Below are 67087 nucleotides of genomic sequence, written 5' to 3'. Positions count from 1 at the left end.
GATCGGCTGGAATTGCCGATGGAAATATGTCAACTGAAAGATTAACATGAATGATTAATAAAGTGGGAAAATAGGTTCATCGGCAGTAAATAGAAGTATATTACCTTGAGGAGGTGCAGTGCTTATCTGGATCGAGGAAACTACCGATGCTACGATCGAGCTTGTTGGATCGGCAGTCTGCTCGTGTACGTCATCCAATGTCTCTTCTGGTTGAGGTTCCTCTGGCTGAGGTTCTTCTGTTTGAGGTTCTTCCTATAGTTGAGGGGGAGATGGTGCTTGTTGTATCTGGACTTCTGGAGAAGAAGGAGAAGATTCTACCGGGATCGGTGACCTCGGAGGAGGGGGAGGTGTTGGTGTTCTCTGGCGATTCGCTTGGGTTCCGGTACTCTTGGAGCCTTTTCTCTTTGGCTGGCTGGACAGGGGGGCATCGACAGTCGTACTTCTAGTCTTTGCCGATGTGCCAGTGTGCTGATACAACAGTAAGAAGTTTTGTGAGTGCAAGTTCAACGGGGTATAAGAGTAGAATCAGTACAAGTGAAGAATTAAAAACTTTACCTTGAAGGCTTGCGCTAAGGCAGTAGCGGCTACTGATGGGGATGTCTTCGTTCGCCTGGTGGTGACCTTCTTGAGGCACACTCCTCGATGCATTATAGCAGCCAAGGTGGGAGCATTGTTGCCGATTAAGGAGATCGGGCCCGATGGAAGGAGCCCAATCGGCTTGCCACTCCTGCTGACCGATGGTGGTGTATCATCAACCTGTATGAGATGAAGAAAGGGGGTTACCGATTGAAAAGGACAGTGAAGAAATTGAAACATCAGTTTAAGAATACTTACAGTGTTGTCAGGGACCTTGTATTGAGGGTCAGTCATGCCGCGGTTCGTAAGAGCCGATCTGCAGAACAGATGCTCTTTCCATTCTTCCCACCATTGTTTGTATGCCTGAGTGATGAAGAGGGCCGAGATCCAATCTGATAAATCGGCATCTGTATTGGCATTTGGTGGCAGTTGAGCTATTCTGGTCCACTCGAGAAGACTAGTGATGGTTTCCTAGGTTTTATCACATCGGCATAACAAAGTGCAAACGGTAACTGACCGAAAGCTAGTTGACGGGCTAGTGCCGATGGGTTGTAGAATTCATAGGTCTGGTTGGAGGCCTTCCCACTGCCAAAAAAGTTTACTGGTATGGCTCTTGGGGTGATAAGTGCTATCATCACATCATGATCCTTATTGAGAGCATCGTTGAAGGGATGAAAGACCAAAGGAAATCTGGTGTCTGGGTCTTCATAAGGCATCCATGCTCGTTGTTCTCTGGTCAGGCCCTCGTACAGAGTCTGAAAGAATCGGCTAACCTGATCCGCGTTACCCCCTATGCCAGGCAAGACTATGGCAGCCTCACCAAAGGTCAGAGGAGGACGAGTTGCCGATTCTTCTTCACCCAGTTCATGATCCTCGGCTATATCCCTGGGGAAACGTTGTGCAAAGAGGTCGAACTCAAGACGTTTGTGCATATGGAGGCTGAGCCACATATTGATGAACCACCAGGGACCCCCTAAGTTGCCGATGGGTTGGCCGAGCAGAAGTTTCGTGGCTACTTGGTGGAGAAGATGATAGGCAGAACCAAGCAGGTATCGGCCGAGGGGAAATCAGCCACCATTAGCTAATCTCTCCGCTGCCGATAGGTAGACAGAGGTTGGTCCTGCCGATCGACCGCAGAATACAAATTTGTCCAGCCACATGTTCAGAAAGGTGGTTTGTTCCTTTATGTTGACCGGCCCGGTTCTACGGTACTTCTGAATGTACTCAGACCAGCCGCCGATAGAGCGAGTTTCCACTTTAGCGCTGGGTGTGGTGTCAAATATGTGACTACTATCGGCAGTGGACACATCTAAGCCGGTGAGCATAAGCACATCGGCAAGAGTGGGAGAAGCAGGGCCATGGCCGAAAACAAAAGCATTAAGTGTGTCTGACCAGAAATATGATGCAGCAATCAATAGTGATTCATTCCTATGCATATCGGCAAGGGATAACCTGATGCATTGATCCAGTTTTCGTTCACCCCATTGAACCTCATTTGAATGGCTGACTCTCAGGAACCAATCCTTCCATCCCTTGGTAGGACTGGGCCAGGAACGGAAGGCATCTTTCCACAGATCTAGAGAAAAATTCTCGGCCCTAAAGGGGATTCTGTTTGTCTCCGCGTTGATCAGATCGGTAGGATCTGGGTTCCCTAGTGAGCCGAGGCATTGGAGGTGTGGCTGATCGGTAGGGATGACATTTTTATTGGACAAATCCTAGAAGTTTTTAAGGATAAAAAGAAGAACAAAAGAAAGAGGAGAGGAATATTCAGTAAAATGAATTGCAGATGAACAAGGGTATGGTAAAAGTACGAAAGATGGGGTGATGAACTGACCTCAGAAACGGTAAAGTTGATGGCCATCTCCTCGCAAGGAAGATGATTGAAGACTTTAGGGTTGGTAGAGAAAGGCCTTTGTTGGAGTTCTTGGAGCTCTCGAACAGTGTCGCCACCAGAAAAGCAGAGTTAGGGCTGTAGAATGATGCGATGGAGGAGTATCCGAGAGGGAACTATTTATAGGACAAAACGGGCAAGGGCAAATCTGACTTATCTCATCGTCGTATCCGTGAAATCCGAGGATACTTAGGTAGATATGGTAACTGTTCGCACGGTAATCAAGGGATTGTGCAGGCGATTTGACAGGAAGCGGTCATGATCTGGAGATATTTCACTGTGCGGGATTTCCTGGTCGGTCCATCGGCAGCTTCCTCCAACGGTAATATTGCCGATGGGCGAATAAAGAGGAGATGTCCAGTTTGGGAGGTTGAGAAATTTGAGGGATCTGCAAAAGAATCGGGCCATGGTTGTTCAGCTTTAACGGTCGGTTGCTAAATTGGGAGAATTAACTGCGGAAAGGCGTCATTAATGGAGAGAATTTCGAAGCATTAAGGAATTCATACTCCGAAACTGGGGGGCATGTGTTGACACCGTTTTTGGAAACGTACCCAGGATCGGTAGAGTATGGATCGGCAAGATAGGGCAATAGTAACTGGTCTGTAGGGGAGTTGCCGATGAAGGTGGTTGCCGATGAAGAGACAGCTGGTGACTAAGTCCATGATTGGTGACGCGTTCATGCCGATGGTCAGCGATTAGCCTTTGCCGATGGCTGTGATGAGGAGTCTGCCGATGACTCAGAAAGAGGACGTGAAGATTGCCGATTGGTCCATGGTGGTTGTTGGATATTCTTAACATCATTACCAAAAGTAGACTTAGTTTTCTAAATCTAGTAACGGTGCCAAAAATGCCAAACCTATCCCTCACACCACTTAAGCCAAGTTGTCATCCCCAGCATGACATGAGAGACGCGGTATTGAAATATGCAATTGCTCTTCTAAATAAATAATGAATGGGATCTGCAAGCGCACAGATTAATACCGATGTAGCATTTTAACCGGGAAGTATTCCAGGTATCGTTATTTATATTTTTACCACTGGGAAGGGATTAACAATCATCAATATTGATTACAGAATAGAATATGAGATTGAGCCTCTATCATTGCATATATAATTGAGAACATTTATCTAACTCTTTCATACAGGGATAAGTGTCACATAAAAGATATATGAAGTAATGAATTGTGACAAAGATAATTAATCTGATCAGCCACATATAAATATGATAAGCACCTCAATTAGATACTCTAGAAAGTCATTAGCATGGAATTAGAACGAACTACAAGAATATTTCCTAAGTTATTCTCAACTATATAGTCTAGCATTATCATAATTAGTGCAAGCATACTTAGCAATCATTGTGAGACAAGACTACGCCCATGCATAGTGATATTAGTAAGGTAAATGAGAAACATAGCAATCACTCCCCTGTAATAATATTGCTCTGCCAGCCCAATACACGAGAGGGGGACTATATAAGAATCAATGAAGCTGTCACTATCACGAACTACCCCACGATCTGGCATACTGGATACAATCGCAGATAAATACGGTATAAGCACCACGCCTACACAATATCTATCATTTACCCATGGATCCGAAGGATAAACGCTATACGATCCTAAGCATGTATATAGATCCAATCTAACTAAGCCAAGTACATAACTATGATAAACTAAGAACAATATAATCTTGAATATAAACAAGTAGAGCAAAGTCATAAGCAATATATTGAAGTAGAACAAAGTCATATTCATAATATTGAAGAACAAAGATAATTAGAAGAACAATTAGAAGCACAATTAGAGAATTACCAAGAATCCTCTTGACAGATCCGGAAACCAATCGAAGATTGACTCCTTCTAGCTCTAATTCTATGTAGCCATGCTAATCTAGATATCTAATTGATGTGGTGGCTCTAATCTTGATCAGAGGCTTCTTCTCCCTTGAAGAATAATGAATTACGGTTGAGAGGCTCTCTCCTCCAAGGGCCAGGGGGTCTGGTTTTATAGTCCCTTCAATTGAATATGGGTCGTTGGATCAAACCGACATTGATTGAACGGTTATCCTTGATCCTTTAGGTCGGTGGAGATCTCCCACGAAACAGAGTCCTGATTGGACTCCAAGTCAGGGCGGGCGCCCAGGGAAGGAGGGCGGGCGCCCTGCCTCTGGCCCCGTTCGGCCTCCGCTTTCTTCCCGTGGCTTCTGTAGTCTTCTAGATGTAAGATAATTGCGCGGCACGTTAATATCTCTATGTAATCCCGACGTGTGGGCCTTTCTTCCGTAACTCCTGATAACCCCCTGCAGAAATAGACAAACACCAAAACTTGTGGAATTCTATCAGATAAAACCCTAAGTCTAGATGTTGATTTCATTTGGATCCTTTTCTTTGTTTATTTGATAATTAAAATTGATACTTAAGGACCGTCAACAGTGGTGTCCCGGTTTGTCGTAGGGAGATAGTTTTGTGTCTTCCTTAGTTATTTAAATCGTTTTGTATACGAATTCTGTTTAGTTTGGAATTTGAGTCCTAGTCGTGTCTGATTGTAGCTCTTTGAGCACGGTATAAATGTAGACCCTAGGGCCTTGTAATGAATCTATCAATCAATCAATCAAACACAAGTTTTTACTCATATTCCAGCATCTACTTTTTCGACGACTTCATCATACTTTTCCTTTTTACTACGAGTTCTTAGGAATTCGTCGACTTAAGCTCGGCGTATTCTCGAGTTCCGCGTGAATACCTCTTGGCCGTGACATCCGGGCGCATCGCTGTTGTCAGGACTATATTCGAGTTATCACCTTTGCCGATAGTAAGGTCAAATCGGCTGGCACGCCTTAACGTTTGAATTGGGTATTAGCCCTTTGTGTTTGCAGATCCAGCTTTTGCATCAACAATGTGGTGATGGTATGCCTCTAAGGGGGTCTGCCCTTGTTTATATAGTCTGGTGGGATGAATCGTAGCCCTTGGATCAAACCAACCTTAATGTAGGGTGGAATACATCCTTGGAGGCGGTGGAAGAGTCCTGAAGAAGCAAAGCGTGAGACGACTCGGGGGCAGGCCGACTAGCCTTACATGTGGGGCCGGCCGGCCTAGCTTGATGCTAGGTGGACTTCTATTTTGATGGGCCGATAGATGTATTTGTTAGCTTTCCAAAAAGTCCTGGATCACAGAAAATGGAGTTCGGATGAGGGAGATATGCCTAATTTACTTTGGACTACTCTCGAAGCCCATTTGCAATCTTCCGGAAGGCGTAACTTTGTTGTCTGGACTTCGATTTGGGTAAATAAAAACTCTATTTCATGTGTCTCAATGAGCTCTTCACAATGGTGTACTCCAATTTGTCATTTGAGATTCTTTTATTTGGTGATTCTGGTCCTTTTCTAGTTTAACCTCTATAAAACATAGATTCACCAAAACTCGTGGAACTCGTTAGTTTCAAACCCTACAACTATGCTTTGTGGTTCATATCATGTCATATAAAGTAATAGTTGTTGGATAAAAATGAGCATTAGTGACCATCAACAAGTTCCCCCATGCTTACCCTTTGTTGGTCCCTTAGCAAAGCTAATCTCAACAATGGATCAGGAGTTGCTACAATACTTTCACGCCTCAAAAGTACATATGTGTTCAAACAAGATTTCTCCTCTAGATTAGAGCAAACCATTCTAACTTCAAACCTACCCATTACCTTTAACTATGGAGATTTTGGCCTTCACTTGGGTCTTGAGTAATTGAAAGGCAAAACAATGAAGTCAAGCGCTGTGTTTCAAATTCTTCAATCAACCTTCATTCTGGAGTTTTTGTAGATTTTCAAAATAAAACTCGGAGATTCCTTTTATATGACCCTTTCTGGTCTCTCATATGTGGTATTTTTGGATCCTTTCTAATGCAATGATGGTGTTTTGCCTTCCCTCTTTCACTCAAAATATGTGGTATTTTTGGAATAAGGCAGAGCATCATCATGCCTCCTCTCACTTACCCTATAACTAATAGGCATATATGGAGCTAAGGGTAATTCGAGGATATAGCATACTTACCTTGCATGTGTTGCTTAGTCAAAACTGGGATCCTCGGAGGGGAGACCATACCCTTAGATCAAGATGTGCATGTGTGTGGAAATATTTGGTGGCTAACCTAATTCTACTTTGCTCCTGGAGAGACTACCTCCAATTGAAGAATTTATGAAGAACTTTGTTGTGGAGGTTTTGGGATATCTTCTTCCTCCTTTCTTTGGTGCCAATGATGAACTTCTAGGCATAGAGATCATAGACTTCTTTTTTTTATTTCTCCTTTTTGATAAAGGATCTCCTACCTCTTACTTAGGATACAATGAACTTGGAGAGAAGAAAACACAATCTTGGAGCATTTATTTGGAAACCTAACAATCTTTTTGGATCTTCTCCCAGTGTAGGAGAAAGATTTTGGGGTGGAAAGGCATGTTTTTACGTACTCCTAGGGTAGGAGCAGCAGGATATATGTGGGTGTAAGTGATCTTGATCTTAGGAGCATGACCATCCTCTCGGTCTCGACAAGGGTCTCATGGGTTAACCAAACTCAATACAAAGTAAGTAGCTTATGAGCTGGTTTTCCTAGTCTAGCAAGCATATATATGGCTATGGTAGGAATTATAGGAACTCATCATGTAGCAATTTTAAGTTTTTCAAAAGATAAATCTCCAGAATTCTAGTGTCACTAGAAACAAGATAAACAGTAGCTTAAACCTTCTCATATCATATCTATCAATCACCTAGACTTAGATCAAGCATTCACAACCCATAAGCTTCAAGTTTAGAGTAAATCCTAGGTCAAAATAATCATTTCTAAAACTCGGGAGAGTTTAAGGTTAAAAACTAGGTACTTGAAAAGAATTACAATAAAGCAACTATTAATCATTTCTATACCAGAGATTATCCTAAGTGCTCTTTAGTAATGTTGAAAGCGCTCCCATGCTTCTAGGACTGACTCATCATGTTGTTGTTGAAAACTTGGTATCTTCCCACGAAGAGCATTTGTCTTGCTTATGGGAAAAAACTTCGCCAAGAATTTGGTGGAGCAGAGTGCCCACGTAGTATTCTTCTCCTTAGTTGCATAGTGTCATTGCTTCGCTCTCTCCAAGAGTGAGAATGAGAAAAGACAAAGTATTTGAGTGGGGAATTAAACAGAACCTAAGTGTCAACTCTGCTTTTGCCTTTTGTTTTTCACACCAAATACATCCGGCCTGGTATTTGTACGACGTTTAGTGCCCAATTATTATTATGTCCAAATCGCACAGGGTTCTATCAAAATAATGAAACTGGTTCAACATACAAAGCCTTTGTACAGTACAGAAGATCACCGGGAGCAGTTGCCTAGAGCTGGACCCGAGTTCTAACTCTTCTAGTAGTCCAGAGCTAATACTGCTAACTTCTTGTAGTAGTAGATAAAAACACTTAACCTAGCAAAGATGCATGGATGGCTTAGACTAATTATACTTAGCTGAGAATTACTACTAGAACTAGCAGTAATTTAGTACTCTTAGCGATCATCATTACTAGAGAACTAGCTAGAAGGCAAGCTAGAGCATGGCTAGCTTCTTGACGTTGATGGGGTAGGCGTGGTCGGGCGAGCTGGAGCCGTAGCCCTTGCGCGCGATCCTGGCGTTGACGGCGTCCGTCGGGTGCAGCCCGTCGAAGAAGACGTACTCCGTCCGGTCCCTGCACACGGGCCCCTGCTTCTTGCACAGCACGCCCGACGACCTCCTCGACATCTTGCAGCAGGCTCTGCCCGTCTCCCGTACGCCTGAAATACGGTTTGTTTTATTTTTACTATTTACTAATTTATTGACATATAAGATCTTCATTTGCTACTGAGATGAGAATTCCAAGACATCAACGATGTCTACTAGTACTAGCTTGGTACCATGTTTGGCGGGGTGGTCCAGCATGTCCCTGATGATCTTGTACGAGTCGATGTAGGCGAACCTGGCGGCGGGCATGCGCGGCGGCCTGGCGCCGTCGACCAGCCGCCTGAGCTCGGAGTTGAAGAGCGCCACCGCGTCGTTCACCGGCTCGATGCAGGCGGCGCCGGTGATGTTGAGGAACGCCCGGACCACGGGGGTGCACCCGGTCGGCTGGATCGAGAAGATCACAAACTTCCGTGCGCCAAGACCGTACAGACTCTGTACTCGTAATAATTGTATATCAAACATTTATTAACTTATTATTGGAGTATTAATTATAAGCGCGTGAAGAGTGCTTGACATATTCGGAGCATCCAAGGTCATGCATGCTTGTAACAAGGGCTTTTTTTTTTGGTTCACTGCAATAGTACGTGCTTCAATAAATTTCCTGTGTTTGAACATGTGTACTTATCTCCTGATCCTCTTGATTAAGGGCACTCACAATGCAGACTCTATCATAGACTCTAAAGTTATTTATTACCTCGAACAATGTGGACTTGGAGTCTAAATAAGACTTGGAGTCTTATTTTTTCTACCTCTTTCTTCAATAAATATGCTGCCACATGAGCAAAATACCATAAATAATATGTAATTAAGTGTCTTGGACTCTGTGATAGAGTCTTGCATTGTGAGTGCCCTAAATAGCCATGTTTCCGAAAAATATGTGTACTTATACGCAAAAAAAAAGTTATTACCTCATTACTTGGATGTCTAAAAAACGTAGACATCCTAGTTAGTTTTGTTCTAACTCAAACCATTCTGAGTTTGAATTCTTTTTACAAATGATTATAAACATTGATGATACAGAATAGATCATAGACATGTTGGTAACTATTGATATTTTTATATGAATTCGATCGGTCTAAGATAGTTTGACTTAGACAAACTATAATATTGTTTGTTTTTTATGGGAGAGAGCGAAAAGAAAACCTACTTCAAGCCTGTTTGTTTAAATTTATCTATGGAATGTATTAATCATTCAGTAGTGGCTTTCTCTCGTAATAAAATCAGTATTTCAGACAAACAAACAGTTAGTAAATAGTGTCCTCTTTACCGTGCTTTGCCTATCATGTGCTAAGAACTGTAGTAGTAGTACATACAATTTAATGACTCTCGGCACTGACTGTACGTACACCCTTACTCATCGCTGTATGTACTAGTATGTAGTACTACTGGTACAATTTACTGACCATCCGCGTATGGTTATTGTTCACGGTCTTTACTTTCACATGAACTAGAAACCAATTCGGCTTCTTTTTTACACACATGTTTTTTTTATTAATCAGGTTTAAAAAATTTATCTCACAAATTAGTCTCAATCTATACATTTAGTTTCGTAATTAGTCTAAATTTAATACTCTATGCATGTGTCTAAATATCCGATGTCGGCTAACAGCAACTACAGTTTAAGAGAGAACCAAACACCCTGCTACTATTACTAATTAAATGACCATCCGTGGCTTTAATTTGTGGTATGAGCAGTAGGTAACAGGGGAGGAACTGGTGCAGTTCATGAAATGCACTTGAAAAATAAGCCATGCATGTTAATTAAGGCCTTGTAGTTCGCCCAAAATCAAAAAACTTTTTAAAATTTCCCGCCATACCGAATCTTACAGCACGTGCATGAAATATTGAATATAGATAAACAAAATAATTAATTGTATAATTTATCTGTAATTTGCGAGACAAATTTTTTAAACCTAGTTAGTCCATCGTTAAACAATAATTGTCAAATAAAAACAAAAATACTACATAATAATTGCCAAATAAACATGAGGCAGGGCATGAACACGAACAATTAAGAGTTAGCACCAGAGGATCTGCAGTTGTTACAAGAGGCAGGCAACAATGCAAGAGCTGGTCAGTCGGTCTACCTGAAGATGGTCCGAGAGCTTGGTGATGAGAGACGTGGTGAACTCTGACAATGGCGGCGGCCCACCCTCGGTGCCGTCGTTCTTCCTGGGGTTGAAGTAGTTGAGCAGGTAGTCGTTGCCGCCGGTGCCGATGACGAAGAGGCATTTGGAGAGGTAGCACTCGTGGAAGGAATCCTGGCCCTTGATCCGGCCGTGGTTGGCGGCCGCAGCTGGGCCCCGCAGCTGGGCCCGCAGGTCAGGAAGGGTCACCGACTCAAAGTTGCTGATCTGCTGCCGTAGGCTCACCACCTCGCCCTGAACGAAACAGTACTCTCATCAATCATCAATATATTATGCTGGTGCTGCCAAGCGATTCTCATTGATAAACGAATGCTATGTGTACGAGCATTCAATGAGGAGCTAGCTAGAGGACTCATGGGTGACCTGGCCGGTGTGGTCGAGGATGCCGGAGCCGCCGGAGGCGAAGTTGACGCCGCGCAGCAGGGCGGCGCGGGCGCGGGCACGGCGGGTGCGCGGGTCGGCGAAGGGCGGGACAAGCCCCGGGAGGCCGAGGAGCTCGCCGAGCGCGTCGATGACGTTGCGGCCGTTGGAGAAGCGGCCCGAGGGGCCGAGCGGGAAGTCCACGCCGTAGGGGAGGTAGTCGGCGCGCACGCCGGAGCCGTTGAGGAAGTTGTTGTTGCCGCTGTCCACCAGCGAGCTCCCGAACACGAACATGCCCTCCACCTGCGGCTGCTGCTGCTTTTGTTTCCGCGGCGCCTTGCCGCCGACGCAGCTCCTGCTGCACGCTGCTGTGGATGATGATGCTGATGCAGATGCAGCAGCTCCGGTGCCGGCATGATGGCAGCTTGTGGCAGCAGCAGCAGCAGCTCTAGCTGCTGCTTCGCACTGTCCGTGGTGGAGTGGCACTAGCAGCGCCATGGATAAGGACATGATGGTCAAGAGGTAGACGATATTCTCCATGGATGGACTGACAAGGTAAGCTGCTACTGTGTACGTACTTATTATGTCGGTGAGGTCCCTGAGGTAGCTGCTCTAATCTGGATCGAGCTTGCCAAATGGCGCACATTCTGGCGCTGCTACTTATAGGAGAGCAGGCAGGCCGGTGGTATGTGTGAAGACCGAGGCCTTGTTTAGTTTACCCTAAAATCCTAAAAAAATTTAAGATATCTTGTCACATCAAATCTTATTGACACATGCATAAAGCATTAAATATAAATAAAAATAATAATTAATTGCACAATTTCACAATAGTTACTAAATAAAAACGAAATTGCTACACTATCCTGAACCAAAAAAATTGGGTTTAGCAAAATTGATATTGTAGCACTTTGGTTTATATTTGATAAATATTTTTCAGTTATATATTAACTAGGCTCAAAAGATTCATCTCACAAATTACAGTAATTAGTTATTTCTTTTATTTATATTTAATACTTTATGCATGTGCCGCAAAATTCGATGTGACGGGAAATCTGAAAAAATTTGTAATTTTTTTTGAACTAAGCAAGACCTTGTTTAGTTTACCTCCAGTCCCAAAATTTTTAAGATTTTTCGTCACATTACGGCACATGCATAGAGCATTAAATATAAATAAAAAAATAACTAATAATATAGTTTGTCTGTAATTTACGAGACGAATCTTTTAAGCCTAGTTAGTCTATGACTGGATAATATTTATCAAATACAAACAAATTTTTTAAATCTAGTTAATTTATGATTAAACAATATTTATCAAATACAAACAAACGAGAGTGTTTAAAAAATTATAACTAAAACCAGGCCTTAGTAGCACCACCACCAGGATGGTGATGAACTGATGATCATTGAATGCTGGTAGGTTTGCACAGTAGGTTACAGATTACAGGGAGAGATCGAGAGAGAGAGAGAGACTGCATGCAGTTACTGCGCACGTACAACGGAAATTAAGCTGCTGCCTGCCGCTGCGTTTGTACACTGGCGCGAACAATCGGGATCGATCTGATGAAGGACACATCACATGAACATGAAAGTGTGTGTGCGATCCTGGGATTTTTACCGCATCTAGCTATGGATTTCTGAAGAGCTGGTACTGAGGGCTGGATCAGTTCGCAAACATTTTTAGATTTCGAAACTGTAAAATTTTCATTTTTATTTAACAAATATTGTTCAATCATAAAGTAATTAGATTTAAAAAATTCATATCATAATTTTACAGATAAACTGTGTAATTATTTTTTATTTTTATGTATATTTAATGTATTATGTATGTGTCGTAAGATTCAATGTGATAGACAATATTTGAAAATTTTTGCGAACTTGAGCTGAGCGGCTTCATTGCTGGGTCGTTACTGCGGCAAGCAATGGAGCTGGTAGGCAGGTAACAGCTGATGAGTTGCTGACATTCAATGAACTCTTGACCGGGCCTTAAATTTCTGGAACAGAAGCCCCTGTCTGTTCCCTGTGAACCTGCAGTCGCTTCACTTCAGTAGGGCCTCGATCTAGCGGTTGGACTGGGGTTTCGTGAGGTGAATTCTGATTTGTGCTCCATGGGCCTCTCATCTAACCACTTGGAACTTGTTTATATTTTTTTATTTTACTACTGCAACACTTTTATTTGAAATAGCAAATATACACGTGTGATACACACGTGTTTCTAAAAACTATTATTTAGAATGCAATTGAAATGTCCTTATAATATAAAGGTACATGGCAATTACATCTTTTATGTAAGATTATGGTTGACGGAAGGCTCATATAGACGAATATAGATCGAACAACTGTTATAAAGGAAGAGTAAGATCATGCATAATAGAAGGCTCATATAGTACATATAGTACGGTGTAATATGCCCATGCGTTCAACTGGATGTATTACTTGTTGACCATCACTTGAACATGTGAATGACGGCGGATAAACGACGAAGAATACAAGATCAAATTATAGCGAAGACATAAGATTTAACGTGGAAAACATTTCCAATGCGAAGGAAAAAACTACGGGCGCTAGTCCAGCAAACACTCCTCACTATTATCAAGAGTTGGGTTACAACGCTGCAGCGGCTTACAAGATCGTAATCTTTGAAACCCTAATTTGGGTATATGTACCGTGCCGCGGGGGCAAGCCCCCCACACCCCCCAAGTGACGACGAGGGCGCACACCAATGGGCCAGTTTTGCCTCCACTTCACTTCGTTAGAAGTCGGCTTTTATAATGTGCAATTGAATTTGAAATATATTCAATAGAACAATCTAAGGATTTTTTTAATAATCTTGTCATTTACTATGATACGTCTTAGAAATGAACTTCGCACCATCTTTGGACACATCTTGACATCAGATTCCTCGTTGTCAATGGACACGTGTTATTTTCGGAACAAAATGTGAGTCTTGATTATATGCACGAGTATGAGGGTAAATTGAAAAAAATAGAAAATATTGGTTAGAAAATACTCCTTTTACTTTATATATCGGTGTGATACACCTAAACACATATCTTATTATACTATAACCTAATAGCTTTCCGATTTGAAGAAAAAGAAAATGGAAAAACACAAAAAGAAAATACACAACAAAGATTTTAAAATAAAAAGGAAAAAGAGAAAACAATGGAACTTAAATTGAAAAGAGAAAAAGAGAGAGAGAAAAAAGACATGTGAAAAATCAAATCGAAAAGGAAAAAATCCGAAGAAAAACTCTTGAACGGACTCTGGACGAGAGTTGTGTTATGCAAATGTGTCCATGTATTGTATTGGAACCAAAATACATATTCAAATCAGATTACGTATATTTAAAGAGAGAAAAAAGACATGTGAAAAATCAAAACGAAAAGGAAAATATCTGGAGAAAAACTCCTGAACGGACTCTGAACGAGAGTTGTGTTAGGAAGATGCAAATGTGTCCATGTATTGTATTGGAACCAAAATATATATTCAAATCGGACTACATATATTTATGAATAAATCTTGGTTTAGAAGGAGTTTTACATTTTATACATGTAAGATCATGGATGACGGAGGGTTCATATAGCATAATGTATAGATCAAACGGTTATTATGAAGGGGTAACCTCCTATAAATTACTCGCTCTTTTATAGTGTGATGATGATGATGATGATTTGATAGCTATTGTTCAAACATGAACTAAGTAGGTTCAAAAGATTCGTCTCACAAATTACAGATAAATTATGTAATTAGTTATTTTTTATTTGTATTTATTTAATGCTTCATTCATGTGCTGCAATATTCGATGTGATGGGAAATCTTGAAAAGTTTTCGGATTTTTGATAGAACTAAATAATAAAAAGTTTTTGGATTTTTGATGGAACAAAACAATGTTTAGTTATACCCAAAACCTAAGAACTTGTTGATGCAAAAAGCGGATCTGCAAACACAAAGGGCTAATACCCTATTTAAACGTTAAGGCGTGCCAGCCGATTTGACCTTACTATCGGCAAAGGTGGTAACTCGAATACTTTGGTCCCGACAACAGCGATGCGCCCGGATGCCACGGCCAAGAGGTATTCACGCGGAACTTGAGAACACGTCGAGCTTAAGTCGACGAATTCCTAAGAACTCGTAGTAAAAGGAAAAAAGGTATGACGAAGTCGTCGAAAGTAGATGCTAGAATATGAGTAAAAACTGGTATTTGATTGATTCTTTTTTACAAAGCCCTAGGGTCTACATTTATACCCTGCTCAAAGAGCTACAACCAGACACGACTAGAACTCGGATTCCAAATTAAACAAAATCCGTATGCAAAACGATCTAAATAACTAAGGAAAACGCAAAACTATCCTTACGTGACAAACTAGAACACCCCCACAAGCCGATCGGCAACTTCCAGGTTCGGCAGACTTTCTTGTCATAGCCATCGGCACAAACGCATCACCATCTATGGACTTGGTCACGTTCAACCATCCTTCCATCGGCAATCATCCTCATCGGCAACTCTGTAGATCAAGCACTGCCGTCTTATCTTGCCAACCTATATTTTCCCAATCATGGACACGTGCCCAAAAACGGTGTCAACACATGCCCCCCAATTTCGGAGTATGAAATCATTAATGCTCCGAAATTTCTCTGCAGTAATGATGCCTTTCCGCAATTAACGCTCCCAATCTAGTAACCGACAGCCTTAATCTGAACAACTCTGATCCTATTCTTCTGTAGATTCCTCGAAATCCTCAACCTCCCAAACGGATATTTCCACTTTAGTCGCGCATCGGCAACATTACCGTTACAGGGACTTACCGATGGACTGACCAAGACGTCCATATCTTATCCTCCCAAATGGCTATCCCCACTCTATTCGCCCGTCGGCAATATGACCGTTACAAGGCGCTGCCGATGGACCGACCAGGAGATCTCGCACAGTAAAATATCTCTAGATAATGACCGCTTCCTGTCAAATCGCCTGCACAATCTCTTGATTACCGTGCGAACAGTTACCATATCTACCTGAGTACCCTCGGATTTCACGGATACGGCGAAGAGATAAGTCAGATTTGCCCTTGCCCGTTTTGCCCTATAAATAGTTCCTTCTCGGGTACTCCTTCCCCATCACATCATTCCACTGCTCCAACTCCACTTTCCCGGCGGCGGCGCTGTTCGAGAGCTCCAAGATCTCCAACGAAATCTCTTCTTCACCAACTCCGAAGCCCTCGATCATCCTCTTCGTGGCAAGATGGCCATTAACTTCACCGTTCCTGAGGTTAGTTCTTTACTCCACTTTTTGTGCTTTTTGTCGCATCCCTGTTGATCCACAATCCATTTTACTGAACATTTTATTTTTCTTTCTTTGTTTTTCCTTTACCTTCAAAACCATTAGGATCTGTCCAACAAAATTGTCATCCCCACCGATCAACCACACCTCCAATGTCTTGGTCCGTTAGGGAATCCAGATCCAACCGACCTCATTAACGCAGAAACCAACATGATACCTTTTAGAGCCGAGAACTTCTCTTTGGATCTATGGAAGGATACTTTCCGTTCTTGGCCCAGTCCTACCGTGGGATGGAAAGACTGGTTCTTGAGGGTTAGCCACTCGAATGAAGTCAAATGGGGCGAGAGAAAACTGGACCAATGCATCAGATTGTCCATCGCCGATATGCATAGGAATGAGTCATTGTTGATAGCTGCATCGTACTTCTGGTCAGACACACTCAATGCTTTTGTCTTCGGCCACGGCCCTGCTTCCCCTACTCTTGCCGATGTGGTTATGCTTACCGGCCTAGACGTATCTTCTACCGATAGCACCCACTTCTTTGACACTACGCCTAGTGCCAAGGTAGAAACCCGCTCCATCGGCGGCTGGTCCGGGTATATTCAGAAGTACCGCAAAACGGGGTCCGTCGATATAAAGGAACAAACCACCTTTCTGAACATGTGGCTGGACAAGTTCGTATTCTGCGGCCGATCGGCAGGCCCGACCTCCGTCTATCTATCGGCAGCAGAGAGACTGGCAAACGGTGGCCAATTCCCTCTCGGCCGATACTTGCTTGGTGCTGCCTACCATCTTCTCCACTAGGTAGCCAAGAAACTCCTGCTCGGTCAGTCTATCGGCAACTTGGGGGGTCCCTGGTGGTTTGTTAACATGTGGCTCAGCCTCCATATGCACAGGCGCCTTGAGTTTGATCTCTTCGCGCAGCGTTTCCCTAGAGATATAACCGAGGACCATGAATTGGATGAAGAAGAATCGGCAACCTACCCTCCCCTAAACTTTGGCGAGGCTGTCATAGTTCTGCCCGGCACAGGAGGCAATGCAGACCAAATTAGCCGATTCTTCCAAACCTTGTATGAGGGCTTGACCAGAGAGCAGCGAGCATGGTTGCCTTATGATGATCCAGACACCATGTTTCCTCTGGTTTTCAACCCGTTCAATGATGCTCTCAACAAGGATCATGAAGTAATGATGGCACTGATCACTCCTAGAGCTATACCAGTGAATTTCTTTGGCAGTGGGAAAACCTCTATCTAGACCTATGAGTTCTACAATCCATCGGCACTAGCTCGTCAATTAGCTTTCGGCCAGCTGCCGATTGCACTCTGTTATGCCGATGTGATAAAACCCAGGGCAACCATCACTAGCCTCCTTGAATGGATTCGAGTATCCCAACTGCCATCAAGTGCTGATACAGATGCAAACTTGTCGGAGTGGGTTCCAGTCGCCTTCATCACTCAGGCGTACAAACAATGGTGGGCAGAATGGAAGGAGTATCTGTTCTGCAGATCGGCTCTTACGTACCGCGGCATGATCGATCCCGAGTACGAAGTCCCCAATAATACTGTAAGTATCTTCAAACCGATGTTTCAATTTTCTCAATTTTAATTCTATCGGTGATTCACCTTTGTGTCATCTTGCAGGTTGACAACACCCCTCCATCGGTCAGCAGGAGTGGCAAGCCGATTGACCTATTCCCACCAGGTCCAATCTCTTCAATCGGCAACAATGCTCCCACTCTAGCTGCCATCATGCATTGAGGCGTACGCCTTAAGAAAGTGACCACCAAGAGGACCAAGACATATCCATCGGTAGCCGCCTCCACCTTAGCATAGGCCTTCAAGGTAATTGTTAAACCTTTTCATTTATACCAATTCTATTTTTACATCTGCCACACTTGTGCTCACGAATTCTTATTCCTGACGCAGCATACCGGCGCATCGGCAAGGACCAAAAGCAAAGGTGCCGATGCCCCCAGTCTAGCCAGCAGAAGAGAAAAGGTGCCAAGAGTACCAGAGCACAAACAAAGCGCCAGAGAGTGGCAACTCCCCCTCCTCCTCCGGCATCTCGAATTCCGGTGGAATCCTCTCCTTCTTCTCTAGAAACACAGACTCAGCAAGTACCATCTCCTCCTCAACCGCAGGAAGCGCCACAAGCGGAAGATCCTCATCCAGAGGAGTCTCAACTAGAAGTACCTCAGCCAGAAGACATATTGGCTGATGTACATGAACAAACTACCGATCCAGCAGGTTCCATTATAGCATCGGTGGTTTCTTCCATCCAGACAAGTACTGCTCTTCCTCAAGGTAACATATTTTCATGAGATTACTACCGATGAACTTATTCTCTCTGTCTTACAATTATCTTTGTTACTTTCCCAGCTGACATAGTTCAATCGGCAGTCTCAGCCGATCAACCTGTGATTCCATCGGCATCTTCTAGTCAAAGGCGAGAGATCGCCTTGAAGCAAGTAAGCCATCTAGTTTCCATCAGTATTACTTATCAATATATGACCATGGAATGACTCACTCTATCTCCTTTGCAGGAACAAGATTCTCCCGACAGCCTCTTCTCCTTTGCCATTGACATCTCTGAAGATGAAGGTGAAGAAGCAAGCTCCTCTCGAGCAGTTGGGGTTACATCGGCAGAGATCAGAGCAAGGCTGGAAGAACTGTCGGCTCTCCTTCATCAAGACACGGCCCAACTAGTTGATGACTCTGACTCGGCCAAGGCTTTATTCAAGACCCTAAGAGGCCAAATCCCCGCTGATGCCGAAGAAATCCTTTTCCAAGCAGCACATCTAGAGAGTCGTCAACTGCAATACCAGAGGGCTGCCCGGCGCCTTGCCGATAGAGCCGCTCAGACCCGGCTCTCTGAGGAGATGATGAAAGAAAAGCTCCTGACCGATGAGAAGCACAAGAACATCGGCACCTTGAAGTCCTCAGGAGACGCGCTGAAATAGAAAATCTCTGATCGGCAAAAAGAGAAGCCCTATTGGCAGAACTCAAGCGAGTAGAGGATGCCCTATCCCAAGCCCAACAGGAAGAGAGTCAACTGCCAGAGACCATCAAGCTCCTTGAGCAAGAGCGAAATGCCCATGGTCGCAAAACACTGCAGTTGAAGAAGAAGTTGAAGCCGATAGAAGGTTCTGCCGATGAAGACGTCAAAGAGATAGAAGCAGCCAACCAAATCCGCCTACGTGCCATATCGGCCATCCAAGCGCTGCTAAACATGTGAGCCCTTCATCAGCAACATCCCCGCTTCTCCCTGCTTTCCAGCTTTCTTGATATTTAGTCTAGCCGATAGGAGTGTTATCGGCATCTTTTGAAACATTAAGTCCGGCCCTAAACACATTTCAATCTAGCCGATAGGAGTGTTATCGGCATTCAAACTTTTATGCATCGACCCATATGCTGGGGTAGTACTTCTTTAGATATTTGCCATTTAATGCTCTGGGAAATTCAACTCCTTCGAGAGTTTCTAAAATGTAGGCATTGCCAGGAGCCGATCGACTTATCCGATAGGGACCCTCCCAATTGGGAGACCACTTCCCAAACTTTGAACTCTTAGTCCCGATTAGTAAGATTAATTTCCATACTAAGTCTCCATCGACAAATTCCTTAGCCTTTACCTTCTTATCATACCATCTAGCAACTCTTTTCTTATTCTCTTCTATACTCATCAAAGCCCTCAGCCGATGTCCTACTAGATCATCCAACTCGTCTGTCATTAAAGTAGCATAATCATCGGCAGCTAATTGATCTTGAAAAGATATTCGCCTAGACCCAGCCTTAACTTCCTAAGGTAATACTGCATCATGCCCATACACCAATTGATAAGGTGAAACCTTGGTCGATCCATGACAAGCCATCCGGTATGACCACAAAGCTTCATTTAATAATGTATGCCACCTCCTAGGATTTTCTTCAATTTTTTGCTTGATAAGCTTGATAATTCCTTTGTTAGATGCCTCGGCCTGCCCATTAGCTTGAGCATAGTAAGGAGAAGGATTCAATACCTTAATTCCCATACCGATTGCGAATTCATCAAACTCCCCCGATGTAAACATGGTACCCTGATCGGTAGTAATTGTTTGAGGAATCCCAAATCGGTAGATAATATGCTCTTTCACGAAGTCAATCATATTGGCCATTGTAACTTTCTTCAAAGGAATAGCTTCAACCCACTTAGTGAAATAATCGGTGGCAACCAAAATAAATTTATGCCCTTTGCTAGACGGTGGATAAATCTGGCCGATCAAATCAATAGCCCATCCTCGGAACGGCCAAGGCTTTATAATTGGATTCATGGCCGATGCGGGCGCCCTTTGAATATTACCAAACTTTTGACATTCTTGACACCCTTTGAAATACTTAAAGCAATCCTCAAGTATAGTCGGCCAATAATATCCATTCCTTCTAATCATCCACTTCATCTTGAAAGCCGACTGATGTGCTCCACATGCCCCTTCATGGATTTCTCCCATCAAACTCTTAGCTTCATCATCACCTAAGCATCGGAGAAGAATCCCATCAATAGTTCGATAATACAATTTATCTTCGAGGAGCACATACTTGGTGGCCTGAAACCGAACCCGTCTTTCAACTTTCTTAGATGGATCCTTCAAATAATCAATGATTTCTTTTCTCCAATCATCGGCACCGATTGCCGATATTGCATTAATCATAGGCTGATACCACGAGGCATGCTGAGCCAACCGATTGGCCCTTCATTATGCAGTCGAGGAACATGCTCTAATTGGAAATCTTTGAATTCCTTCAACAGTTGCATATTCCTTTCGTAATAAGTTATGAGAACTTCACTTCGGCATTCATAGCTTCCAGCCAATTGATTTATAACTAGCATAGAATCTCCGAAGACCTCCACAGCATCAGCATGAACTTCTTTTAATAATTCCAATCCTTTTATTAAAGCTTGATACTCAGCCTGATTATTCGTCGATGTGGCAACAATCGGCAAGGAAAACTCATACTTCCTTCCCCGAGGGGAAATTAATACTATACCGATTCCTGCCCCCCGGTCACATGTGGATCCATCAAAGAAGAGTGTCCAAGGTACAATTTCCAAAGCCTCCATTGTACCGCAATGTTGAGTTACAAAATCGGCCATAATCTGTCCCGTAACTGCCTTGGCCGATTCGTAACGCAGATCGAATTCCGACAGCGCCAAAATCCATTTACCGATCCTGCCACCCATGATCGGCATAGATAGCATGTATCGGACCACATCATCCTTGCAAATAACGGTGCATTCGGCCGATAGCAAGTAGTGCCTTAACTTGGTACAAGAGAAATACAAGCACAAGCATAACTTCTCAATAGCCGAATACCTGGCCTCAGCATCAATCAACCTCCTGCTCAAGTAATAAATTACACGCTCTTTCCCTTCAAATTCTTGGATTAAAGCCGAACCGATGACCATCCCATTGGTAGACAAATACAATCTGAAGGGTTTCCCTCGCTGAGGTGGAATTAGAACTGGAGGATTCACTAAATAATTCTTGATTTCATCCAGAGCTAACTGTTGTTCTTTCCCCCAAACAAATTCTTGATCGGCCTTCAACTTAAGGAGAGGACTGAAAGCACAAATTTTACCAAACAAATTAGATATAAATCTTCTGATAAAATTTACCTTGCCGATCAAGGACTGGAGCTCGGTCTTATTGGTAGGGGCAACTATTTTGTTGATAGCATCAATAGATCTTCGACTAATTTCAATCCCCCTTTGATGCACCATGAAACCGAGGAACTGCCCTGCCGATACACCAAATGCACACTTATTGGGATTCATTTTCAAACCATGCTTCCTTGTGCACTCCAACATCTTTCGTAGATCGGTAAGATATTTTGCGAAGTCTACAGACTTAACCACCACATCATCAATATAAATCTCCACCAGCTTACCGATGAACTCGTGGAATATAAAATCCATGGCCCTCTGATAAGTAGCACCAGCATTTTTCAAGCCAAAAGTCATGACTATCCATTCAAACAACCCGACATGACCAGGACATCTGAATGCAGTCTTTGGAATATCTTCTTCAGCCATGAATATTTGATTGTATCCTGCACTGCCATCCATAAAGCTAATAATCCGATGCCCAGCCGCAGCGTCAACCAGCAGATCGGCAACTGGCATTGGGTATCCATCCATCGTCGTGGCTTTGTTAAGATTTCTGAAATCGATGCAAACCTGAAGCTTCCCGTTCTTCTTGTAAACCGGAACAACATTGGAAATCCACTCGGCATACCGACATTGCCGAATAAATTTGGCTTCAATAAGTTTAGTTATTTCGGTCTTGATATCGGGAAGAATATTAGGATTACATCGGCGAGCTGGTTGCTGATGTGGCCGAAATCCAGACTTGATAGGTAACCGATGTTCAACAATCGATCGGTCCAAACCAGGCATCTCAGTATAATCCCAAGCAAAGCAATCTTTATATTCCTTCAACAAATCAGTTAACTGTTGCTTACACTCAGGACTTAACTTAGCACTAATAAAAGTAGGTCTAGGCTTATCACCACTACCTGTATCTACTTCTACCAAATCATCGGCCGATGTGAACCCCTGGCCTAACTTTCCATCTTCGGCGAACCTATCCATTAAAAACCATCTTCAGAACCGACTGCTTGGATCGGTGGAATTTCATAATCAGCAACCTTGAGGAAATCCTTTTCCCAAGCTTCCCCCGAAATACACCTAGTCTTTTCATAGGTATCTGCCTCTGCCGATGCAATAACATAGGAAGAATCTCCCGGGACAATCTCAATCTTGTTACCTACCCACTGGACCAAGCACTGGTGCATTGTAGACGGGATGCAACAATTGGCATGAATCCAATCTCTCCCTAGCAACAGATTGTAAGCACCTTTCCCACCGATTACGAAGAAGGTCGTCGGCAAGGTTTTGCTGCCGATGGTCAATTCTACGTAGATGGCTCCCTTAACTGGAGACACATTGCCTTCAAAGTCTTTGAGCATCATATCGGTCTTGGTCAAATCTTGATCTCCTTTCCCAAGCTTCTGATATACTGTATAAGGCATAATGTTGATAGCAGCCCCACCGTCAGTTAAAATTTTGGTCATTGGCTGACCATCAACCCTTCCTTTGACAAACAGAGCCTTAAGATGTTGCCTTTCATCATCGGCAGGCTTCTCGAAAATAGCTGTCATCGGATCCAGAGCCAACTGAGCAATTTGATCAGAGAACTCCAACTCATCATCACTGAAAGGCGCAAGGAACTCCATCGGCAACATAAAGACCATGTTGACATCTGCCGATGGACCCTTCCCCTTAGGATCTGGTTGTTGCTGATCCCTAGACTGTCCAGAGTTCTCCCCCTTGCTTAACTCTTCTCGCCTTTCGCGCTGCAGCCTTCTTTTCTGTGTCCTGGTCAACCCCTCTGGACACTGTTGATATTTGGTAACGCAATTAGAAAATGATCCGCAAGCGCACGGATATCGGTGAGCATTTCACCCGGGAGGTTATCCAGAGTTATCGTATTTATACTTTTACCACTGGGAGAAAGGGTGCATCTGACTAACCAAATCTATTGCTCCTACCCCTTTAGGCTACAAAGAATGTCTCTCGATGTGAGTGATGTATAGAGAAGACTGTAACCGTAGTCTCGTTCTAACCTTGGTAAGGATGATCTACTGTTCTATTGGGGAGGCTCACGGAATCTAGACAACACAAAGGATGTTCGACCCGCACCTATAAACCTACCCGTCCTGCTAACGAGATATGGGATACAAAGGTAACTCAGAAATGTCACGTTCCTCGCTACTACCACGGTCCAGCTAGTCAGGGGATATCTATGAGTACCCTAGCCTAAACACCACGTTTACGCTAGCAAGTGATTACTCTAATACTCAACCGGAAGAGGATTAAAGTAAACTCATAAACCAAAGAACAATAAAACAAGAACTTACTAGAATTAGAAGTCGAATTACTGAAGAATCTTAGAAGCAAGCCTCGGGTTAGGAGACTTGATCCCGCAGGTACAACTCGGAGTAGACACCGACAGGCCGGCCTTCCTCCGATCCACACCTCCACTCTATCTCTCTCAATCTAGTAGAAACTAGAAGATCTATTTCTACCTTACATTGGTTGCTAAGCCTAAAAAGAAATATTATTTAGAGAAGAGGTTTTCCTTCGAGGGCACCCCTCAATCTCTATGATAATTTCTTGTCTACTCCAGGGGCCAGGGGCCTTGCTTATATAGTCCTCCTCCTCTGTGCGTTTTTGGTTCAGCAGGCGATGTGGTACTAAACTTTCCACCATATCTCATTAAAATGCACATAGGCCTTAATGGACCAAAATATGATTTGGGCCCAATTAATCCCGCAGCTCTTTTATGTGGAGTCCTTCTTTTATTAATATCTTTTGATTCCGAACTCCAAATATAGCAAGTAATATATGCATTTCGATCAGCTCGACGAGATCTTTGCAATGCTGTACTCCATTCTATGATTGGTGGAAACACCTGGGCGGGCGCCCTGCCCCCGGGCCCGTTTGCCTTCTCGTCCGTTCCCGTGGCTTCTGGAGTCTTCTAGATGATAGAAAATTGTGTGGCACATTAATATCTCTATGTAATCCCGACGTGTGGGCCTTTCTTCCTTATTTCCTGATAACCCCCTGCAGAAATAGACAAACACCAAAACTCGTGGAATTCTGTCAGATAAAACCCTAAGTCTAGATGTTGATTTCATTTGGATCCTTTTCTTTGTTTATTTGATAATTAAATTTGATACTTAAGGACCGTCAACAGACACCATGGAGGAAATTGCTCCTGCCTCACCGCTGGGCGACGATTTTCCCTTGACTCCATCCGATAAGTGTTGGCATCCCTGCAAAATATGAACTCATCGGGAACCCGTGCATTAGCCATTTCTTCAAGTTCTTCCCGGCTCCTGGGGAAATACTCAACACGATCTCCAAGCCTGTCGTGCACGCTGAGCCTACCCCCCAGCCGATCATGAACGGATGCTCTCCCTCTAATCGGCCCATTAAATTGCCGATCATTATCACGATAGCGCCGATCAGACCTGTCGTACCGGTCATAACCGTTGCACTCAGGACAATCTCTAACAGTAGGAAGTTTGATATTCTCTTTCCAACAATGAATGAAGAACGGGCAATTCCAGTGATCCCTATGCCGATTCTACTCCTGCCGGCGTCTTTCTTCTTCCCGGCGATAGTCCTCTTGCTGGCGCCGATACCGATCTTCACGTTGCTGCCAAGTCTCCCGATGACTTTTATGAGTTATCATAATACCAGATCGGGGAGGCCTCCCTGAGTTAGCTCTCTCCTGGACTAGGCCTTTTCCTTTCGCATCGGCGGTAGTGATTTGATGCTGAGGATCCACCGATGCACTTCTTTCAGCTGCTTCCGATGTTAAGACCTTGGCCTTTCCCTTAGCATCCAACATGTTTGTTGGGAAAGGATGTTGATCAATCTTCATCGGCTTCTGAGCTTTGGAGCTGTCAAATTTGATCCTCCCTGACTCTATAGCCGATTGCAGCTGTTGCCTAAACACTTTGCACTCATTGGTGCTGTGAGAAGTTGCATTGTGCCATTTACAATACTTCATTTTCTTCAACTCCTCAGCCGATGGGATCACATGATTAGGTGATAATTTGATCTGACCTTCCTGAAGTAAAAAGTCAAATATCCGATCGGCCTTAGTGATATCAAACGCGAACTTCTCTGGCTCTTTATGCCCAAAAGGGCAAGACATCAGCTTCTTGTTTTTCACCCACTCTGCCAAGCCGATGACCGGTTCTTCATCAGAATCTGAGCTTGCTGCTTCATCAACAAAGGACACCTTCTTGTTCCATGCTCTCTTGGGCTCGAAAGGTTTGATATCCTGATCAGAAATCCTTTGCACCAAATGACTTAAGCTTTCAAACTCCTGAGATGCATACTTGTCCTTTATGTGCGGCAACAGACCCTAGAAAGCCAAATCGGCTAGCTGCCGATCATCCAGAACCAAGCTATAGCATTTGTTCTTGACTTCCCGTATCCTCTGCACAAAACCTTCCACCGATTCATCATTGCGTTGCCTCAATTTAACCAAATCGGTTATCTTCTTCTCATGGACCCCAGAAAAGAAGTATTTGTGGAATTGTTTCTCCAAATCGGCCCAAGTAATCACTGAATTGGGAGGCAATGATATAAACCAGGTGAAAGCCGATCCGGACAATGATGACGAGAATAAACGAACCCTTAACTCGTCCCTGTTACCAGCTTCCCCGCACTGGATGATGAACCTGTTGACGTGTTCCATGGTCGACGTGTCATCCTGCCCAAAAAACTTAGTAAAATCCGGCACCTTGTACCGATTTGGAAGCGGGATCAAATCATACGCTGGAGGATACGGTGTCCGATAAGAGTAAGTGTTGACTTTGGGTTTTATCCCAAATTGATCTCTCATTACTTCGGCAATCTTATCGGCCCAATAAGCATCGGCATCTTGCCGATGAGGTGGTTGCGGATCTGGCGCCTGCTGGTAAGCTTCCACGTGTCGATGCGGTGCGCGATCTGCATAGAACATTGGATTAATAATTTGTCCCCCAATCTGCGGACCACTGAGCTGTTGTGCGCCGATCTGCGGTCCACCGATCTGCTGGCCTCCCAGATGTTGACCTCCAAACTGCTGACCAGCGATCTGTTGTCCGTGATTCATCGGCTGATTGACTGCCCCTTGGTTCTGGAACCCGAGATAAATCTGGCTTTGCTGGAATCCTGTAGCCTGATGGTTCGGTTGGGGCGTTTGCGGAAAGACTTGCTGCCCAAGCCATCCATAATTAGCATTCATCGGCTTAGATCCTGCCGATGACTGAAAATTGGGCATCATCATTGAATTGACATACCCTAGCTGAGTCACAAACCTCTGTTGCGTCAGCATTGAGTCTGCCGATGTATTAGGCATCTGGAACGTTGTAGCTTGAGAATTCCCAGTGTAAGATCTTGCAGTAGTAGTTGTAGTATACTGGGAACTCTGATTCATCGGCATGCTTGGGGGTGCCGATGTCATAGTAGCCTTGCCTCTCACATCAGTCGTCTGTGATGTACCCGGTGTTAACTCTGGAGGCATACCATAACCCCACCAGTTAGGAGGAGGAATCGATCCCGACATTGCCGATGCCAACAGATCTGTAGCGAGTTTAATCTGCCTATCTGAAGTCGGTGGATTTGTCATCGGCGTAGATCGTGCATTAGTGACTCCTAACGTGCTTGGAGGAACAGGAATTTCCATACCCGCAGCGGCTGTAGCAGCCGATGGAGCTGTGACTACTGGTGACCCTGGCTGATGATGAGAGGGGCCCACATAATCTGGCGGCAATTGTCCTTCCTTGAAAGTTCTAGCCACGTCATTGAAAACCGTATTGGACAGCACACCAGCTTGGTTGATCAAGGCACGGTTGATAGCATTATCGACCATCTCTTGAAGTTTACCAGGATTGGCTTCAAAAGTAACCTGCCGAGGCATCGGCAGCGCATCCTTCTGGATCACCTCGCCGCTCCTGTTTATGCTGAAGGATCTCAGGCATTGCTGCTTGTAATCCTCCATGGCTTTAGCAATAGCTTGCTTCTGCTCGTCTTTGAGGCTATCTTCTGTCACGGGGATGACGTTCTCCTGATCAAACTCAGAAGTCGACATGTTGATCTTGACTTTGAATCTTGTCCCACTGGGCGTGCCAAAAGATGTGTTGATGCAAAAAAGCGGATCTGCAAACACAAAGCGCTAATACCCGATTTAAACGTTAAGGCGTGCCAGCCAATTTGACCTTACTATCGACAAAGGTGGTAACTCGAATACTTTGGTCCTGACAACAGCGATGCGCCCGGATGCCACGGCCAAGAGGTATTCACGCGGAACTTGAGAACACGTCGAGCTTAAGTCGACGAATTCCTAAGAACTCGTAATAAAAGGAAAAAAGGTATGACGAAGTCGTCGAAAGTAGATGCTAGAATATGAGTAAAAACTGGTGTTTGATTGATTGATTGATTCTTTTTTACAAAGCCCTAGGGTCTACATTTATACCCTGCTCAAAGAGCTACAACCAGACATGACTAGAACTCGAATTCCAAATTAAACAGAATCCGTATACAAAACGATCTAAATAACTAAGGAAAACGCAAAACTATCCTTACGTGACAAACTAGAACACCCCCACAAGCCGATCGGCAACTTCGAGGTTCTCCCTCCGTATCATCGGCAGACTTTCTTGTCATAGCCATCGGCACAAACGCATCACCATCTATGGACTTGGTCACGTTCAACCATCCTTCCATCGGCAATCATCCTCATCGGAAACTCTGTAGATCAAGCACTGCCGTCTTATCTTGCCAACCTATATTTTACCAATCATGGACACGTGCCCAAAAACGGTGTCAACAGAACTTTTCAAGATTCTCATTTACATCAAATCTTGCGGCATATGCATAGATCATTAAATATAGATAAAAATAACTAATTGTGCACAGTTTAACTATAATTCGTGAGACGAATCTTTTGAACCTAGTTAGTCCATGGTTGAAAAATAATTACTAAATACAAACAAAAATATTATAATAACCAAACCCAAATATTTTCGTGAACTAAACAATGCCTAAAACTTCCAGACACGCTCCGATCCAATTTGCAGTAAAAACTGACTCAGAAGTCCACGGTAGGAAATGAATATTATAAGCATATTTGATAGAGATTTACTAGCTCTCTAAATTTACCGAGACTAACTCCAACGGTTTTGCAATTGAGTTAGACATTCTTGTTTTTTGAAAAAAAAAGCCCAAAAATTACTCTCCAATGGTTTGACAATTGCCTTTGGCAAATTTAGCAACTTGGCAAATGGAGGGTCAAACTATGCATATATGCAAAAGTCCGCTAGGCTTGGCATTGGTGTTTTTGTGCGACGGAGAGACTCCTCCCGCGCGCATATCCTTCTCCTGCACGCCTACTCCTCCCGCGCACCGCCGTCAGAGTTTCCGCGAGATTGCTCTGTGGTATCACCATCTTCCATCGAAGTTTCAGTTGCCGGCTTGGTGGAGTCTCCAGCGACCTGGAATCCATCGGTGTCATGCCTGCTAGCTAGCTTAGACGTGCCTCCCTGGAGGACTTGCTGCCTAGCTGGATGCAATCGCCGGCGACCAGGCGAACTGGCGAAGAAAAACAAAAACCGTGTGAACTAGTGGCGGCGCATGAGGAAAAAAAGCGTGGGCAACGAGTGGGTTCATAATTCCATTTTTTAGCTTTGCCATTTTCATTTGTGAGTTGACAAACTCCATATTTTGTTAAACAAAAAATACAAAACCGTTAAAGTTACTTTAAAAATAAATTCAAATCTATTTTTTTAGCTAAACCCTTTTAGCTTCACCATGGATCTGATCCATCAAACGGTGACCTGACTGGGGCAGCTCAAGTGGTACTCCACCAAATACAAGTTTAGTGAAGTTAAAAAAGTTATCTATCATTATAGAGAAAAAACAGGTTGTTCATGGCCGCTCCTCCCCTCACGGTCGGGTCCGTATGACTACACTTAGGTGGATTTGTAGCGGCAGTTTTGCTAGCCGCTTATACAGAAGCGTTACCAGAAATGTCAGATTTGTAGCATCGCGGCATTTTTCTCGCTAAAATTGCACGCTTTGTAGCCGGCAGAATTTGAATTTGTGACCTTCTTTCGTACGTATCCTCCTCTACCACTAAGTTGTCAATTATAAAGTTTAATAATTTTTAGAAAAATTCTATATAACCCCTTGACGTTTCGAAACAGTGTCTACTTCACGCCCTAGAGTACAAAACCATTTATTCTACACCCTAAACATCTTCAGACTCTCAATATAACACCTTGAGGTGGTATTGGACCCATAGTTTTGCTGACTTGGCTATCTATATGTCACACATAACATAGCCATCATGGCGCTCTGTTAGGTCCTCTCTCGGCCCATGAACTAGCGCACCGGTTCAGCAGCCTCGTGGTCAAGATGCACCGGTGCCCAAGAACGGCACTGCCGTGTAAGCCGCCTTCTCACCCGCCGGCCATCGATAGTTGCTTCGCCAATCTGTCAGCCCACCTAAAGCCAGTCCGACACGTGTTTGATTCGAATCCTCATGGTTGCAAGCGGAGAAGGGCTGCAGAACCAGTGGCTACGACGAGCACCCTGCGACCCCGCATTCACTCCTACAATTTGGAACGCGCTCCTGCGCAACCAGATATGCCACGTCGTCCAAAACTCCTGCGGCCGTCCGATCTGCCGATCAACGGTCCAGGACGCACGAAGCGAATTCTACCGGAAAGCAACTTCTCATGTTTTATCTGGCTTCTAAGATGCTTCTTCTCGGCTTCATAGCTTCTCATCTGAATCTAACCAAATGAATATATACTACAACTCCAGCTTTTCCTTCCAGCTTCTTCCCTTCTCCATCGGTCTCTTTCTCCGTCCCGACTCCCGACATGAGCAGGAGCGACGGCCATGAGCAGGGGCACGGCGGCAGCGGCTGCCCTCTTCCTCCTCCTCCGACGCCATCCCTCGCCTGCCTCTCGCCTCCGTTTCTCCCTCCCCTTTCTCTCTTTGTCCCTTTTCTTCCTGACGCGGCAGCAGGCGCGGGTGCTGGTGCGGGTGCCAGGCGACGGCGCCCCTGGTGGGCAGCGCCGGCATGGGAGGGGCTCAGCACCTCCTCCCTCTCCCCCATCCTCCGGCCCCAGTGTCTTCAACGCCTCATCCGGCTGGGGAGCTTATGCTCCTTTGCTCGACGAAACTCTAGGTGCCTTTGCGGCGGCTGCAGCGGTGGTAAAACTCAGCGACTGCATTTCATGGTGAGTCACCTTCTTCTTCTCCTCCTTCATCCCATGGCCCCTCTCCCAGAACCTTTTTCTCTTGCATTTTTTTGGAGTGATAGATCCTAACAATAATTTGTATCGCAACTGAGAACTGCACGTTCTAGAGGGATGAGGCGTTGAGGAGGCTAGTGCCGGAGGATGGGGGAGAGGGAGGGGGTGCTAAGCCCCTCCCGTGCATAGATGTTTAGTACACATTGTATCTGAAATTTATTATATATCGATTGCAACAAAATTCCAGAAAGTAGACTACATGTGCATTTAGTTTTTATTACCCCGTTCTCAAATTTGCTTCTTATTCATGAAGCTTTGCATGTATCAAACTATCCCGAACTTCACTATGACAATGTCCTTATGTTTCTTAGGCTATGCTTAAATGCACAATAGATCAGGTCTAGCTGCAGGCATATATGGCGGAGTGAGTTCATATTCATGTTTAATGAAATCATCTATACAATTTTCATTTCTTATACTGAGATGAATACTATTGTTTTTTCAAGCAAGAAACACAGGTTACAACTCTGTGCTACTGAATATCCAACTCTGGGCTCCTGAGTGGAATATATATTTTATACACATTCAAGCTTCTTCAAAGGAAAGGTATGTTTTCATAGTGCTATGGTAATCTCCCTGTTATTATGTTATTCAGGGCTTCATATTTTACCACATAGATTATGCATGGTGACGCAATTAACTTTTTTCCGCTCAGCCATGTCACAAAATATACCATTCAGTACTTGAATTGATGTTAATTTTTCAGCCTTTGCTTTCTTGAGTCATAGAGTCAGGATGATGATAAGGATATTCAAAATTGCCTCCTGCAGTCTACCTAGGATGTGTACAACATGGAAAAAACTTAATTAGTTAGCCTTACAATTACTTAGCTACAGGTTATCATTGGTTGCCTTACAAACATTCTCCAATTACTATATCCACCTATGGACTTTTTCCTTTTTTAAGAGGTGTTATGTTTAAACCTCTGTCCACCCTGCTCCTTCACTTATATTTTACTCTTTAAACGCCAATCAATTATTTTCGGGAGTCTGCATGCCACTTTTCCCTATCTTATTCCCATGGCTCTCTAGACAACAAACAAATGTGTGGATTCTTCTTAACAATACATGGTTATGTTACCAACATTAAGATGCTACCAGATTGAGTAATATATTTTCCTCTTGCAATGTAACTACCAGCACAGCTCATGCGTCGATCATTTACCATTTTCTAATAAAGATATCGCTGTTAGGCAGCTGTTATGCTTTACCAGAAATTATTTGATTATTTCGTTGTCAGCAATTGATGTCTCTATGCAAGGTCCATATGTTAGATTCTGTACTCCTTTGTAACAAGGTGCAAGTACCTGTCAAGGGCATTGTGTCTCTACAGTCTGGTTTTATGTGTTCCATTTGAAATTTTATGCCTACGATATGACATCTTTTTGTTTCAATTTTTTCTATTATTACCATGGATTATGTGACATCTAAATTTGGAGTAGGCCATACAAGAGCCTTTGTTCTGTGAGACTGTAAAGATGTAGTGTGGTATAAATTGCTTGACGCAACATCTCTTAAGGTCGTATTAAATAATCTAGAAGGGTAGCTATTTACGTATAGAAATAGCTTCAGGTTTATATAAAAAATCTTTCTGGTTTAATTTACATTTGTACAACCAAAATGATTTTGGTATTATCGGAATGAAGTTTAGGTGTCCATACTGCTGCTTGGGTTCTCTGTTTTCCTTTTTTCTACTGTATGGCGATTCTCAGAAACCTGCAGCATGCAGGTTGCTTTTGAGCAGTCTCATTTACAATCAATATATAGTAAAATTTTGAGTCATTTCCATATTAATAATAACAGGTCATATATGCAGCAGAAGCAAAGCATGTTTATTTTAACCAGCCTAGAGGAATCATGGCAATTGATTTTTCTATTATACTACTTTTAGAAGTAATACTTGGAGTGCAATATGGCAACCGAATTATGCTATCTCTACAATAGAAGTGCTAACACAATTAAATGATATCTTGGTTATGCTACTTTTAAAACTTTTGCCTGCATGAATGCCTTGTTATAGTGAGACACCTGGTTATTATGAAATCTATTTCAATGTTATTGGCACACAATTACGTTAATAGGCAGATGGCCAGGCAAATCTCAGAACATAATTTTATTTCTTAAAAAAAATTGGAACACCACACCAACCACGGAGGTTTCATCTTGAAATTTTCGCTGAGCGTCTTCATGTTTTGCCTCATGCTCCTATTTCTAAATATAGTTTTTTAAACTAAAAAGTATAAGCCAAATGATGCATACAACAAATATTTGTTTGTTTTTTACCTATTTGTTCTCGGTGCACTAACCAAGTTGGGTCATGTTTTTTTTATATGAAGTCGAGAGGCACACAATAATATATTTGCTTATTGAGTCTAAGGTGGCATCCTACTATAAGAATTTTAGTGAGCTTGGCAACTTAAATGCATTCCTTTTTTATAGTGCTGACAACTTTAAAGATTTTGGTTTGTATTATATGAACTTCAAGTACTACTAACTAATGTTACCCATCATTGTTTTTTTAGCTTGAACGCTTGAGTGGATCTGCGTTGACAGTGATTGAGTCATTATCAAGGTTTGCTTTATGAAACTATTATGTTTCCATTTTTTACTGCTCTCACATATTGTCTTTGGTTGTTTAAAATATAAACTGCTATATTTTCTGTTATGACACTTCTGTTCATAAGATTGGTACGTGATGCCTCTCTGTTTGGCTCACGCAGCCTTCTTGTCTTATGTAACCTAGCAAAATCTGAGAGACGAATTCTCTGGCTTCCAGAAATCTGTCAGTTGATATCTTTTTCAGTTTATGCTATTTGATCATGTATATATACAGGATTTCAAGAATCAAATCAGCTTTGCCTTCTGTCATTGTTTTTCCTTTTTTGCTACTCACTGTAACATGGATTTGCACTAGGCAATTTTTACTACCATCTACCTTGAAGAAGGTGAAACCTACTGGTTGATCATGGAGGCTGTAAAAAGTATTAGCTCTTTTTTTCCTTTTCAAACCTGACATGTGCCTTTATTCTGGTTTTTATTCAAAGTGTTCCAAATATTCACTTGAGTTCCCTTATCTGGAAGATAAAATCATTTGTAGGTTGGCTCACAACCTATTACATCTATGCAAAAAAAGAAACTGAGTGTTGCAGAGAAAATTAATTCAATGCCCTTCAGCCTCCACACAGGTATGTACATTTTGTGAGCAATCATGTAGATTATGTGATTACTGTTCAAGAAGATTAGAAACCCTCATGGGTTCTAGCATAATCTGTTTAACTCTAAATTTAGCCTATATGTGACGGAACACTTTGGCGGTCAACTCACTACCAAATCAGGGAGTCCAGGACGTGATGAAAGCAAGGTAGGGTAAAGCTACACCTTTTAGTTCTGCAAAATTTAACAATGCAACATTTTCTAATTACATTTCAGTTCTGTAAAATAGATTGGATAGAGCTACAACTTCAAATTCATACCTGCCTTGCCATGTTTGCAATTTGTGTATATATGATTTCGCTTGCTGATGCAGTAATGATGGTGTTTCAAAGGTGCCTTATGATTTGTACATAAAAGCATCGAGAGTTTTTTATAGTGCTATAAGGTTGCCTCCTTCAGCGCCTTGCTCTGACTTTATATGTTCCCTCCAGTTCATTTTAAGGCAGTACATGTGACTTCATTCAGTGAACAGCTAATATATGTTCTGCAGTACCCTGTCGGATGACTTTGTGCACTACATTTCACAAAAAACAGCACCTATCTAATTATGTTCTCTAATATAAGAGCCCACAACCATCCCATAATGCTTCCATATGTCCAAGAAAGCCTAGCATGTACGGGATATAAGCACTATGAATATTGTGTATTGTAATATGAATGGTCGCCCTATCTGTGGTACTTTGCACCTACTCAATTTCTACACTCATACACAGAACCATATACATGTATCTCCATTGCTTCCACGCAAGCTTCCGTAAGCCTTTACTGGACGCGCGCAGGGGCGCGCGTTTCCTACTAGTTCGTCAACAACCACACCCGCCGCCTCTTTCACAGCCACTGCCACCAGGGTTTTTATCCAAAAACCAAAAAAAAAAAATTTAAGATTTCTCGTCCGACACATGCATAGAGCATTAAATATAAATAAAAACAAAAACTAATTTACATAGTTTGTCTATAAATCGCGAGACAAATCTTATAAGCCTATTTACTTTATGATTAAATAATATTTATCAAATAAAAACAAAAATACTATAATATTAAAATCAAAAACTTTTTGGATCTTAACAAGGCCCAACTCCGATGCCCTTTGTTTTGCTTGTCGCCGGACGGTGCTGTGCCTGTGTGAGTTATGTATGCATTGTTAGTTCAATTCTGGATAACGGTTGCCTTGAATGAAACGTGTTCATATCGATCGGAGGATAATATATGTGTAGGTGTCCAAGCTGGTACACGGGCCGCCGGGCTAGCTACCGTCTGGGTCCGGCCAGCAAGATGATGCTCATGCATGCTTTGCTATCTGTGAGGCACGCAGGGCTGCAACCTGCAAAAGCTGAAGGAAATGAGATATCGGCACAGGATGGTAGAGAGATGCTAGTAGTCTGTACGTAGCTGGTCTCGCCTTCTACGGTGTCGGCGAGCGGGACGGCGCGCGCCGGCCGGTGCTGCTGGTGACGGGTGCTCGTCGCCGGGCGAGGCGGCTTGTCGTAGAAAGGGTTCCCCCGGCAGGCAATCCTGGGATGCGGCGTGTCTGAGGCCTCTACAAGGAGGTCAGCCTTGCTGCCGCGGTCACCGCGCAGCGGACCTGCGACGTCGTCACGCAACTCTTACTCGTGACTAGGCTCCGACTAGGCTCCGACCAACCAAACAGGCACGGGTACAGGTTCGCTCCGACTAGGCTCGGCCCACTTTCCAACCAAACACACGGTGTCACATTAAATCTTTGAACATATATAAAAAAAACATTAAATATAGATAAAAAATAACTAATTATACGGTTTACTTGTAATTTATGAGATAAATCTTTTGAGCCTTCTATGATTGGATAATAATTGTTAAATACAAATGAAATTGCTATAGTAGTCAAAGCCAAAAATTTCCCCCAACTTGTAGGCCTGTTCTTAAAAGTTTTCAAAAATTCTCCGTCACATCGAATCTTTGGACGCATACATAGATCATTAAATATAGATTAAAAAATAACTAATTGCACAATTTGACTGTAATTTACGAGATGAATCTTTTGAACCTAATTAGTCTATGATTATATAATAATTATCAAATACAAAACGAAAGTGCCACAGTAGGCGAAGTTAACATTTTTCACCAACTAAACAAGGCCCAAGGTTGCCTCCTAGCTTGGGTCATCAGGTGGGACCAACAACTTGCTCGAATGACCCGCATTGTTTGTTTGGCTGATAAGTCATGACTAAAAGTATTGTTTACTAATTTATTGTGAGAGAAAAATGCTACTGAATAGCTGGCAAATTCAGCAGATAAACTCAAGCGAACAGAGTGACAGGCTCGGGCGCTAGTGTGTGCTAGCCTGCCATGGTGGCTGTCTAGATAGGCAAAACCGCCCTGCAATACAAGCCAGGGTTTTTTAACCGGTTTAGCAAACTTTAAGATGCTTACATGGTTTTGTAACTAGGGGGTTAAGTGGACACCTAATGATACATGAGGGGATCATTTAAAATTTTTCCAATAACTTTTCAAGATCTATAACTTTTATTTTGGTTATTTAATCATTTATTTATCCAATACAAGGCTAGTAACATTGTTCACAAATTTTACACATCCCTCTAACAGTTTCATAACTATAACGAAACTATAAGAGGAATATGTAAACTTTGTGAACAATGTTACTATCACTTTATCAAATAAAAAAATGACTAAAATAATTGATGAGTTCTACAACTTTTATGTTCATGACATTTTCAGCTAAATCATTTAATGTTTTAAAATGACATTTAGTATGAGAGAGGAAAACTAGTTACACAGTTTTAATAAGAGATTAAAAAGAGAAATCAGAGTTCTTCAATAATTTCAAAATTAATTTCAAATAATATTTTAAAGTAATAAATGATTTCAAATAAAAAAGTTGTAAACAACAAAGTTCTATAACTTTTCGAGATCTATAACTTTTATTTTGTTCTCTATATATATGAGGTTATTTGAAAAACTTGAATTTTAGATTTTTATTATTCAACGTCTATTTGTAGGGGTGGCCGAATATTGAGCTACACCTACAAATTGAGTTATTTATAGGGGCGACCGATAACACCAACAGTCCCTATAAATAAATTTGTACTAGCGGGGATCCCTATTGAAAGGTCCAAATGGCTAGAGGGGGGTGAATAGCCTATTTAAATTTTCTACAAACTTCAACTAGACAAGTTGATTAGTAAAACAAAAGGCGAAGCTATTCTAGCACTAGCACAACTAAGCTATGCAAGCCACCTACATAAGTCTAGCAAGAAAGCTAAACACTAGTTATAACAAGAAAACACAACTAGAAGCTTGCTACACTCCTAAACAAGAAGACTAAACTAAACAAGCTAAACAACTAGCAAGGTATACAAGTAAGTAAGGAGTGAAGAGTGATTGTTATACAACGTTGTAGAGTAGAGATATATCCAACCAATCACTCACAATCACAAGAGAATCCTCGGCAAGAGATGACACAAGATTTTTTACCGAGGTTCACTTGCTTCCCGGCAAGCTAGTCCTCGTTGTGGCGATACACCCACTTGATGGATCACGAGCTAATTGGCAATCCAAAACCAAACCCTCAGCGGGTGCCGCACATCCACTCACAAGATGGAGATCCTCCAAGCCACGAGCAATCCACTAGAGTAGCCAATTGCGATCTCCCGCGGAGAAGGCTCAAGAACCCCTCACAAATCACTTGGTGAGGCTCCAAATAATCTCCAATCACGAGCTCAACACCACCGCTGCTCCAAGCCATCTAGGACGTCGGAAAACACCCAAGAGTAACAAGAAATCTGCAGCAAACTCAAGAAACAAGTGCCACTAAATGCAACTCTCAAAGCAATGCACTTGAATCTCACTCAATCTCACTAGGATGAGCAATCAAGCAAGGAGATGAGTGGAGGGAGTGTTCTCTAGCTCAATGTATGTCTCAAATAATCAAATGTGCAAGAGGTGGCCTCCCAAAGCCGGCCACCTCCTATTTATAAGCCCCTCAGAAACTAGCCGTTGGCTGCTTTCACTGGGCTAAAAACGGGGGCACCGGACGCTACCAAGTGAGCACGGGACGCTCGACCCCCTGCATCCGGTGCACTGGGGTTGGCCACGTGTCCTTCTTGAATCTCGCGTGTCAGTTTCTAACGGCTACCTGCAAAGCACCGGGCGCTCTGCAGGTCCACACCGGACGCGTCCGGTGCACACCGGACTAAAACTCAGGGAGGTATGCAAAACCTCGGGGTCACCGGACGCTGAGCACCGGACTCTCTCCGGTGCGTCCGGTGCTCACCGGACTCATACCCAGAGAGGTTTGCAAAACGCCCGCACACCGGACGCTGAGCACCAGACTCTCTCTGGTGCGTCCGGTGCACTCTGCAACACCCGACAGCACACCGGACGCTAAAGGCCAGCGTCTGGTGCCTCCGCGCAGAGCATCTGGTGAGTGTTTCTCAGTGAAAACCACTCTCGCGACTTCTCCAAATTTCCCACCAGCGCAATAGAAAATATACACTTATTTTTCTCAAAAGCGCCGAATCCCGCCGAGCAAGCTCGGCGGGAGGGAGAGAGGAACCCAAACCCCTCTCAACCCTAGGAACTCCACCTCCTTTGCAAATGTGCTAACACCAACAAGTGTCCACCACCAAAGTGAATGTGTGTTAGCTTTTTACAAACAATTTCCCGAAGGAGTTAAGTTAGCACTTTACTAGATCCTAATGCATATGCTCAAGATATGGACCTAGTAGCACTTGATTCGAGAGATAACCGTGATTTCCCCTCTTAATAGTCGGCTATCTATCCTAAATCCGGTCAATCACTTCTCTACTCATCTTAGACTGGCGAAAGTAAAACCCTATGTTTATACCTTTGCCTTGATAACTTTGCTCCTAGTCTATCACCATGATCTCCACTTCATGCTTCATCCCTTTGTGATCATGTGGCCACCTTTCCATGCCACCATGCACCTTCATCACATGTGTTGCTATGCCTAACTCAAATCACTTAAACACAAGGCATTAGCAACTTGGTGTCATTAATTACCAAAACCAAACTTGGGCTTTCACCTGTGCAGTTGCACGGGGTAGGAACCATTGGAAAATACTAACGGGTGTGCACTGTTCATTGGACCCATTACTGTTAAACATAATGGGTACGCACTATTAATTGGATCTGTTACTATTGAGTATAACGGGCATACTGTTTACTGGAGGATAACGGTTACACTGTTCACTGGATCCGATCCGTTAGTGTTATACTTAACGGGTGTACTGATCACGGGATCTGTTACTGTTAATGTATAGTAAATTGTGAGAGAGACAGTTGTATACGGTAAAGGGTAGATGAGCGACTCGTTTGGACACCATTTGTAGGGGTAGCTCAATATAGAGCCACATGGACACATCTAGATATGAACCTATAATAGTCTATAATACCCATGAGCAACATAGTCTGATAGAACACTTTGAGAAAATCCATGTGCAAAATTCCGAAGAGGATCGGACGATGACATTGTAGTTTCTTGAAAATGTAAGAAATAAATGACAACAAAGTCTTCTGGTGATGACTATATTATATACCTTGTGGATGACACTCCAAGAATCATCGAAAAGACATTCTCATCTTCAAATACTGACTTATGAAAAGAAGAAGCGAAGAGTGAGATGAATTCAATTATGTTTAATAGAACTTGAGAAGTTGTTGAGTATCCTTACAAGTGCAAATCTGTAGGATGCAAATGGATGTCCAAGAAAAGATTAGGTGTAATGGTACTATTGAAAAGAACAAGACAAGGCTTGTGGCTAAGGCTGGATGAAAAACTCGAAGCTCGTTAGCTCGCTCAGCTTGGCTCTCCGAACCGAGCCGAGCCAAGATTATAGCTCGTTAGAAATAATGAGCCCACTTGAGCTAGCTCGCGAGCCGTTCGCAAGTCAAACGAGTCACGGCTCCAAGGGAAAAGTCATCATACTTTATATTAGTTTTGTATTACTTCATGTCTTACACTTTAGAAATAGTTGATATATTAGCATATATGAATATTTTGTTTGATTTAAGGCCGTTGAATGTATTACTTTTGCATTGTTACTATTCTCAAGCTTCGGATATATATAAATATTATATTTTATGTACTTTTTATACCTATCTCGCGAGCTTAATAAACTAGATCGAGCTTGTAAATCAGCCAAACTAAGCTAACTCAGCATCTTAACGAGCCAGAATAAACCGAGCCGAGTCAAGCTAAGCTTTTTTTCTTGGCAACCTCTATGGTCTTCTCGTTTTATGAGATGGATGTTGAGACAACTTCTCTAAATGGAGAGCTAAAGAGGGAATCTATATAGATGAGTGAGATGAATTTGTAGCAAATGGTCAAGAATACATGGTGTGTAAATTATTGATGTTTTTGTACGGTCTCAAAATGTCTATGCAATGGCATGAGACGTTCGACGGAACCTTAACATCTACTGCTTTATTTTGAACGAAACTGATAAATGTATGTATTATTGCTATAGTGAAAGTAAGTATGTTGACAATATATTGATCTTACGAAATATAATTAAGGAGGTTAAGAACTTATTTAATAATTTTGAGATGAAAAACTTAAGAACAGCTGACGTTATTCTTAATATCAAACTATTAAGAGAGGATAGTAGTGAGATTATATTTCTACAATTCTACTGTTTTATAAGTCATATTTTGTTAAGTTTTAGATTCAAACGAAATAATCCCACGAGCGGGGCACGAACGTTGGTACACCCTTCAGTCTACATCGTTCTAAGTCCTATTGGCTCAATTTCTAGATACTAGACGATAACCTGCGTGTTGCTGCGGGAACTTTGTAGCATTGCACTGCATCATTACATATTATAAAGTTCAACATATATTAAAAAAAATAAAAAAGAAAATAGGATATGATGGGCAGCCTGCTCGCTACTCGCCTTCATTCCTCTCACGACCGAATCACCATCTCTAAGTGAAAAGAATAATCACCATCTTTTCATGTGCTAGCGCAAGGAAAGGTGGGTGCTAGCGAGCGATGCGGGCATGGCTTGCTCGTGCGGTGCAGGTCGCTGCCAACATGTCAACGTGACTCCATCTCCCGGTGTGGTGGCGGCAATAGCCGCACCCATTGGTAGGTAACCCAGGCCACGAAATACCGAAAACCAAAACTGAATCGAAAAATACCGAGAACTGAACCAAAAAATATCGAAACCAAATAATTCGGGGTACCAGGTTCCCAGGTACCAAATTTACCGAGGTACTTTCGGTACTGGGCCTCGATAAACCGAAATTAACGAACAGTACCGAATTAGCCTGCCAACAGCCCATGTAATAGCTATATATTATGTTGTGGACAACTATATATTATGTATTTGTAGACAACTATATATTATGTATTTGTGGCTTTCTATTTGTTTAATTTGACACTATTATTCTATATGGATTCATGTAAAATTTCTGTCAAAATTTGCTACTCAACCTGATATTACATGTTGTTCGGTACTTTTGGTATTTACCGGTACCGAACCGAAGTACGGAAACCGAAATACCTCGGTACCGAGTTTTTCCAGAAACCGAACGGTACCGACTTTCTCTGGTACCGAATTAGAGAAGGTACCAAAATACCGAATCGATCGGTTTGGTAGTACCGAACGCCCAGGGTGACCCATTGGAACTTCGTCACTAACCATGCATGGATGCCACCTCAGCTCGTTCCCCGTCGCTTGCCCCTTAGCTGCTGCCACTGTCGTCTCTTGAGCGAGAGCAACACTTCTCCTTGCGCTCGTCTCTTCTCACCGTTGCTACTAGTGCCACACCGTTGGTTGGCGAGCTGATTGTCCCTGCCCTCTACTACAACAAATCTGGCGCCAAAGGAGATGACCGACATGGCTCTCACGATCAAGAAGGCTAGCACCTAATTCATGGGTGAGATGAAAGGGTGAATGGAAATGAACGAACCTTGCTAGCTTATAAATCTGAGCAATTGACTGCTTGGTTCACTAATTGAGGAGCCTGTGAGTGGTTATTTATTTGCTCGTGAGTTGGGGCAGGTCTAGAGTGGTTTTTTATTTGCTCTTGAGTGGCATTTGTTAGTCCATTTACATCTCTACTATAATTGAAATCTTCTTGAAGTCCCCTCCCTCCTTCAAGATCAACGGCTCACAATGCACCAACTAAGAGTCCAACGTCTGAGATTAAGAGGTGAGAAGCCGCTTCCAACTCTCTCCTCACTCCCACCCTCGCCCGCGCGCACTCACCCAACGTCGTGGGATCGAGCACCCATGGCTTCAATCACCGGCAAATGAAATTACGTAGTTTTTCTTTTTTTTCTCCTTACACGAGAAAACACCGGCCGCGGCTGCTGCATCTCATCCCACACATCCTCGACACCTCTCCCGTAGATCGAACTCGCGTGACTCTTCCTCTCCTCTCCCCCACGGACGACCATGGCAGGGCGCCGCCGCTGGCCACCAGGCCAGGCCAAGCCGCTGGTAGTCCAAGCTCGACTTTCTCCCCTAGGTGCAACTTCATCTCCTCCTCTCTCGTCCCTTCCCCAGCGCGCCTTCCCATGTTCGAAACCCTAGCTACGGCCACCGGCGACACAGCAACAATGGCTGCTATGGTGGCGCTCCGACCAAGGACGAGGCGGGGCGACACCTTCATGGCCTTGGAGGACGCAGGCTCTGCCACTCGCGACTTCGACTCCGCTCCCTTCCTTGCCCCATCGCGACCTCGACATCGGCGCGCTCCGCCTGTAGGCGCTCCTGTTTGGTGTCATGGCGACCGACGGAGATTGAATCGCCGGAGGCGTGCTCATCCGGGGAGGTGTCTCCTGAATCGGCGGCGGCGGAGGCGCGCCCATCTAAGCCGGTGGCGCTACAGGTGCTCGTCGACCTTGTGCGTGCCGGGGACATGGACGTCGCCCGCAAGGTGCGCTGCCTCACCCGGACCTCCGCGAGGCACAGGTGCGTGCTCGACGCCGCTGTCGAGCCACTCTTCGCCATGCTTCGCTCCGGCGTGCCCTTCTTCCTATCGTTGTTGCTGTCAACCTGAGTTGGCTCAAGGCTATGGTTCGGATTCTTTAGTGCTAGATGGATTTTTGGTTCCTATTACCTTCCGCACAAAGTTTTGACTGATTGATGCAATAGATTTACTATTCATGGCCTCACGATTTAACTTAATTTGGGCTGATGCGGGGAATTAAGTTCTGACTTATGTTTCTCCAGATACACTATATGCTACTGATGCATTGATTTGGCAGGACATTGTTGACCATATTGCGATGTCTTGTTGTCTAATAGGGGCATGGATTATACTTAGATCAGCATCAAGAAGGACGAGCAGAAGATAATAGAGACATCAAACAAGATTAAAACCTCGGTGGTATCTCAACATTGCGATAATTTGATTGTGCATTTGAGGATATATGTGTTGCTTACTTATTATATTTAAACTCTGGAAACAGACAATTGACTGTCAGTTATGAGCAGCTTTTACCAATTGTGAGCCCAGTTTTTTCTTTTGCTTCTCTCCGGTGCATGCAACACAGAACCATCTTTAATCCCTATATGATCTACTAATAAATCCCTCTATCAAAGACTGATGCTTATATGACGAAGTCTTTAACCGTCAAACATATTTTTCAAGATAGTTATGGCTAATGCTTCTTCTGTTCAGATGAAGCAATTCACTGCTGCTACCAACTGATGCTAGCTGCTCTTCCCATTGAGATTGCAAGTATTGAAGTACTCGACACGTCAAGCTTCTGTGACATTCATATAGCACCAATTTTGGTTCTAATGGTGGTATTGTTTTTAGTCACTTGTTTGCATCCTTGCAAGTTCTTAAAGACGTATTTAATTTTTATTACTCCACTAGCTGCATCCTTGCAAGTTCTTAATGCGCAGCTCATCGATATCAGCCCACTCAAGGATGCAGGGATGTCGTCACGCCTGATCTTAAGGAGTCATGCTATCTGTTCCTCATCGGCTATGACTTCACAGTGTAAGGCCTTGTTTAGTTCCGAAAAAATTTCGGATTTCGCTACTGTAGCATTTTCGTTTTTATTTGGCAAATATTGTCCAATCATGAACTAACTAGGATCAAAAGATTCGTCTCGCGATTTACAGACAAACTGTGTAATTAGTTTTTATTTTCGTCTATATTTAATACTTCATGCATATGCCACAAAATTCGATCTGACGGAGAATTTTGAAAACTTTTTGAATTTCGGAGTCAACTAAACAAGGCCTAAGAGCTCCATGCGAAGATCCTGTTGACGCTCTATGGCCACTAGCTCAGCCCACTGCATATTCCTAGCTAGAAATCTAGAATATAGGTATTGACTTTGACACTATTTGCCTAATTTGTGCAAAGATTGTAGGAACTGATTCTACATTGGTGATTGGCTGAGATTTTAGAAAATTAGTTTTTCCTACATTGGAGGAACCAGGCAGGTCCTGTGTTGTTTTAATTTATTCCAGGTTCGAAGCCTCCAGTACAAGTCTGTCCTGAGATATTCTGTACTGTCACACTTCGCATCTTGTTGTTATCATGGGGTTCAGATATGAATCATTTTGAACAACCATGTGGCCACTGCCTGCTCTATATGTTAAGGGACAAGACAAGCTGATTTGCAGTAATAAACAAATGAGTATTGATGCCAACAAATATTTCCAACTGAAAATTGAATTAGCAGTTTTCATGCTAATCTGTACATGTCATATATATGAGTCAAGACGACCTACAGCGAGAAACAAGTGAGCATTTATGCCACCAAATACATACAACTCAAATTCGATTAAACTTCTCATGTTTATTTCAGAATATGAAACATTTTCAAGTTACACATAATAAAAAAAATTATGTACATTTATTTTGCCTTATTAGTCTTAGTATACATCGAACACTTGTACCCACACTGCAATTAGTATATGATGATGTATACTTGATCGATAGATGGAAAGGATCAACTTGTTTTGATTGCAGCAAAGCATTCCTACCACGTTAAACACTTGTAGATGCTTAGGATCATTTCAGAATTAGAAATGTCTGAAAATAATATTTTCAGTGATATGAGTTTCTTATGAGTTTTTCAAATATCGCTGAATTTGTTTGGGCTTCTCTTCAATTCTGTTATGTTGTTTGAAATTATGGCTAACTATCTGCCATGGATGAACTAGGATGGATTCATGTACTGGAGATCACACTGCCCATAGGCTATCCTGAAAGTCCTTCAATCTCTGTGGTTAGTCTCAATCCTCATATTTCTATAAAGTATGCCTGTTTTTACTATATTTTGCAATTGCATGAAATTTCAGAACCATGGCCATATAATTGAACTTGTCTCATTTATAGGACATACCATTATATCTCCTAAAAATAAAGTGGTAAAAAACATCAAGAGTGAACTCCTCCAGCAGTGGGATCAAGGTCATGGACAAAGCACATCCATAGGTGAGCTTTTTTATTGCTTCAATTAAATTGTTGCCCAATTCATGGCGATGACCATGAATTATGCCTTAGCACTGCGACTATGAAAACCAATAAGTATGCATTTTCTTTTTGCAATGGCGGTTTCAATGTTGTAATAACTAAATCCATTCAGTTGCAGGATTAGGTCCCCATCCTGATTTGGAGCATTGGAGTGGATGAAGTCTTTTGCATCGAACCATCTTCCTTCTACTAATTATAATATATAAATATGCTTCTGGCTATACTGGGTTAGACTGCTGCCCTAAGTCATGTATTATGTGGAAGCACCGTGTCTTATACACATGTGCTCATCTATATTTCAGCTTTCATTTACTTGTAGCTGAACCATCTGCCATTTGGATGTCTTCAATTATTTATAGTGACTGACCAAAATAATCTCATGTCTGGCTTTCATTCATGGATGGACTTTGTTGCCAGCAGCAACCCCAAACAAAACATGTACGACCTTGGTTCTGAAAGTAGGGAACAAAACATATATGGCCATTGAAAAATAGTTTGGTTGATTTTATGTCTATTCCTAAAATTTGCCGTGGCGTTAGCACGGGCACTATACTAGTGTTATTAGGAAGAGGAATAGGTGCCAGTGTTTAATGCACTAGGAAGGAGAGAACATGCAAGTAGTCATTGATGTAGAGAAAAGCAGGCCCTATATGATGACGTGGCTTCACGAAATTGTAGAGAAATCTGTTAGTGGGTACATTCTATTTAGTTATAGTAGATACGCATGATCCCTTCGTCTCAAAATAAATATCGCTATGACATTGTGGTAGTATTTATATTTTCAAATATAAAATTAGATTTAACGATATTTCCTTTTTTTTAATAAGTGTCACATTTGGTTTGTCTTAAGTAAAATATGTGTATCTTTGACCATTGATTTTAAAAAATTCATATAATTTCATGTTATAAATTTTTTTAGATATGAGAAATACTATCATAATATATAATTTATATATTGTGAAATTGTAAGAATTTTTATAAATAGTTGGTCAAAGATTGTAATGTTTGATTTAGGACAAACTAAATATGACACTTAGGCCTTGTTTAGTTCGTGAAGGAAAAAAATTTCGCGACACTGTAACACTTTCGTTTGTTTGTGGTAATTATTGTCCAACCATGGACTAACTAGGCTCAAAAGATTCGTCTCATAAATTTCGACCAAACTGTGTAATTAGTTTTTATTTTCGTTTATATTTAATACTTCATGCATGCGTCTAAAGATTTGATGTGACGGACAATTTTGAAAAAAATTATGTTTTGTGATGGAAGTAAACAAGCCATTATATGATATCAATTCTTTTTTATGTTTTCGGTGAACGTTGTAACCTTCTTGGGAAAGCGACCTTGTTTTGGTTCGGAGGGAGGAGTCTCCTCCAGCCCTTCGGGCCGCATCCTCCTGACCCCACCGTTCAGTCAATGTGGCGTGACGTGAACCTCTCCCGGAACACGCTCTCGACCCGCTCCGTTGGTCATCGTGTCGACTGGTGTGGTGTGGTCGTCTCCATCCGCCTCTCTTGTCTCTTCCCCTTTTGCTCCATCCAGCGTCCCTCGCGATCTCGCCTGCAGTAGCTACTGCCTCGCGCGCCGGCGGCGACTGCGCGCGCGGTCGGTCGGTCAGTCTCCGGCGCGCGGGGCGCGCGAGAGATCTCCTCAGAGAGGGAGGGAGCGGTGAGGGTCCGGCCGGGGCCGATGGGCGGGGCGGTCTCCGGTGGCGCGGCGGTTGGGGATGCGGCGGGGGCGGCGACCTACCCGGTCGTGCTCAACGTGTACGACCTGACGCCGATTAACAACTACCTCCACTGGTGCGGGCTCGGCATCTTCCACTCTGCCGTCGAAGGTAAGCGCCGGGCCCGAAATGGCAATTTTGTACGGAGGGGATTTGTTCGAGTCCGTAGGCTGTACTGTTATGTGAACTTTAAAATTTACAATTAGATGCAGTTTTATCGGAACTCTACAGTTAGATGCAGTTTTATTGGAAGTCTGTGCTTTTGTTCGTTGAAGAAGCGACTTGCTTCTGGGAATGGTGGGTAGAGAGGGAGCGGGGTCGAGCATAGACACGGCAACAACCAACACATCCAATGCCACAGTAGGCCCACGTACTGCAGCTTAAATGTACTCTATGTGCCATCATAAACCATTTCAGCCGTAGTACCTAACCTACCAGCCACTTGTTTGCCACCAAGATAACCTAATTAACGTGAAACCAACTGTATTTCCGCTGTAGTACTTCCAGGCTTGTAACCAAGCAAAGTGAAATTGAAAAACATTTTCGCGGTACTACCGCTCGTGTAACCGACGCAATCGATCTTAAACACCTATAAGGAACTTGTGTACAACCATAACATTTATATATTTCACAGGTGTACCACCGTAACCAATTTCACTCATACTTGTTCCAGTTGAGATAAGCCAGATGAGAAGATCTTGGATTCTCTTGGCTACTTGTTCTAGTTGAGATAAGCTAGATACATGCTGGATTGATCAGATTTAGAGGATTCAGAAGGGAAAGATTAAATTTAATAACCCATGCTGTTATTTCCTAGTAGTATACATAAGGCTGAGACCGGACATATCAATTGTTTCTTAGAAGTATCAGAATAGATATTTTATGGTTTCCGAGTATTTCCTAGTATCCATAAGACTATCTCCAACAATCGTCACCCAAAATACAAGACCCATTTGTCCTTTGGGTAGCGCTACAGGTAAAAGGTTCCATACCTATTTTTAGTCTTCTCCAACAACAAGACCTAAAAGACAACACTCTCTGCAAATGGGTCTCGAGGAGAGAGGATACCCAAATTTGGGTTATGCCTCTCCTGATACCCAAAATAGGTCTTCTGTATGGGTACTCTGTTGGAGGCTATAGGTATTGTGTTGGAGACCCATTTTAGGTTTGGGTTCCCAAATGGGTCTCCCTGTTGGAGATAGCCTAAGGCCGAGACTGGACATATCTATTGTTGCTTAGAACTATCACAATAGATATTTTATTTTTGTGTTTAAGGAGCCTTTTCGGTTAATGGTCAAAGCCATGTCAATAGATCTTTACCACTCTTGTGATTGTACGGTATGATCAATCCTTTTACAGTTATATGATTACATCACATTTCTTGTTATCACATTTCTTGTGAATGTACGGTATGATCAATCCTTTTACAGTTATAATTTTCTGTTAAAAGTAGCATACATGCATGTGTGCAACTTACTGCACGATTAACTAGATGACTTGTGGCTCAGAGATTTATGCAACGGTCATGCCAACTTTTTGAATACATCTTGGAATCGAACGTCGTACTATCTGCCTGATGCTTTAACTCATATGGGTATGGGAGGTTTAGAAATTATCAATGGTCGCATCACTTGTTCTAATTTGTTTTGAGATTGGATTCTGCTGCACCTGTACAGTCTGCTCTAACTCAATAGGTGCACAGGAGAGAGTGGCAACCACGGAAACACTCCGTAAATTCGTTTTGGAATAGGACTCCGCTCCGTGCTTAGACACACGTGAGAGATTGGATCCATTGGATGGTTGTGATCGATAACGGAACAAGAAATCATCCTCTCTTTAATATTAGGTAGAGAAAAAAAAAGAATTGCAGATAACTCAAGTAATAGTTTGCAAAACATTATGTAGAATTGCTGTTCTTAGAAAGTCAGTTTGGAAGTGTGGTCTTGTGCTAGTGTGAGCAATAATGAATCTGTAGTAAAGGTGAACTTTTTTTTATAATATAATACACCTTTGCTGGTTTATCAATAGATAGGGTTATAATTCAGTCCACTTACTTGAAAGCACCCTTCATGAGATTTTTTAGTTGACGCTTGCAGATCCATGGACTGTGACATTCATATGACATTTGATAAAAAACTTGTCTCCTTTTATGTTTCCCTCTTTTGCTCGTGATTTCATCTTCTTAGAACTGTTTGACGTGTAACTATTACTTGCATGCTTTATTTGTAAACTTTAAAATTGTACTTTGTTTCATTGTTTGTCAATGTGCAAGTTCTTGAAAAGTGCACCACTCTCTAAGTATTACTATCTGCAATCCCGACATCCAGTTTATTTGGGCATTGCTATATTTCAGATGCCTGAAATAGTACATTTGTTCAAGCAACGATCTTAATCGTCGGATTAAGATTTAACAGCTACATCTGTTTGTATAGCTAAACTGTTACGGACCAGCTAAAAAACCTGTTAACTCTAATATTTCTTAATGGACCTGCTAAACATATACCAGAAAATTGTCTGGTTATCTGTTCTCCCTTATTCATCTCCTTTATTCTGTAGTGTACCACCTGGTAGCTAAAATTGGATTCAAAATGTGTATTGGACCGTTTGTTCATGAAGTACTAATAAGTACTTCATTTGTGTTTTGTAACAAATGTTCAGAAAAAAAATGCATGCATCATACTTCTCTTCCCTTTGGAATCACAGTTGCATAGAGGAATAGAGACTCATAGTCTACACAACGTGTAAACAAAATTCAACACATTATGTCTCCAATTAATGACAAATCAGTGTACCATTATGGTGAAAAATCAATGAATGTGTGGCTGTGTGCTCATTTCTACAGGGGAGTTTATTACAAACAATATTCCAGTATCTAAGAAAATTGCATATTTCAACGTGTAACTTTTGTTAGTTAGAACTGTAATTATACATTTATACCACAACTAAACTACATAAACTCAGCACTAGACTATGAAATTCAGTAAATCAGAATCCTATGTTTTCCTTATTTTTTCTCTTCTTAGTCTTCTATAGTTGTACATTTTTTTTACGATAGCCAAAGAAGGACCAAAGTACCTATACAATCCACAATCTTTTTTGTATAGTCAAATAATCACAAAGTTGCCTTGTGTTTCCCTACAATTACAAAACAAAAGATTTGAGTAGTCTATTTTGCACAAAATACATAGTACAATAAACATTTTTTTTCTATAGACAAACAAGGACAAAAGTCCCCTAGTATTTCCAACTTGAACTAAAACACAAGTCAAAAGACACAATCCACAGTTTTTTTTTCTATAGTCAAACAAGGACAAAAACACCTAGTGTTTCCATTCCAACTTGAACTAAAAAACAAGTCACAAGACACAATCCACATTATTCTTCTATGGTCCAACAATCACATTACCTTGTTTTGGACGGTAATAAATACACAAAATACAAGATACAATCAACAGATTTTTCTGTGGTCAAACAAGGTCAGATTTGATGAGTGTTTCTAACACAAAACAGTAAACAAAATTACAGGAACTTCGACAAGGAGAGTGGGGAGCAACCACACTCCAGACCTTCACCAGAGCTCTGTTAGAACAGCCTCAACAGGCAACAGCACTGTCTCGGAATCAAGGGCGTTCGCTGGTACACCACGACCTAGATAAAATTGACCTATCCTCTCCCTGCTAGCTCCTCAGACCAAGACATTGGACATGCGATCAAGATAAATACAAAATTAACGGGTGGAATAGGAAGGAGAGGAGGCACCATTATGTGTTAGCACTTAGCAGGTCTTGGTCTGAACGGATCCAACTTCAAAGTAAAAACAACCTGAGATTCTGCTTGATGGAGCTTAAAAACTGAAGCAAGATCAATGGCCAGGGTGTTGCCTGAACAGGAACCAAAATTCAGGCGTCTGACATATAGGAAAAGTGAGTTTATATTTATTTGGGCCATGAAAACTATTTATCATTTTGCTTTGTCTATCAACCAACTCAACTGTTTCCAGTGTGTTCATATGTTTGCAACTTTCTTTTGGTAAATTTAAATTTGAAAACTGTTGGTAGCTTTTGTTCTATTACTGGTTTTGCGTATACAAAGGTTAGGATGACAAACTTGAAGTTAGCACTGTTGATCTTGTAGGGACAATTGACAAATAGTAAAGAGACTAAGTGCTCTGCCACTGACTGGTCATCTCTCGTTTTCATTTTTGAGGGGATACTCTTTCTTTTTTCTTGGATTTCTGAGCATATATTCCTGAATATGCATGTATCCTGTGATGCAATTTTGACCATTTTGTGATGAGAACCAAAACTTGACAAATCATTTAATCCTATGTTTAGAATATTTGGTTCATCATTGTACTTAGCATTTTCTATTCAAGTGTCCAAATTGTTCATGTTTTATGTTATTCTGTTGATTGTTCAACAGTTCATGGATCGGAGTACAGTTTTGGAGCACATGATCACCCATCGAGTGGTGTTTTTGAGGTGGAACCAAAGAACTGCCCAGGGTTCATATACAGGTGTACGGTTTTCATAGGCCGCACAACTCTGAATCCCTTGGAATTTCGAGAATTCATTCAGAGGATGGCCTCAGAATACCATGGAGATACCTACCACCTCATTTCCAAGAACTGTAACCATTTTACAGATGATCTTAGCACCAGATTAACAGGAAAACCAATTCCTGGTTGGGTCAATCGACTTGCAAGGCTAGGTAATAAAACATGTCCTATATATATTGTCTTTGAAAGTTTCTGGTGATTTATTACAGCCAAGAAGTATACAACATTAGCAGTTCAGTGTACTATGTTGTATGTGATTAAGATTATTCAGGGAACAGAAAAATTTATCTTGTAGTATCTCGAATCCTAACCACGATACTATCTTGATTATAATAAAATTTCCTAGTTAAGAAGCTCTAGATGGGAGAAGATGGGCATGCTAAACTGTAGAAGATGGGCTTGCTAAACTTTAGTTAGCTAGAAGATGGGCATACTCAAGCTGTAGTGAAATGGATGGAGTAGTGTTTGTTATCATGCAATACTTTAATGATAGGAGGGAGTTCTGATATAGATGCCGGAATTAAGTGTGGGATTATTTTAGTGCTCAGGAATGGGAGGAAACCTGTTGAGTTGTAGAGGAAGAGAGATGCGCTAAACAGAGTACAATGATTATTCATAGGATGCTAATTATGAGTCACACAGAACTAAGAAAGGGCTAGCATCATGAACATACATTATTGAATGATCAAACTAAAGAATGTTTATTAGATCACTTCTTAAATGTGTCTGGAAATCTCAATGCCATTGCTTTTGATCCAACTATGATAGAACACACAGTTCTAAATTTAGGATCACCATGTTACTGAGTTCTTGGTGTCCTTTAATGTATTGAATTTGAACACAGTTTTTATTGAATTTGAACATAGTTTTTAAATCAAATTGTTCAACCATTCTCCAGCTCTGCAAGCAGGACCAGTTCCTTGAAGCTGGCAAGTTTCCAACAAAAAGTTAGATGGATTCCTTTTTTTTTCAAAGGAATATTGTGAAACTCATACATGATCGGTTGTGATCAATGATAACTAGTTATCCTTGCCATATGCAATACATTTCTTACTAGTCTTGTCCAGATTCTAATATGTATGTTGACCAAATAGGCAAATACCCAGAAATACCAGAGTTTTCCTTCATGGGGCATGTATGGCCCCATTATAGAAGTGAAAAACATCAGAAGTATAAGCCTTAATATTTGATATCAATATCTCCCATGATTTGAATTGCATTTTTGGATGTAACTGAGTCACTGACAAATGAAACACATGGATCTATTAGGTTGGTTTGTAACTTCGTATCAAAACATATACTTTTTTTTTGTTGCAAAGAACACACATATTGGGATGAAAATTCACATAGCTTACAATGGAGGATAATCCAAACTATTTTCAGGTGCCTTTTGCAACTGCCTTCTACCAGAAAGCATGCGGCTTGAGTCAACTGAGACAAAGCATCTTGCAGACTGTCGTTTCTCAGGTAGATTCTGGTGCTCTCTATTTCCTCTGTCATGACTGGTGGTTTCTCTATCTCCTTGCTGTCATTTTTCATTTCTATACATTGTACTGTTGTCCAATCTGCTGTGTTTATGCCCTCTTGTTATCCTATTATACAGTCTCATGTCGTATTGCTGTCTGTGAATTTAGATGGTTCCAACACCACCAGCAACGATAACTTTGACGAAGATGACTTGGAAGACAAACACCTTCTTCCGACGTCTTCTGTTGGTGAAGACACAATTGTAAAAGAAGTTCACAGATGAATGTCTGGTGAAGCCTTGCAGTGAGTTCTCTCTGTATTCTAAAATGTAATTGGTTTCAACAATCAATGTGCAGCTTGTCATTCATTGTGTACATTGTCATTGTATTTTAAAAATGTAATGAGCTCTTTCTGTTGTGCTCTGAAATTTTGTGTACATTCAGTGGCTAGTCCACATTCATGATTGAGTTCATTTCACCTGTACCATTGTCCACATGTAATTCGTACTGCCCTGTTTAGATGTCTGTGATATAGCATTTTGCATGTAATCTTTTTTTTTTGGTTAAAATGTAAGTCAAAAGAGCAGGTGTTTGCATAAACTTTTGGATAGTCAATGGTCCATGCATTGCTTTGGTCTATTCATAACGCGGTTGCTAACTGTGAGTTTTCTTTTGAATTGATTAACTCAAGTAGATTGGTGTCCGTTGCAAATTTCAAAATTTGTTATACATGCAGGCCATGGTGTGGTCTTTGTTAAGGTATAATAGTTAAGGGTATTAGTGTAATCTTGTAGTCTAGGGTTTCCCTCTCTTTGTTTCTCATGTACTCTATGAATACTCCCTATATGGCCTCAAAACAATCATCCAATATAGTCCCCAATATTTGTAACATGGTGTACATCGGCATTGTTTAAGGGTTGCACGCTTTGATGACATCTTTGATTTTGGATGTATTAGTTTCATTTGTTTTCCAGTTTATTAGTTTATAGTGTCAGCTCTCCTAATGCAATGACACTGCATTTTATGTTGCATCTGAGAGGGGGAGAGGGGGTGTGTTGGAATATAAGTGAATTGCTCATCTCTTCCCATCAGCTTAAGTTTTTGGGTTGAACTTGTTGGTGTCTGCAACTCAATATGGTATCAAAACCAGAGGGAGCCTTCACGTGAGGGGCTCGCTCCTATTCCACGTTTGAGGCCTGAGGAGCCTCCATGTGAGGGGGAGTGTTGGAATATAAGTGAATTGTCCATTTCTCTCCATCAGCTTAAGCTTTTGGGTTAAACGGATTGGTGCATGCAACTCAATAGGGTGTTAAGGTATAATAGTCAAGGGTTTTAGTGTCTTAAGATTTCTCTGTCTCTATTGATCCTCGATACAATTATATATCTCAGTCCCCAATATTTGTAACAGTCGTTTTAACTCTCTTGTATAAGAACAGTGACAAGCACTGGTTGCAATTTGCTGAATATGTCCACAGTGTTGACGTGTTTTGCGAATCCTTCACAACAGATTGTTCTCATGCCAGGTGGCTAGCCTAGTCGGCGTGCTTGCTGCCGGCGCAAGTTCGATTCCCAGGAATCGAATCACACTCATGTCTCTCACGGGGACCTGAGACCTATTAGCAAAATAATAACTTTGCAATGCTAGTGTAGTGCGTGCATAAGCAGATTCTACAATTGTACTAGATGAGAAAAACACTGCTGCCTGAATGGCTGGTAATTTCGGCTGATAAACTCAAGTGAACAAGGTATTGGAAAGTGTCAGATTTTGTTGGAACTCTGCAGTTCTTGTTTGAATTGACTTCAGTAATCGTTCATTGTCAGGGTCCCGAGTTGAAGACTTTGATAATATTATGTTGAAAGTCGGAACCCTCGAGGTTGTAACACGGCCTTATGGGGCTTTTACCGTGCCAATTCAGTTTAACCACCTGGTTGAATTACCTGAGAGGGTAGAGTGCGGAAGTAGTTGAGCGCTGCTACATATGGTGGCCAAACTATCGTATTTGCATCCCTGTAATCATCATGTGGTCTCTGGAGGATGCAGCTGCCCTGCCCACCCAGCTATCCATGTCGGAACCCTGATGATGTATTCACCTGCATCCACACTGTCAAACCCTTGGAGCAACACGTACGTGCATACATGGCATCTTAATCTGTAATCTGCGACTGTGTTCACTCGCTATCGAAATAATTCCTGGAGATAGATGACCTCTCCAAGCAAGATACTAGAAGTTGAATCAGCTGCCACACAACTGTGATGGCGAAAGATGCAAATATAAACTTTATTTATGAGGATGCGGGACGCCTCTTCTTTTAAATATGAGCGGGCCCACTAGGATCAGGTTGTGCACAAGGTTGGTTGCTTGGCATCAACTATTTAATTGTCCTGTTACCTTTCAAAAAAAAAGTCCTGTCGCACACTTAATGACATAAGCAAGATAAACATATGTGTAAACACATGATAAAAAACGCCATTCACAAAATGCATATCTATTCCAGATGTGACATAATTAATGTAGTAATAGAAACTGACGACCTCGTGATGCAAAATATACTTAACTAGAAGAATGCCCCTCGCATTGCTACGGAAATTGTAAATGAAACTATACTATTTATATTTACTTACCCCCTCCGTATAGGATTTTAAAGTGATTTTGGACAAGTTCGCTTGAGTTTATCAACCAAATCTATCCGTCATTCAACAGTGTTTTTCTCTTACAACAAATCAGCGAGCAGTACTTTCTGCAATGACTTATCAGGCAAACAAACAAGGCTGGGTCAAACATTTGGAATATAAATTATCAATAATTTTTAAATTGTTGAGTTTGCAAATGTGAAAATTATATGAATAGATTTGTCTTAAAAATACTTTCATAAAAGTATACATATATTATTTTTTCTAAATAATTTTATAAAAATGAGAAGTCAAAGTTGTGTTTTGGAGACCGTGTTGCTGTCCTAAACGACATATAAATCCTATACAGAGGGAGTATATAAATAAATAAATATCATAAGACATGTTCGTGGATGACTTAGCACTCTGATGCGTGGACACGTAATTATATATTAATAAATCATGTCGTATGGTTACGTGAATAGCTTAAATGGAGACATAGTTACATGTACTAGTGGATATTAATGTGTACAATATGTTTGCATGGCGAGATAGAATGCTAGTAGAAATATAGATTAGGAGGACACATCCAAAGGTACTGGAAGCTATATGATTATTTTGCTGTCCGAATTGAAGTAGGATCTAAGCGTGCTTGATAGTTGCTGCGACCAAGCATATGGTGGAACCCGCCATGATCTGTGAAGGTTCAGTCAGAGCAAGCTACTGTTACCTAACACACATAACCTTTCGGAGGCATATTTTTTAAACAAATTGTGGACAAAATGCTGTGATAATATGTTAAGCCTGTGTGTGTGTGTGGGGGGGGGGGGGGGGGGTGGGGGGGGGGAGGGAAGGGGGAATACTAGAGTTAGTTAGTTAGGCATACTGAGAAACATGCCTTTTCTGGATTATATAAAGTGGCAAGTATTATTGTGAACAAATATTTTAATTACTTACAAACGATGAAGGCAGTTAAAGCAGGGCCAACTAGTATAAGCTGAAAAACAGTATCATAAAATTATACACCACCAGTATAATACTCTATTCCATATTGTAAGTTATTTTGACTTTTCTAGATATATAAACGTTTTTCTATACACCTAAATATATATTATATCTAGATACATAGTAAAAAATAGAGTTAAAAAACCTAAAGTGACTTACAATTTGGAGCAAGAGGAGTACAATACAACATACAATTAATTATACAGTGCAATATTATCTCTTTTTTTAAGCATGAACTCCTAAGTATATAAGTTGTAATATCTGAACTCTACACATACCTACAACCTATATGCAACAAGCGTCCTTCTAGAAATCACAAAGCTGCACAATGCCTTGTAGATGATATATGTCATACCACGTGAATGTCCAGGATCTACAAGAAACAAAAATGAGGAAAATACCCGAGTTGAGACAACAATGTCGAGCGCGGGGCTCGAACGTTGGCGGGTAGGAGCCAACCCAGGGCTCCCACCACTCGTGCTACGCGTGGTTCTCTCCAATATTATCTCATAACAATATGTACTGCAGTGCTTTTTACTATAGCACATCTTAAATTTCGTGAAAAATCTTAAATTTTGTGAATCCAAGAAAAAATATTTTTGTGTTACTAGCATGCACTACTCTTTTCCAAAATACCACAGTTGGTAAAAAGCATGTCATATAGCAAGATTATTGTACCATTGGTTTATATTCTATATCTATAACGAACAAGAATTTGCTATAAAATAACATACAATGTCATTGGTAGGCCTGGGGCACAATAATATGTTGTCACAAGGTTTACTAGTGCAATAAGTATTCTTATAGAAGATCAACTTGAAAACTTACATTTTAATCATAACAACCATAACAGAAGCACATGGAGGATTAACTTTAATTTCTTGTTTGAACAAGGCTGAAATTTGACGGAGAGTTGAAAGGAAGGAGATGCATGGATGGCTTGCCATGAGCTTTAGTGGGCCAAAATCTTTACGAAATGAGATATTTGCAATATGTTGCATGCCATCACACGGTATATCACTAGTTCACACGACAAATATTTCTTGGTATCTTGTTTGCTACAATTAACATCACCAATTTATATATTCACATTTATGCCTAAGATTAACACTAAATTACCATATGCGATATTTATTCATAATTCATATGTTATAAATGACACAATATCCTCTCATCACTATTTATTCGCTACTACTTAATTAATTAAACCTTGTGCGCATAAGAATTCCATTTCTTTTTGCATCCTTAATTACGACTATATATTGCTATATTAACAACTATTAGTATTAGAACAATAATGTATTGTCATAATATCACTTCTATTTATAACCTTATGAGTATTAGAAAAGTTGAGAGTGAGGTCTCCTAGTCAGTGTATTACAAAGATACACTACTGCAGAAAAGATTTCGTGAGTCGGTCAAAAACGGGTTTTCAGGGACGGTTTCTAAAATGGACACTACGCCATCCATTGTAAAGGTACGGCCTTTGCAGTGTCGCGTGTTGGGCTTTCAACCACCTTGGGAATACTTTTTCAAAGACGAATACTATAGTAAAATCATCTCTCTGCAAATCCATTTCCAAGAGCAATTGTGTTAACAAAATCACCCTAGAAATCCATTTCTAAGCCTCTTAATGAAATACAGGCGAATGATCCAATCACGAAAAAAGAATTTCATTTCTAAGCGCAGCTGAATTAAGAAAACCACTTGTAGCAATCCATTTCCATGGACGGGTGAGTTAAGAAAACCATCCATAGAAATTCATTTCCAAGGGCGGTTGAGTTAAGAAAACCATTGTCCTAATGAGAAATGGTTTATTATTATATGAGCAATATCTATAAGAAATCGTATAAAAAAGTATCTGTATGAAATCCCTATAAAAAAATATCTGTAAGAAATCGGAGCTGTTGGTAGAAAAATATTGTGCAGAGTAGTGATAGGTGGATGGACGGCGAGGGACAGCATGGTCGTCTAGCGTGTGTCCAAAGGTGTTTCGTGTGTACATAGGTGACCTTTTTCCTTTCTCTCTCTATCTCTTCTTCAGTTAAAGCCATCAGCACATGGAATTCCTGTCCCCAAATCTTTATTAATTACTTCCCCATAACCCCCCCTTCTCTCCTTCCTCCTCTTTTCATTCCCTTCCTCTCGATCTCGTTTCTCTCCAGGCTCCGGCGGCAGCGGTGTGCAGCAGCCCGTCTCCCTCTCCTCCAGCCCTTTGCATGTGATCATGCACGGGCTGAGAAGGTAAAGGGTGCGGTGCTACTGCTCATATGGGCTCTTGGCAGCAAGGAGAGCTGCAGGGAGCAGCCATGGATGGTGCAGCGGCGGCGGCGGCGGCAACCGGTAGCGGCGGTGGCGGCCACCGCCGCATGGACTCAAGGATCGAGGAGCACGGGAAGTACCTGTCGGAGTCGAGCTGCTGCTCACAGTGCGGCCACAAGACCGAGCGGAAGCTGGTATATATATCACTCACAAGTCACAAGCACGACTGGCGACAACTTTGTTAGGTTTTGATGTAGAATAGATTTGATGAGCTAGCTAGCTTCGCTGTGTGACGATGACGATGCATGCATGTGTGTGTAGGACTGGGTGGGGCTGCCGGCGGGGGTCAAGTTCGACCCGACGGATCAGGAGCTGATTGAGCACCTGCAGGCCAAGGTCCGGGCTGCTTCTGCGGCGGCGCCGTCGCACCCTCTGATCGATGAGTTCATACCCACCATTGAGGGGGAGGACGGCATATGCTACACCCATCCTGAGAGACTGCCAGGTGATCCAATTAATTTTAGCTAAATTTATCATCAGCACAGTTCCATTCCATGGGTTGTTATATTGATCTCATCAGTGTGTATGTATATATGTGGTGAAGCCAATTTCTTCAAGAGGGGATTCTTATTTTGTTCCCCTATATATCTCATTATTCTTTGATCAAAGAATTTCCCTCTGCCTTTCTTTGGATACAATGGTTTTGTTTTTTTAGTTTTGCGCTTGCTGTTTTTCCCCCATTTCAACTTAAAGTAGTTTCCGTTTTCCAGATTTTTCGTTACGTTTCAAGTATTTTACTCTTTGCTATTTCTGCATTTGTTGTATATAATTAAATGTTGCTTAATCGATACGCGATACGCGTATAATTCTCATTCGTCGTATATACGCGTATAATTCCTATTTATTGCGCACATTATTATTAATGGTGTAGATTTGCATAGTGACGCACACTGTCTATATGAAGAAAAAGATATATTGCGCATACAAATCTTCTAGCTAGTACTGAATCTTCATGTACGACATTAATGTTTTGTTGTAGCGCATATCGCACTCTCTCCTCGTCCATCTCTAGAATGAAACGTGACATGGGATCTGCCCCTATCTTCCAAAGTTAGGTTTTGTCATCCTCTCAAGGTTGTTATATCCTCCAACAGCCAATGGCTAGTTGCATCATCACCCCTCCCCCTTGTCCCAAAGTGAAACAACCAACCAGACATCTGTTGGCCAGCTCTCTCTGACACTGAAGGTCTATGCATTTGCACCTACATATTCATGCATGCACACGCTGACATCCATCTATATCCATGGTCATGCATGCAGGTTTGACAAAGGACGGCCGGAGCAGGCACTTTTTCCACCGGCCGTCCAAGGCTTACACCACCGGCACTCGCAAGCGCCGTAAGATTCAGCCGCGGGCCGCGGAGTCCTCGTCGTCCTCCGCCCTGCCCGCGCAGCAGCAGCAACAGCAGCAGCGGAGCGAGACGCGGTGGCACAAGACCGGCAAGACGCGGCCGGTGGTGGTCGCCGGCCAGCAGCGTGGGTGCAAGAAGATCCTGGTGCTCTACACCAACTTCGGCAAGCACCGCAAGCCCGATAAGACCAACTGGGTGATGCACCAGTACCACCTGGGCGACAAAGAGGAGGAGCGCGAGGGCGAGCTCGTCGTGTCCAAGATCTTCTACCAGACGCAGCCCAGGCAGTGTGGCGTCGCGGCGGAGCCTGCCGTCGCCGCCGCCGCCTCCTCTGACACAGTGGAGGAGGCTGCTGCTGATCCACCTTTGCCGCCGGATGGCATGGTAGTACCACCGCCAGATGTCGCCGGTGCCTTCCACGGCGCCGCTGGCATTGATGAGTTCAACTTTGCGCAGTTCAGGAGCAGCTTCGAGGAGGTGTGTTTTCTAACAAGCACCATTTCGTTCTAAAGGCCCTAGCTCTAGTTTACTCTTCTGTTGAGTTCTTTTCCTTTCATTAAGCTTGCCAAATTAAAAAGAGAGGAAGTGACTGGCTAGTGAGCACTGGGTCAGATCTTCACTTGAATCTTACTAGTAGATAGGCAAGGGCATCGGAGTGCACTTACCCACCACACGTCGGTTACAGTTTCTTGGTTCGTCTAGCATTTAACATTTGAATAGATAGCTGTTAATTATTCAAGTCGTGTTTAATTAAGATTTAAGATAAATATATAAGAAACAGATCCCACATATATATCTTCAAGAAAGCAGGGAAAAAATCATAAATTCATGCTCACATTAGTCTTAGCTTATATAGATGTCAAGATATGAAAACAGACCACGCTCTTTTGGCTAATGCAGCTAGCTATTTTGTGCCGAAACCACAAATAATGTCACTTCTGAGGATATGTGGTAGAAATAGGGTGTGATCCTTTTGTTTTGGGAGGGTGTACGTTTTCAATGCAAATGTGCTTTCAGCTTGGTCCGATCAATGAATGGTAGGGTGAGAAAAAATTGTGCAGGATTAGCTAGAGGATTAATTGAGAACTGAGGTCTCACCTAAAATTGATGGGCGTGTCTGACCAGCATGAGAAGTAACTAATAATCAATTATTTCCATGTAATTTATTTTGTTGAAACAAGAATAAACTTGACATGAAAGCTCTATACAAGTACTCCATATTGTGCACAATCAAATTCTGGAGTGCTGTACGGTGTCGTTTTTTTTCTTTCAAAAAGCAATCAACCTCGTCGAGATAGCTAGTATAATCAGATCGTAGCATCTCCAAAATTAGCTCAGCACGTAATCTACTTTCCTAATTGGGCCACCTTCCCTATCTACCGATGTCCAAATAGAACAGTTGTGACTCACTACATTGAGTCATAATTTATGCATGGTAAAAGTTGTTGAATATGCATGCCCAGTTATCAGCTAAAACAAATAAGAAGCTATTAATAAAAGGTTGTAGCTGATCTAAACTAGCAATAATCTATTATCTGCCTCAACCAGCTAATAGTAACTAATAATGGTGTGCAAATGACCCATAGTTATCTATATATAAGCCGAGTGATCGAAACAACCCTCAGGTGTTTTATTAGCCAGCTTTTTAATAGATACAATTTTTCACAGTCTGTAGCTAATCCAAACATGACCAAATTAAATACTCCACCAATTGTCTGCCCATGAAATTTCTCCTCACTTTTTTTACTATCAGTATGCATGGAACATATATATATAGATGAAGCATAAAGTTAGCACTATGTGTCTATGTTCATTGTAAAAAGCATTTGGTATTTTTTTATCTGATTTGGTATGTTAAAAATTAAGACAGCCTAGATTGGCAAAAGTAATCAGTAGAAAATTACTAACTATAGTTTGCAAATATTAACATGAACAAAGTGTACACAGGTGGACGTGGGAGCATCATCAGTTCAGATTTCGGTGAGGGATGATGAGGAAGTGCATGCTGGGCATCCTAACCTTCACCAGGAGCATAATCTTCACCAGCATCAATTTGGCAACCAGGAGCAACGACAGCGCATGGCTGCAGCTGCTGCAGCATTCCACATCAACACACCAACGGAGCCTATCACCACGATGATCACCTCATCGACGGTGGTTCACCATGGTTCTGCCGTACTTCAACATCCAGATGCATATGGACATGGCACGACTTATCGTCGTCATCAGCAGGTGGTAGATTGGCATAATATAGTAAAAAAATCATGATCAATGTTACTTTTTCACATTTTTGACAATTGATGTTATTGCTTAGTGAATATTATTGATCCCATTATTTGGTTTGATTTTTGATCAAACGAACTAGGATGATGAGCAGCTACACCAACAACCTCAAAGTTTTGATGGACGGTCAACTGCTGGGCTTGAAGCGGTGATCATGGGATGTACTTCATCAAGGAGGTCCAAAAGAGGGGTAAGCATACACACACATATCAATAATGGCTCACAAATTGATGGAAGCATATTTATTTTCTTTTTATATATCACTGGTGTCGTTTACCTTTTTTTCACAACATAGTATGGACGTAGGCATCACATATGCACACGCACATGCTCTTATATATGAATGCATACGTGCACATTAACGTCAATGAATGCTTATGACTGACTAGTGTAGATATGGAGATTATTAAACAAAGTAACCACACTAGGTTTATCAATGTCGTCTGGCATGTTACCACTAAAAAGAAAAATAATTAGACAAATTACAAGTACCTTTGCCAAGTAGAAGAGTTCAACTCCAAGGGCAGACTCCTTGATAAGGAACCTAATAACAATCTTAATTAGCTAGCTATGCACAGTTAGCATAATTGTACCTATTCAGACAATATGTGAAACTCCTATGGGCACAAGGAAGGAAGTGCTATTGTCTCTATCCAAGTCTATGAAAGAAATTAGCAAACCATTTGTCAAAAAATTAATAAAACTTAGTTGCTACCCTCAGTGATTAAGTATAATATTTTAGGATATGTTTACTTTATCTATCCCTGTATTTTAAAAAATGTACGTTCATATACAAATTAATTATATGTGCATTGATCGCAAATGGTGTTTTGATTATATAAAAATAACATGTTCAATTTTTTTTAAAAATAAATTAGATAATTGTTCATTCTTACGGTAAATTGAATCAACCAAAAAAGTAAACCTACTACCCACGTGTATTTCAGGGATCATTCTGAATTTGAAAGTGTCACTTTCTAAGAGAGTACAAAAATGTGTAGTCAAAGCTAAAATATATAGATCACTGACACATTAAGAACAATTTACTATTATCGGCGGTAGTATTACTATATACAATTTGAGGATTAGAGAGGGAGTAATTAAGGAAATCAATTTGGCTCCTCTTTTTTTTTCTTTGTTTGCAGAAGAAGTTGAACCTTCCATATAACATTTATTCATATTTCTACGTCTTCTTTTGCATACAGGAAGCATCTGGTTCAGGTGGTAACAAGGAGAGCACTGGATGGCCGTACCAATCCTTCTGGCCATCTGACAGTCAGGATCATCATGGGTAGAAGAGCAGCAAACATCCCTGCCACCACCTTGAGTTGCATGCAGTGCGGCCAACCTTGGAGAGGCAACCAAAAGCAAACCGGAGATCCTGACATCATCATTACTACCATGATATGATCATCATATATAAACCTAATAAACCGCCGTACCATATATATAGGCTTACAATACTTTAGCATGACTGGCTTCCAAGAAGCAAACAAAAGGCAAAGTTATATCGTCAGAACAAAATACAAACCCAGCTTTTTTTGCCCCTCTCTCCCTCTCTCTCTCTCTCATGCTTCTTTCTCTTCAACCAATGCGTATGGATAGCGTACGGGATGGAAGCTTCATTTGAGTGCTCAAATTTACATGCATGTCTCTAAAGAGACAAAGATGATATTGGAGGCTAGCAAAAGCAAAAGGGAGAGAATCAGGAAAAGGAAAGCAAGGGGACATAAAACAAAGGTGACGTCACATGAGAACGGTCAGTTAACCGTCGGTTGTGCACAGTGGTCGATGCAAAATCATCACCACAATCATGGTTTCATCCTGGCCTTTCCTTTTCCCCCCTTAAAAAAATATTGTTACTATAGTTTAATACTCCGAAGTCAGAATACATACCTTTATACATTTATGCATTGCTTTCTTGTTGTAGTTTGTGTGCACTGATGAGTTGCGTAAACCATTTTCTTTTTCTTTTCTTTTTTATGCCATTTTTTTTATAGATGTCCATGAAACCCAAGGCTTGACAGTCCGGCATGAAGCCTGTTTTTTTTTGGCCCCACACAAGCATGGTCTGGCTTGAAGGAGGAGGCCGTGCTTGGACCTTACCCTAGGCACGACTTGCTTGGCATGGGCCCATGTCGTGTCGTACCACGTCGTGCAGTGCTGGACGGCCTAGATGGACATCTATATTAGTATACTAAGCAAGAGCAACTTGAGGGGCTACATGCCTTTGGGAAAATATACAAAAATCTTAAGGTCCAATTGTAAAGCAGCTTATGATGTCATGGGATTTGATACCTGTCACACCCATATTTTAAGAACAAAATAGGATGCATAAAAGACTCATATGTGTCCCAGAAACAATCTGTCGGTGTTTTATCCCCCGGGGGGTCACACCAACGAGTGAATTTGTATGCGTGCTCCCCTTTTCCGGATGGTGATGCAAGAAAACGCAGAGATTTATCCTGGTTCAGGCAAGAGAAGGCCCTACGTCCAGTGGGGGGGGGGGAGAGTTTGTATTATCTTGCACCTAAGTGCTTGTACAGGGGTGAATACAAGCGTGGAATGAAATGTGTCGCTCTACTATGCGTGTGAGTGTGGCCTTGTGTCCTAGTGTCGTTCCCCTCTTCTATTCCTGAGTCTCTCCTTTTATAGCTCCAAGGAGAGACACAGGGTACATGCGTAGACGTTTAGAGTAGGGGTCGTTAGCCGCATGGAGCGCCGACCTATTCGAGGTTCCTGTGCAGCATGGCCTCGAGCCGTCCCATCCTGATAGCCCGGTGATGATTACGCGTGCTCCTGCGTTCTGCCCTGGGTGCCGCCTTGCACTGTTTCTGGGATCGCATGTCTGTACGATACGGCGGCGAATTCGGCAGGGTAGCTGTAGTGTCGTCAGTCGACGTCCAACTTATCCCTGGGAAGGGACCCTGTTTGGTCGAGGGTCGGACGCCACGTACTGGAGCGCCGACCTCGGGTGTCTCGAGGGTGTCTCGGTTAGGCGCTCCATCCTGGTTTCCTGTGTCCCGACACACCCCGGGTCGTCCGGTAGGAAAGCTGCAAAAAGGTTGATGGGACGGAAGCCTGTTCCCTATCACGCCTCCCGTGACCTGTGCGTTAGGTGGGGAAGCATCGGGCATACTTAATGCTCCGGCCCGCGTGCGTGTGTCAGGCGGCGGGTGGCGTCCTCGCGCTCGACGCCCTCCGGTTCGCATGAGGCTGTTCCGTATTCGACGGTAACTAACGCTCGACGCCTGATCGATTCGCTCGACGCTATTTCCGTCTTCGAGGTTGCGGCCGTCGATAGCGGCGCATACGCGAGATTAGAGCGTCGAATTGGGGGTCTCGACCCGCGTACGGACAATCTCGTAATGCGTATCGCTGAGGGTACCCCTTACCGATACCCTCGACACAATCGCACACATAAGTAGACAAATCTCAAATGTACCATTGCAGTGTTTATTACATAGCAGAACGATAATAAATCACATAGTCTTAAACATAAATGATAGCAAGAAATAAGCAACGCTCTCGACGGAAGCTCCACACAGGGACAACATTGACTGGTTGACTTCAAACCTAATACTCATAGCGATAGTCCTCATTCCAATCATCATCATAAGCATAACCTGGGGTGTTGGGAAATTGCAAGAGTGAGCACATATCGTACTCAACAAGTATAACCAGGGGTTCATGATGCTCAAATAGCTGACACTGATTTGACTGTATTTAGCTTTTAATAGTGGATAGCATGTTCATAATTAGATAGCAAATGTCAAGGAAGCATAAATAATCCAATAATCACATGATCAGGTGTAAGCATAATTAACTCATAGCATAAACGATAATCAAATGAACATAATAACATAATAAGCTCATCATCTTAATGTAGATGTCCCCAAGGCCGCTCCTGACCGTGAGCTCGGCTAGTATACTAGTTTTAACACTCTGCAGAGGTTGTACATCTTTACCCATATGTTGGGTACCATAAAAAGGGATACCCGGCCAAATCAGAACAACAAAAATCGCAAAAGACAAAGCAAACCATCCGCAATCACCAGAGCGCGGGCCCCAGCTCATCTGACACCTCGGTCTCGAGCCCAAATCACGGCTCGCCGGACCCCTTGGCCTCGGGCACGAGTTCCGTCTCGCCCGACCCCTCTAGGGCTCGGACGCAGACACCGTCT

General features: G+C 42.2%; 3 protein-coding genes and 2 long non-coding RNA genes across 12 annotated transcripts; 4 read left to right on the top strand and 1 right to left on the bottom strand.

Annotated features, from left to right (window-relative positions):
* Positions 7746 to 11318, bottom strand: LOC8061980 (GDSL esterase/lipase At1g29670). The gene is made up of 4 exons (XM_002437111.2): positions 10707 to 11318; positions 10284 to 10577; positions 8370 to 8628; positions 7746 to 8249 (listed from the first exon to the last, which is right to left on the bottom strand). The coding sequence occupies exons 1-4, from the start codon at positions 11241 to 11243 to the stop codon at positions 8026 to 8028; spliced, it is 1314 nt and encodes a 437-aa protein (XP_002437156.1). The 5' UTR covers positions 11244 to 11318; the 3' UTR covers positions 7746 to 8025.
* LOC110430876 lies at positions 30430 to 34606 on the top strand. 4 transcript variants are annotated; one of them, XR_002448280.1, is made up of 4 exons: positions 30430 to 30824; positions 31346 to 31445; positions 33421 to 33470; positions 33813 to 34606. It is a non-coding gene; the product is annotated as an uncharacterized LOC110430876 (long non-coding RNA). The 4 variants fall into 4 exon arrangements; XR_002448281.1 differs by having other exon boundaries at positions 33421 to 33879; positions 33980 to 34606; XR_002448279.1 differs by having other exon boundaries at positions 33421 to 34083; positions 34187 to 34606.
* On the top strand, positions 42415 to 46056 carry LOC110431303. Of its 4 annotated transcripts, none has more exons than XR_002448771.1 (6): positions 42415 to 43050; positions 43347 to 43890; positions 43993 to 44089; positions 45268 to 45332; positions 45443 to 45541; positions 45693 to 46056. It is a non-coding gene; the product is annotated as an uncharacterized LOC110431303 (long non-coding RNA). The 4 variants fall into 4 exon arrangements; XR_002448772.1 differs by having other exon boundaries at positions 42416 to 43050; positions 43387 to 43890; XR_002448770.1 differs by lacking the exon at positions 42415 to 43050 and having other exon boundaries at positions 43079 to 43890; positions 45699 to 46056.
* On the top strand, positions 47032 to 53969 carry LOC8061979 (deSI-like protein At4g17486). 2 transcript variants are annotated; one of them, XM_002438533.2, is made up of 4 exons: positions 47032 to 47417; positions 51729 to 52016; positions 53248 to 53331; positions 53499 to 53969. In XM_002438533.2, exons 1-4 carry the CDS (start codon positions 47270 to 47272, stop codon positions 53612 to 53614), a joined length of 636 nt encoding a protein of 211 aa, XP_002438578.1. In that variant the 5' UTR covers positions 47032 to 47269; the 3' UTR covers positions 53615 to 53969. The 2 variants fall into 2 exon arrangements, with proteins under 2 accessions (XP_002438578.1, XP_021305703.1); XM_021450028.1 differs by lacking the exon at positions 47032 to 47417 and adding an exon at positions 49869 to 51229.
* On the top strand, positions 59016 to 65338 carry LOC8061978. Its single transcript, XM_021448936.1, has 6 exons — positions 59016 to 59402; positions 59530 to 59713; positions 60529 to 61097; positions 62568 to 62852; positions 62986 to 63093; positions 64109 to 65338. Exons 1-6 carry the CDS (start codon positions 59217 to 59219, stop codon positions 64196 to 64198), a joined length of 1422 nt encoding a protein of 473 aa, XP_021304611.1. The 5' UTR covers positions 59016 to 59216; the 3' UTR covers positions 64199 to 65338.

Source organism: Sorghum bicolor, chromosome 10, assembly GCF_000003195.3.
Source record: "Sorghum bicolor cultivar BTx623 chromosome 10, Sorghum_bicolor_NCBIv3, whole genome shotgun sequence".
NCBI classification, from domain to species: domain Eukaryota; kingdom Viridiplantae; phylum Streptophyta; class Magnoliopsida; order Poales; family Poaceae; genus Sorghum; species Sorghum bicolor.
Note: the sequence above shows the minus strand (reverse complement) of the source record. Positions and strands in the feature narration are given on the sequence as shown.

Excerpts from the sequence above, each read along its gene's own strand:
- LOC8061979 (XM_002438533.2), top strand. The coding sequence starts at position 47,270 with ATGGGCGGGGCGGTCTCCGGTGGCGCGGCGGTTGGGGATGCGGCGGGG. Across the intron at positions 47,418-51,728 it reads CTTCCACTCTGCCGTCGAAG|TTCATGGATCGGAGTACAGT; the intron begins GTAAGCGCCGGG and ends ATTGTTCAACAG. Across the intron at positions 53,332-53,498 it reads TGCAGACTGTCGTTTCTCAG|ATGGTTCCAACACCACCAGC; the intron begins GTAGATTCTGGT and ends CTGTGAATTTAG.
- LOC8061980 (XM_002437111.2), bottom strand. The coding sequence starts at position 11,243 with ATGGAGAATATCGTCTACCTCTTGACCATCATGTCCTTATCCATGGCG. Across the intron at positions 8,629-10,283 it reads AGCTCTCGGACCATCTTCAG|AGTCTGTACGGTCTTGGCGC; the intron begins GTAGACCGACTG and ends TTACGAGTACAG. Across the intron at positions 8,250-8,369 it reads GGACCACCCCGCCAAACATG|GCGTACGGGAGACGGGCAGA; the intron begins GTACCAAGCTAG and ends ACCGTATTTCAG.
- LOC8061978 (XM_021448936.1), top strand. The coding sequence starts at position 59,217 with ATGGGCTCTTGGCAGCAAGGAGAGCTGCAGGGAGCAGCCATGGATGGT. Across the intron at positions 59,714-60,528 it reads CCATCCTGAGAGACTGCCAG|GTTTGACAAAGGACGGCCGG; the intron begins GTGATCCAATTA and ends TCATGCATGCAG. Across the intron at positions 61,098-62,567 it reads TCAGGAGCAGCTTCGAGGAG|GTGGACGTGGGAGCATCATC; the intron begins GTGTGTTTTCTA and ends AAGTGTACACAG.